We start from the raw sequence: 72,089 nt of genomic DNA, 5'->3' as shown, positions 1-72,089 counted from the left end.
ATTAAGCTGCCCACGCGCGAGTAATGGCGCTCATTAAATGTCGTCCAATTGCTGATCGGCACCTGGCAAGTCCGCCGTCATCGTACGGCGAGGGCATCAGCTTCGATTGGACAGGCGTTGGTTCAAATCCGACGGGCCGATGTCACTGCTCCTTTCGATGACCTGGATCGGACGGTTGTGGTGGACTGAGCCCGGGGTTTATGAAGCGCCGACGCTGACCCTCCTTCCATCGTTCTTGCCTTCACATTTTCGGTGATTCCTGTTGCGACCATCTTCCCGTCGTTTGCTTGCCTCGGTACTCCGACGAACTTCCGACCTTCTCCTTCACACTTTGCTCCTAGTAAGCCTTCTCCTATCTCTACATTCTTCCGTTTTCTCCTTTCCGGTGGTTTTTGCATTCATTCAATATAGTTTCAGTCTCCTCCGTCAACCCTTTCATTTTTCTTTCCTCGATCATTCCTTCCTCCGCTACTGTTCCGGCGATGGCTAGCACTTCGCAGCCTTCTTATCCTCCTCCTGGCCTATGGTATATGACCATGGTAAGCCGGTTTGATGAGACTGACGTGGGACGCTTCCTCAATGAATTTGAACTCCCTCCTGACCATAGACTGGTTTTAGCCACCTCTTCCGATCGGCCCCACAATCTGCCGATCGACACTGTTTTCTTCTTCCGCGACCAATTTGTGGGTGGTCTGCGCTTCCCTCTACATTCCTTTATCAGGGAGGTTTGTAATTATTTTCGCATCCTGCTCGGCCAACTTGTCTCCAACTCTTTTAGGTTGTTGTGCGGCGTAGTAATCCTTTTCAAGCTGCACGGCATTCCCCTAGTCCCCAAAGTTTTCCATTACTTTTACTATCCCAAACAGTCCGAGTGGGGTACTTTCCTCTTCCAGTCACGGATCGGCCTCGTCTTCTTCGATAAGATGCCTACCTCGAACAAGCACTGGAAGGAAAACTATTTTTACCTTCGCTTTCCGGAACTGCCATCCTTTCGCACCCAATGGCAGACCACCGTGCCGAGCCAGCCTGACCTCGGTAAATACAAGAGCCAGCCAGATTATCTTCATGCAGCCAATCTACTGGCCGACCAGAGGTTCAGTATCGATAAACTACTTCACGAGGGGGTATTGTACATATTCGGCTTGAGTCCGATCCGAACGCAGCTCTCGAGCAGCATGGGTAAGCACTTTCCTTGTCCTTTTTCCTTTTGGTCTAACTGATTTATTCTTCTGTTATGCAGCTGACATCATGTGGCGTGCCAAGGTTGTTGATCGGTTGAAGTTGAAGGCTGTCGAAATTGAGGCAGCGGTAGCCAAGGAGATGGCCGATCGGGGCATCGAGTTGGTCAGCTCGCATGAGGGCGAAAGCGGAGGGACTCCAACTGAGGCCTGAGAGTCTGCCGCTCCGGTCCCTGCAACTGGAGCGGCCGGGGATGCTATCTCTTTTGCCGGTCAGCAGCCTACGTCAGAGGACGCGGAGAGGTCGGCAGGCGATTCCCCACTGATAATACGCAAGCGACGCCGGACAGCCATTGCGCATGCGGAGCCGGTGATCGGGCCAGTCGACGCCCCCTTAGAGGCAATCAACCCGCTACTCGCCGCACATGAGGGCATCTGGTCTGATCGGACTCCCTCACAGCTCGACCAGCCAGCAGCTTCGCTTGGGGAGCAACCCGTTAGTTCTTTGCCCCAGGTTCACCTTCGGCTCAAGCGCTCGGATATTATTTCTGTGCCGCTCGGCGAGTCATCCAGTCGAGTCATTTCTTCCCAATCCGATCCGAGCGGTCGTCGAGCGATCAAGTTCGTCCTCCGTCTTCCCACCGAGGAGTTTCTTCTGGCGGCGGATCAGCCTACTGCTCCCGAGCATCAAGTTACCATCCGAGGGCCTCTCGCCAAGACGTGGGAAGATGCGAGGGCTCGAGTTTCCCTGATGACTCCCGGTCAACTAGCGGACAGCCATATGCAGCAAGCCACCAGGGTATGTTTCTTAACACGCTATTACGACGACTTTACCATGTTCCTGATATTATCCCTATCCGAACGCAGCAATGGGTGGAGAACATTGCGGTCAGCAATCGTCTAGCCGAACTGGATGAGGAGTTGAAGAAACTCCAAATTTCTGGAGGGGCGCCGGTTGAGGGGCCCTCATATGCTACGCTTAGGTCCGAGCTGACTCAGATAGAAAAACTACTAGCGACCGAGCAGCACAAATCTTCCGGCCTGGAAAGCAGGGTAGCTGGACTTGAAGCCCAAGTCAAGTCCCATGACCACCAGATCACTGTGGCCACCAACAGAAAAAATAGGGTCGTTGCTGATCTGGACGCAATGAAGGTGCAAGTCTGAGCGCTGGAGCAGTGCGTCACAGAATTGACTGACCTGCTATCTACTGAGAAAGAGAGCTGATCTGCCGCTGAAGCTAAACTGCGGGCAGATAAGGAAGATCTCCAAAGAGCTCTCGACGCATCCCGAGTGGCGCTAAAGGAATACCAGGATGGAGAAGCTGATCGCTTCAAGGTGATGAAACAGAACTACCTCCGATCGGACGCATTTGGTGACATGTTTAGCGATCGGCTAGTTCTGTCCTTTGAAGGGGCCATCCGGGTGACAACTGTTTACCTGAAGGCCAAGGGCCATCTCCCTGAGGATACCTCTATCCCTCCTCATGACATGGCCGGCCTACTGGAAGCTGTTCCGAAGTCCATCTTCGAGCCCATAGAGTGAGGAGCGTTTATGATTCCCTTTAGTGTTTTTTGTAACCTTTTCGATCGGCTTTAAGGGCCTGAATGTTAAAGAAGATATTCCGTCTTTTTATTAGCTTACTCTGTCAACACTTGTGTCCTCCGATCGAAGCGTGCACTACTATCATTCGCATCTCCCCCATTTTCTTTTCGTTAGTCGTTTCTCGTCCTGCCTTGCTTTCCAAAGGAATTCTTCACGAAGTATTCTCTATAACTAGGCCGCTCACCTGAACACCCCCACTTCTTTTAATGGAATCTCCGCTAGATGTTCACGAAGTACCTTTGTTAACCTGGCCGATCGGCCCCTCGACTCACGGGTCGACCTTTTTATTATTATTATTATTATTTTTCGGCCGGAGGGTTTATAGTCGCCGGTTCGACTCCAAGGTTTAACGTCGTTGCTGGACGGTCTTCCGACCGGGGGGTTTATAGTCGCCGGTTAGACTCTAGGGTTTAACGCCGCCTCTGGACGATCTTCAAGCCGGGGGGTTTATAGTCACCGGTCTGATTCTAGAGTTTAACGTCGCCGCTCGACAGTCTTCAAGCCGGGGGGTTTATAGTCGCCGGTTCGACTCTAGAGTTTAACGTCGCCACTCGACGGTCTTCAAGCCGGGGGTTTATAGTCGCCAGTGCGACTCTAGAGTTTAACGTCGCCGCTCGACGGTCTTCAAGCCGGGGGGTTTATAGTCGTCGGCCCGACACTAGAGTTTAACGTCGTCGCTCGACGGTCTTCAAGCCGGGAGATTTATAGTCGCCGGTTCAACTCTAGAGTTTAACGTCGCCGCTCAACGGTCTTCAAGCCGGGGGTTTATAGTCACCAGTTCGACTCTAGAGTTTAACGTCGCCGCTTGACGGTCTTCATGATGAGCTTATAGCTCGGATAATATACTCCCGGCCGAACGACACAGGATCTTCGCCATCGAGCATTTGGCTCTGATAATATACTCCCGGCTGAACGGCACAGGGTCTTCTCCATCGAGCACTTGGCTCGAATAATATACTCCCAACCGATCGGCACGGGGTCTTCGTCATCGAGCACTTGGCTCGGATAATATACTCCCGGCCGATCGGCACGGGGTCTTCGTGGTCGAGCGTTTGGCTCGGATAATATACTCCCGGCCGAACGGCACGGGGTCTTCGCCATCGAGCACTTGGCTCGGATAATATACTCCCGGCCGATTGGCACGGGGTCTTCGTCATCGAGCACTTGGCTCGGATAATATACTCCCGGCCGATCGGCACGGGGTCTTCGTCGTCGAGCGTTTGGCTCGGATAATATACTCCCGGCCGAACGACACGGGATCTTCGCCATCGAGCATTTAGCTCGGATAATATACTCCCGGTCGAACAGCACGGGGTCTTCGCCATCGAGCACTTGGCTCGGATAATATATTCCCGGCCAATCGGCACAGGGTCTTCGTCATCGAGCACTTGGCTCGGATAATATACTCCCGGTCGATCGGCACGGGGTCTTCGTGGTCGAGCGTTTGGCTCGGATAATATACTCCCGGCCGAACGACATGGGGTCTTCGTCATTCCTTTATTCAACTATCCGATGGGCGCACAGTGCTCATGCCTTTGCTTTGTTCGTATAGCTTTCATGCCTGCAGCCAAAAGATACATTCGAACGGCATATTCATGAAATACATTACATCGGCGCACCTTTCATCCGACCCGATAGGGCTGGAGGTGGTTTGCGCTCCATGGCCTATCTAGCCGCCGTCCATCCTCATCCTCCAAGTAGTAGGCTCTGTTAGCTAAAGCCCTAGAGCCAATCATTTGATTATTGTATTTTGGACTTGTTGTATCATATTCTATATAAATTAAGGCATTTGGTTTTGGTTATTATACTTACTTGTATTGGTGCCAAATAAACTAAGTATAATAATGTCCTTGAGTAGAAGGTTCTTACCTATATTAATCGATTGGTTGAATCGATAGTGAGATAATATAGGAAACACTACTCTTAATCATTCCTAGTCGAGTATTAACATTCAGGGACAATGTTAATGCAATAAGACTAGTATGTAGGTCAACTCGATGACTTGATCTCACAAGTCATGGATATAGAGATATCAAGTTGACACATGGGTATGCATTAGAGAATGTATACTGAATGACCCGCCATGAGAAAGTATCATGGATCGTTATATGAGTGTCATATACTTTCTCATGTGGCTATTAGTATGACTACTAGTCCTTAGACCTGAAGTCACCATGGTTCCCTACATAAAAAGTTATGTACTTTGGTTTCGTCAAACGTCACCCGTAACTGGGTGGACTATAAAGGTGATTACTGGTATGTAACAAATTATGTAGAGGGATGTGAGTGATGTAGATGGGATCTATCCCTCCTATATGACGGGAGCGACATCGATATTCTTGATAGAGTGAGACCACGAAGTGCATGGTCATGCCCAAATGAGTCAATATGAGATATTGAGCTCATTTGATTGAGTGAGTCTACTTGGAGTTCAAGATTTAGATTGATTAGAGGATTACATGATCTATGCCTCACATTAATCAATCTAGATGTCTAGGATAGAAGAACACTTGTCATATATTGTGAGGAGTCACAATTAGTAGTCACAAGGTGATGTTGGATCTCAACATTCTTGTAACTTGGGTAGTAATGATGTATTGCTAGATACCGCTCATTACTTATGGTCCTAAATGGGTTTAGGGGCATTGCCAACGTTACAAGAACCTATTGGGTCACAAACAAAGAACAAGTGGATGGAGATTAGGTTCATATGATGAACCAAGAGGATTAGATTCATGTGATGAATCAAATTGGATTAAGAGTAATCCTAATTGAGCTAATTGAGTTGGACTCAAGTTGATTCATGTGTTCAATGAGTCTAATTTAGATTATGACTCATTGAATCAATTTAATTAAATGAACTAGTTTCATTATATTAAATTGGCTTGAATTAAATGGTTGGATTAGATCAACCATGAGAGAGATTAAGTCAAGTTTGACTTGACTTGAGAGGAAGAGGAAGAGTCAAGTTTGACTTGACTATTTACCACATCATTAGTGATTTGGCATTAGGAGGACTAATGATGATGTGCCACATCATCAAAGTGTGCCACCTCATGGGGGTTACAAATCTATTCTCTTTAATGGCCACATTTAATGAGAATGGGGGTTATCTTTTTGGTTTTGAATGAGAATGAATCTTTCATTCACTTACATTCACATCATCTTCTTCCTCAAGCTCTCTTTGTGCTCCTTCTCTTCTCTTGGTCGTGGGTTTCAAGCAAGGGAGAAGAAAGGAGAGTGAGTCTAATCCAAGAAGAAAGGTTAGTGAAAGTCACATAGAGATTTTTAGAGGAGTGTGTTCTCTTCTTTTCCTTTCTTCTTCTTCCAATCCCATCCGAGAGCATCAAGAAGTGCTAGCACACTTGTGGTGTTCTCTTCTCCATCCTTGTGTGTTAGAGAACACATCTTGTTCGTGTGGATACTTCTAGAGGATTGTCTATGTTGACAATCTTGAGATCCGACACTTCCTTGGACGAGCGGGATTCGAAAAGGGCACGCATCAAGGGTAATCTTCTAAACATGTAGATCTAAGTGTAGATCTAGTTAGTAAACTCATACATGTAAAAATTTTGTTCTATACTCTTCGCACGGATCCGTTGGCTAGGGAGTTTCGGGGTTTCCGCGACGCGAAAAAGCAGTTTTCGCGGCCCGAAAAACTCAATTGTGGTGTCAGAGCCACGTGTGAAGGCGTGTACGAGTTTATTTGGGTTTTTATGAAAAATAAATATTCTGTGAATTTCTGTAATATCATGATTTTTATAGTTTTAAAGGGTATTTTTCTCGTAGAAGCAAAGCACAAGTGTTTATACACTTGTAGGCTTCGACTACCGAGAAGATTTTTCCATAACGGCAATGTTTCGACCCAAAACATTTTGAGACAGCGGGCTAAGGCGCTGTAGGATCGTTTAGGAGCAACTCGCGATGGTTAGATCGCGGGTAGGGGTACTGCCCCTAACCCCGCAAGGGGATTTGCTCCACGATTACGCCCGAAATTTCTAATCGGGACTGCCGAAAAATTTTACTCATAAAAATTGTAAAAATTATGAAAAATTACATAAAATTATGAAAATATATAATTTTTAATTATATATTATTTTTGTTATAGTCATGGCCCAAAAAGACCCAATATGATTGGATTTGTGGGTTAATTTATAATACGGCCTGCGTGCCGTCATGTGTTTGTGTGTGCTGTATTTGATACGCGACCTGCCCGTCGTGCCTCCCTATTTATATTCTGGTTGTAAATTAGATTTAGACTCGAATGTAACTCGAGTTTCAAAATTGTAATGTAAATTTTGAAGCGGTGGAAGGTCCACTCGAGACGGAGTTACGAGGAGGGCGCGAGCAACACGTGGTGGTCAAAGGAAGGAGCTTGAGAAGTTGTTGACCTTAGGTTGACCATCGATCTTCTCATTGGCTTGAGAAGATCGTAGTAGGGCCATGACATAATCACAAAATTTAGTTAATTACTTGTGTATGTGATGCATGTTTAATTAAGTAATTAATTAGTGCCTAACGATTAAGATTAGATCTAAATCGTGCACAAGATGCACCCTTATGATTAGATTAGATCTACATCGTGTACAAGATGCACCCTATCGATTAGATTAGATCTATATTGAGTATATGATACAACATCGACGTTTAGATTAGATCTAAAACACGTCAACTCTAATGCCTACCGTGCTGTGATACCTATCACTACCTCGATCACATGTGTTGTTGAATCTGCCAAAGCAGAGCAACACATATTATCTTGGTATGGTACAGAGGGACAATCTTGGTCCCTCCTATCAACGCATGGGTGAGTACAACTCAATTAGATTGAGTAACTAGTTAACTCGGTTGGATCGAGTATGACTATAGGCATTCTTCCAACGGTTGAAAAGATAGGACATAAATCACATTTATATTAATTCTTGGGCGTATTAGCCAAAGCTAACTCAAGTTTTAATATAACTACGGATAATGATCCTCTAAACAAGAGTTGCATAGAGATGTAATTGGTAATCGTTACCTACCAATCATACTAAATCTTGGGCTTATTAGCCAAAGCTAACTCAAGGGTTAGTATGATGTGGATCTTGTCACACATGAATTATAGGATTCAGTGGGAGCATCATTTAGTTAAAGGCCTAATTAAATGATTTAAAAGAATATGATATTTATTTCTGCATTTATTTCTTTTGTAGATTACCATGACGTCAAACACGAACAATTTCTCCCTGCGTTCTGTCCTTAAGAAGGACAAGCTCAACGGAGCAAATTTCCTGGACTGGTACAGGAACCTGAGAATAGTTCTCACCCAAGAACGTAAACTGTAAGTTCTGGAGCAGCCCATTCCGGAGGTTCCTCCTGCCACTGCCACGCGAGCAGACCAAGATGCTTACAAGAAGCATTAAAATGACGCATTAGATGTGTCCTGTCTTATGCTCGCGACCATGAACTCTGAGCTTTAGAAGCAACATGAGTTGATGGGCGCTTACGATATGGTTGAACATCTTTGTCACCTATATCAAGGACAAGCAAGGCATTGGAAGAGGAACTCCAAAGAATAATTGGAAGATCTTAAGAAGAAGAGAAATAAGATTTCTACTTCAGGTATACATGTTATAGAAGTCAACCTCTCTATTTCTTCATCGTGGGTATTAGATACCGGATGTACTTCGCACATTTGTACTAATGTACAAGCGCTGAGAAATAGCAGGGCATTGACGAAGGGTGAGGTAGACCTACGAGTAGGCAATGGAGCACGGGTTGTTGCTATTGCTGTAGGAACTTACTATCTATCTCTACCCTCTGGGCTTGTACTAGAATTAGATGATTGTTGTTATGTGCCTGCCTTGACTATGAACATAATTTCAGTTTCTTGTTTGGACAAGAAAGGATTTTCGTTTACAATAAAGAACAAAAGTTGTTCCGTCTATTTAAATGATATGCTCTATTGTAGTGCACCTCTAATGAATGGACTCTATATTTTAGACCTTGAGAGCCCTATCTATAACATAAATATCAAGAGGTTCAAGTCAAATGACATGAACCAAACCTACCTCTGGCACTATCGCTTAGGTCATATAAATGACAAGCGCTTATCCCATCTCCATAAGGATGGTTTGCTGGAATCATTTGATTTTGAATCTTATGAGACGTGCGAGTCATGCCTACTAGGCAAGATGACCAAGACTCCCTTTAGTGGGCACAGCGAAAGAGCGACTGATTTGTTAGGACTCATACATAGTGATGTATGTGGCCCTTTCAATGTCGCTGCTAGAGGCGGTTATAGGTACTTCATCACATTTACTGATGATTTCAGTAGATATGGTTATATGTACTTGATGACACATAAGTTAGAATCCTTTGAAAAGTTTAAAGAATTCAAGAATGAAGTACAGAACTAGCTTGGCAAGAGTATTAAGATACTTCGATCAGATCGAGGTGGGGAATACCTTAGCCATGAGTTTCGTGACTACCTAGCTGAGTGTGGGATTCTATCCCAACTCACTCCTCCTGGAACACCACAATGGAATGATGTATCCGAAAGGAGGAATCATACCCTATTAGATATGGTACGATCTATGATGAGTCACACAGATCTTCCGACATACTTTTGGGGCTATGCTCTAGACACGGCAGCTTTTATACTCAACCGAGTTCCATCCAAGACCGTGATAAAGACACCATATAGGATATGGACTGGGAGAGATGCCCAGGTGTCTTTCATGAGGATTTGGGGTTGTGAGGCTTACGTTCGACGTCAAGTCTCAGACAAGTTAGGACCCAAATCCGACAAGTGCTATTTTATTGGATATCCCAAGGAAACTAAGGGATATTACTTTTACATTCCCAGTCAGCACAAGGTAGTTGTGGCAAAGACTGTGGTCTTTCTAGAAAGAGACTTTGTTTCTAGATATACTAGTGGGAGCACGTTCGATCTTGAAGAAGTTCAAGATGCGAACAATAGCACTGAAGTCTCGATGGAAGTTGAACTGGAACAACAAAGTGTTGTGGATGATGTTGTTCCACAAAGAGTTGAGGAACAATAACCAGTTTAAGTAGACATACATCTTCGCAGGTCTGATAGGGTACGTCGTCAGCCTGAGAGATACTCATTTCTCTTGTCTGACCATGATGACATTGTGCTCATAGAGGATGAGCCTACCACCTATCAGGAAGCTTTGATGAGACCAGATTCCGAGAAATGGCTAGAGGCCATGAGATCCGAGATGGAATCCATGTACACCAACCAAGTATGGACTTTGGTTGATCCACCTGAAGGGGTAAACCCCATTGGGTGTAAGTGGGTCTTTAAGAGAAAGACTGACATGGATGGACTTATCTATAAGGGTCGCTTGGTAGCTAAAGGTTTCAAGCAGATTCATGGTATTGACTATGATGAAACCTTTTCTCCAGTAACGATGTTTAAGTCCATTCGGATCATGCTTGCTATTGTAGCTTACCATGACTATGAGATATGACAGATGGATGTCAAAACCGCGTTTCTGAATGGAAACCTACTCGAGAATGTGTACATGACACAACCTGAGAGTTTTGTAGATCCAAAGCATACTAGCAGAGTATGCAAGCTGCATAGGTCCATTTATGGACTAAAGCAAGCTTCTCGGAGCTGGAATCTTCGATTCGATGATGCAATCAACAGTTTGGTTTCATCAAGAACGAAGATGAACCTTGTTTCTACAAGAAGGTTGTAGGGGACATAGTTGTCTTCCTCATATTGTATGTGGATGACATACTACTCATTGGGAAAGACATCCCTATGCTTCAGTCTATCAAGACCTGACTAGGGAGTTGCTTCTTAATGAAGGACTTAGGTGAAGCATCCCGCATTCTAGGGATACAGATCTATAGAGATAGATCTAAGAGATTGCTTGGCCTAAGTCAGAGTACATATATTGACAAAGTACTCCTTCGGTTTGCCATGCAGAACTCCAAGAAGGGATTTCTGCCGATGTCACATGACGTGAGTCTTTCGAAGACTCAAGGTCCTTCTTCTAGAGAGGAGAGAGACCGCATGGATCAGATCCCTTATGCCTCAGCCATAGGATCTATCATGTGCGTCATGCTATATACTCGACCTGATGTCTCGTATGCTTTGAGCATGACGAGTTGATACCAGTCAGATCCAGGTGAAAGTCACTGGATAGCGGTCAAGAATATTCATAAGTACTTAAGAAGGACTAAAGAATATTTCTTGATATATGGAGGCAATGATGAGCTAGCTGTAAAGGGTTACAGTGATGCTAGCTTCCAGACCGACCAGGATGACTATAGATCACAGTCGGGGTTCGTATTTTGCATTAATGGTGGTGCTGTGAGCTGGAAGAGTTCGAAGCAGGACACAGTAGCTAATTCTACGACAGAGGCCAAGTATATTGCTGCATCAGAGGCAGCAAAGGAGGCAGTTTGGATTCGCAAGTTCATCACTGAACTTGGGGTGGTTCATAGCATTGCTGACTCTATTGAGCTCTATTGTGACAACAATGGAGCTATAGCACAGGTGAAGGAACCTCGCTAACACCAGCGGACCAAACACATACTACGGCGCTTCCATCTCATTTGAGAGATCATCGAGAGAGGAGATGTGAAGATTTGCAGAGTACATTCAGAGGCTAACATCGCAGATCCCTTGACCAAGGCTTTGGCACAGAGGAAGCATGATGGTCACACTAGGTCATTGGGGCTTAGAGCCTACACTGATTGGCACTAGTGCTAGTGGGAGATTGTTAGCTAGAGCCCTAGAGCCAATCATTTGATGATTGTATTTTGGACTTGTTGTATCATATTCTATATAAATAAAGGCATTTGGTTTTTGGTTATTATACTTACTTGTATTTGTGCCAAATAAACTAAGTATAATAACGTCCTTGAGTAGAAGGTTCTTACCTATATCAATCGATTGGTTGAATCGATAGTGAGATAATATAGGAAATACTACTCTTAATCATTCCTAGTCGAGTATTAACATTCAGGGACAGTGTTAATGCAATAAGACTAGCATGTAGGTCAACTCGATGACTTGATCTCACAAGTCATGGATATAGAGATATCAAGTTGACACATGGGTATGCATTAGAGAATGTATACTGAATGACCCGCCATGAGAAAGTATCATGGATCGTTATATGAGTGTCATATACTTTCTCATGTGGCTATTAGTATGACTACTAGTCCTTAGACCTGAAGTCACCATGGTTCCCTACATAAAAAGTTATGTACTTTGGTTTCGTCAAACGTCACCCATAACTGGGTGGACTATAAAGGTGATTACTGGGTATGTAACAAATTATGTAGAGGGATGTGAGTGATGTAGATGGGATCTATCCCTCCTATATGACGGGAGCGACATCGATATTCTTGATAGAGTGAGACCACGAAGTGCATGGTCATGCCCAAATGAGTCAATATGAGATATTGAGCTCATTTGATTGAGTGAGTCTACTTAGAGTTCAAGATTTAGATTGATTAGAGGATTACACGATCTATGCCTCACATTAATCAATCTAGATGTCTAGGATAGAAGGACACTTGTCATATATTGTGAGGAGTCACAATTAGTAGTCACAAGGTGATGTTGGATCTCAACATTCTTGTAACTTGGGTAGTAATAATGTATTGCTAGATACCGTTATTTACTTATGGTCCTAAATGGGTTTAGGGCCATTGCCAACGTTACAAGAACCTATTGGGTCACACACAAAGAACAAGTGGATGGAGATTAGGTTCATATGATGAACCAAGAGGATTAGATTCATGTGATGAATCAAATTGGATTAAGAGTAATCCAATTTGGGCTAATTGAGTTGGACTCAAGTTGATTCATGTGTTCAATGAGTCTAATTTAGATTATGACTCATTGAATCAATTTAATTAAATGAACTAGATTCATTATATTAAATTGGCTTGAATTAAATGGTTGGATTAGATCAACCATGAGAGAGATTAAATCAAGTTTGACTTGACTTGAGAGGAAGAGGAAGAGTCAAGTTTGACTTGACTATTTGCCACATCATTAGTGATTTGGCATTAGGAGGACTAATGATGATGTGCCACATCATCAAAGTGTGCCACCTCATGGGGGTTACAAATCTATTCTCTTTAATGGCCACATTTAATGAGAATGGGGGTTACCTTTTTGGTTTTGAATGAGAATGAATTTTTCATTCACTTACATTCACATCATCTTCTTCCTCAAGCTCTCTTTTTGCTCATTCTCTTTTCTTGGTCGTGGGTTTCAAGCAAGGGAGAAGAAAGGAGAGTGAGTCTAATCCAAGAAGAAAGGTTAGTGAAAGTCACATAGAGATTTTTAGAGGAGTGTGTTCTCTTCTTTTCCTTTCTTCTTCTTCCAATCCCATCCGAGCATCAAGAAGTGCTAGCACACTTGTGGTGTTCTCTTCATCCTTGTGTGTTAGAGAACACATCTTGTTCGTGTGGATACTTCTAGAGGATTGTCTACGTTGACAATCTTGAGATCCGACATTTCCTTGGACGAGCGGGATTCGAAAAGGGCATGCGTCAAGGGTAATCTTCTAAACATGTAGATCTAAGTGTAGATCTAGTTACTAAACTCGTACATGTAAAAAATTTGTTCTATACTCTTCGCACAGATCCGTTGGCTAGGGAGTTTCGGGGTTTCCGCGACGCAAAAAAATGGTTTTCGAGACCCAAAAACCCAACAGGCTCCCGATCGGAGCTTCTCAACAACCTTGAAGGGTCCCGCCCAGGGAGCCTCCAGCTTGCCTACGTCACCAACCGGCTTCACTTTCTTCCAGACCAAGTCGCCCACCTGGAATGCTAGAGGAATCACGCGGCGGTTGTAGTTCTGCTTCATTCTTTGCCTGTAGGCCATCAGCCGAACGGACGCTTTGGCTCACTCCTCGTCGATCAAGTCCAATTCTAGCTTCCTCCGCTCAGAATTCGCCTCGTCGTAGTTCTGGATCCGGACGGACTCTACACTGACTTCGATTGGGACGACCGCTTCGCCCCCATACACCAGGTGGAACGGTGTTACTCCCGTTCCCTCCTTAGGGGTCGTGCGGATGGCCCATAAGACTCCCAACAGCTCGTCCATCCAGCTTCCTCCCATGTGGTCGAGCCGAGCCCGAAGAATTCGAAGTATCTCCCGGTTGGCTACTTCGGCTTGACCATTGCTCTGGGGATACGCCACAGACGTGAATTGCTGCTCAATGCCATATCTCTTGCACCATTCCTCGAGCTGATTTCCGACGAACTGTCTCCCGTTGTCCGACACAAGTCGACGCGGAATGCCGAACCGACAGATGATATTTTGCCAGATGAATTTCTTGACCATGTGCTCGGTTATCTTGGCCAATGGCTCAGCCTCCACCCACTTGGAGAAGTAATCTACTTCCACCAATAGAAACTTTCGTTGTCCGGTCGCCATTGGGAAGGGTCCTACGATGTCCATGCCCCACTGGTCGAACGGGCAAGACACTGTGGATGCTTTCATTTCTTCCGTCTGCTTATGTGAGAAACTATGGTATTTCTGACAGGAAAGACACGTTGAGACGGTCCGAGCGGCGTCCTCGTGTAGCATTGGCCAGAAGTATCCGGCCAGCAGGATCTTCCTAGCCAAAGATCGGCCGCTCGGATGACCTTCGCAAGATCCTTGGTGTACCTCCTGGAGAATGTATTCTGCGTCCTCTGAGCTGAGACATTTTAGCAGCGGTCGGAAGAAAGCCTTTTTCTAAAGCTGACCTCCGATAAGAGTGAACCGGCCAGCTCTCATCCTTAGTAGTTGAGCTTCTTCCCGATCGGACGATGTGCCCCCTGAGCGCAGAAACTCCATGATGGTTGTTCTCCAATCGCTCGGGAATGTAAGGCCTTCCATCCGGTCTATATGCGCTACCAAGGATACTTGCTCGATTGGTTGCTGGATGACGACCGGTGATATCAAGCTTGCGAGCTTGGCTAATTCATCTGCCGCCTGGTTCTCCGCTCGGGGTATTTTCTGGACCACTACCTCGATGAAGCCGGTCTTGAGTTTCTCAAAGGCCTCCGCGTACAATCTGAGTCTTGCATTATTTATCTCAAAAGCGCCCATGAGTTGCTGAGCGGCAAGCTGTGAATCCGAGTGGATCACGACCCGACTGGCTCCAACATGTTGTTGTTGGTGCGGGAAGCATCCGACGATCGAACCCAAGTTTTGATAATGGCAAAGGGTTCAAAGTTAAGTCTTGTTGTTATCTAACATGTTGAATGAGTGTTTCAGGAAAGTCCTAACTGCGGTTAGGCAAAGGTGAAAATCCTAGGGGGTGGTAACCCTAGGTCCTAGGGGGCGGTAACCCTAGGTGGAGGAAAGTCCTAGCTGCGGTTAGGCAAAGGGAAAACCCTAGGGGGTGGTAACCCTAGGTCATAGGGGGTGGTAACCCTATGCGGAAAGTCTTGGCAGGTCGATGGCTTTAGGCAAAAGCCCTAGGGGGTGGTAACCCTAGGTGGAAAGTCCTGGTGTCGCGAACCAGGTGAAAGACTGGACTAGCCGGGGAAGCGGATGTCCAGCAGAAAGTTCGGAAGCATCGAGTGCTGAGCAAAAGTCCAGTCGATCTGGAGGATCGACTGGCAACAGGTAAATCTCCTGAGTGGAGTAGGTGAGGACGCGTTCCCCGTAGAGGGAACAGTAGGCGTCGGGTCGACCTAGGGTTTCCGGTAGGAAATCCGAAGTCAGACTCGGACAGTTCGAAGACTGTCTATACTTCATTTATCATGTTTATTGTGCTAACTTTGTGTTGCAGGATATTGTTTGGGACTAACGTATCTTGCAGGTGCAAAGGAGCAACCTAAAGCCTCGGATGAACAGTGTCCGAGGTGCCTCCATGGAGCTTGGAGGCGCCTCGGGTGAAAAAGCTGAGCTGTCTACGAAAGTTCATCGAAGGCGCCTTGAAGGGAGTATAAGGCGCCTTGAGCAGGGTATAAGGCGCCTCCAAGGGATGAAGTTCGACCAGTTCAGATCTGATCCACGCGGAAGACTAGGCAGCATGGAGGTGCCTTGAACAGCCTTCAAGGCGCCTTGAACACCCTTTATAAGGAGGTTTCGACCAGCACTTCAAGGAATCAAGTTTGAGGCTTTCCTTCTTCAACGTGCTGCTAACAAAATCATTCCGAAGCACTGCTACAACATTCCGACGACCCGGAGCTCTGCTTTCTTCTTCTTTAAGTTGTCGGTATAACTTTATTATACTTTCTTTGTAAGAAGTTTGTAATTCTTATCGAGATTATAGTTGTTGCCCACCGGAAGCGATCAAGGATCGCGGGCCTTCGAGTAGGAGTCGATCAAGGCTCCGAACGAAGTAAAAATCCTCTTGTCTCTGTGTGCTTGTTTTGTTTTATTCCACTGCTTAATTACTCCGATAATTCTTACGTTTCCGATAATCGAACAAAATAGCCACGAGCGCTATTCACCCCCCCCCCTCTAGCGCGTCTCGATCCAACAATTGGTATCAGAGCGGGGTCACTTTTGTTGGTGCAATATCCCTCAGGTCAAGGTTGACCTGGGTAACCAAGCTGAGTCTTGGTTTGGGTTTAGATGTTTGACAATAAGATATTGATTGAAGAAGAGTCAAGTAGGTCAAGGTTGACTGGATACTTGACTGGGAAGTCCTAACTGGGATGTTAGGCAAAATGAAAGTCCTGGTGAGTGAAGCCAGGCAGAAGAAAAGTCCTGGTGAGTGAAGCCAGGCAGATGAAAGTCCTGGTGAGTGAAGCCAGGCAGAAGAAAAGTCCTGGTGAGTGAAGCCAGGCAGATGAAAGTCCTAGTGAGTGAAGCTAGGCAGATGGAAACCCTGGTGAGTGAAGCCAGGTGAAAGTCCTAGTGAGTGAAGCTAGGCAGATGGAAAACCCTAGTGAGTAAAGCTAGGTGAAAGCCCTGGTGAGTGAAGGTGAGGCAGATGAAAGTCTCGTGAGTGAAGCGGGAAGAAAAGTCCAGTCAATGGATGAAAGTCCTAGTGGTGAAGCTAGGCGGATGGAAACCCCGGTGAGTGAAGCCGGTGAAAGTCCTAGTGAGTGAAGCTAGGCGGATGGAAAACCCTAGTGAGTAAAGCTAGGTGAAAGCCCCGGTGAGTGAAGCCGGGCAAGGGAAAATCCAGATGGATCAAGGATGATCGGACATCCGGTGCCGGAAGTCCAAATAGGTCAAAGGATTGATGGATACTTGGCAAGAAGGAAGACCAGATGGGTCAAGGTTGACCAGACATCTGGTGGAAGTCCAAGTAGGTCAATGGAGTGACCGGATACTTGGCACGACGAGTAAAAGTCCAAGTGGGTCAAAGGATTGACCGGACACTTGGTGGGGAGTCCGGCAGGTCAAGGGTGACCGGATGCGAGGCATGATGTACCAACAGTCAAGGTTGACCGGATGTTGGTTAGAGGTTTGGAACTTGGTTTTGGGAAAAACCTCTTGGATCGATCCGTGGATCGATCCGGTGGATCGATCGGTGGATCGATCTAGATTCTTCCCAGAAAGCTCGGATCGATCCGTGGATCGATCGAGGTCCCGATCGATCGCCGATCGATCGGGACGATGTTGCGCGATAAGCGCCGGATCGATCCGTGGATCGATCCGCGCGTTCGAAATGGTCGGATCGATCCGTGGATCGATCCAAAGCCTCCGATCGATTGGGAACATTCGAATCGATCGGGATCCACCGCTGGCGTCGTTTAAAGGCGAGCGTGGTCTTCGGCATCTCTTTACGAGCTCTTCTCAGATTCATTCCAGCTCCTCCACAGCTCTCTACAAGCACGTGATCGCCAGTTCTTGAAGGTTCTTGGAGGCTTTCCAAGTCAAGAGGCGGATCTATTGCAAGAGGAAGAAGTTAGGGTTAGGGTTTTTACGGCACATCTTGTAAGCTTTTGCTTAACTTGTATTTCCCTTTCTTCTTCTTGTATTGAGAGTGTTGTAGGGCTTCTCCGCCTTTGGTAGTTACCATAAAGGAGTGTTATTCATAGTGGAGGGTGTGTGCGTTGGTGTGGATCCTTGGATTAGTCACCTCTTGTGAGGTGGATACCAAGTAAAATCCTAGTGTTAGCGTGTTTGTGTTTGTTTCTGTATTTTCCGCTGCGCATTCTTGAAGAAACAAGCAACACCGAGCAACGAGCACGCGACGAGCTATTCACCCCCCCCCTCTAGCTACTTTTGGTCCTAACAAGTGGTATCAGAGCGAGGTTGCTCTTCACCGGAATCATTGCCGGAAGGGTCAAGCATAACAACAAAAGCTAGAGGGTGAAGAAGTTGGAGCAAATTCATCAAAGTCAAAGAATTCAAGAAGCTCAACTTCAAGATGCAATTCCAAGATGGACTTGGATTTGATACAAGGGTGGCTCCACCATACACTTCTACGAGTTTCGATTCTTGGAAATCAAGAATCGAAAATTTTCTTATGATGGAGATAGAGCAATGGTTTGCTCTAATGGAAGGCTTCAAAGCTCCAACAAACTCCAAGGGCAAGCTTCTAAAGAAAAGCAGATGGAGCTCAGAGCAAATTCAAAGGGGCGAGGCAAATGACAAAGTGACCAAGCTTCTGGTCAATTTATTGCCTAGCCACATCTTGGCTCGAGTTGGAGAATTCGAAGATGCCAAGGAGCTTTGGAGCAAATTGGCCAAACTTCATGAAGAGATCCCCTCCACTGTACAAGATCATGAAGAATCCAAAGAGGGTGACTCTTTGGAGCAAGACCAAGAGGAGGACCCCGAGGTTGAGAGATACTCAATCTCCGAAGAAGAGGAAATCCAAGAAGCTTCATCCTCAAGGGAATGCACCGAAGGGAACAAGGAGGGAGCATACTCCTTGTTTCACATTCAAGATGATGAAGCCTCCACCTCTAGGATTGAGGGGGAGCAATCCTTGGTGACGCCGGATCAAGAAGAAGGAGAAGCTTCTACATCCGGGTCAAGTGAAGAAGAAGAAGATGGTGCCACCTCCGAAATTCAAGAAATAGCAAATGGAGGAGCAAGTGCCATCCCTACACAAGAAGGTATAAATGTTTCAATTAAAAATAAAAATCATATAATATGTTTTGAGTGTAGGGAAAGTGGGCACTACAAGAGCAAGTGTCCCAACTTGGCCAAGAAGAAGGGTCAAGTGACAAAAGGGCAAGGAGAAGCCCAAGGAGACCACCCCCGGGACAAAGAAGAGCAAGGAGCATATCATATGCTTCTCTTGCAATCAAAAGGGGCATTACCGGAGTCAATGCCCCAAGGGGAAGAAGGTGGTCAAGGCTCAAGGAGGCACTAGGCAAGGGGGAGCCTTCAAGGTAAAGAAGAAGGTAACATTTATTGAGCCTACCCCTTTACATTATGGTAAAAAGCATGATGGTTCTAACTTTTATCATTTTAATGCTATTTACCATGAAAATAGAAAGCATGATAGTGTTAAAGAAAAACATATAGCTTTTCATGCTAAAACTACTACACCTAAGGCTAGGATTGTAGGTAAAAATCTAGGCGTAAACTCTAAGGATTTTAGATACAAGCCTAGAAACAAAAATGCTCATGGGTCAAATACTAAGGACTTAGTGAGAGAAAATGAAGTCTTGAGGTCAAGACTTGATAAAATGGAAAAGACCCTAAAAAGGATGGAAAATATCCTATTAGGGCAAAATGAGCATAACCTAGGTCTAGGAGCACAAAGGTCATCTAATGGCCATAGAGGTTTGGGATACAAACCAAAGGCTAAGAAGGATGTGCCCTCTTACCATAGAGTTCCATATAGCTATGGAACAAACCCTAGGTCTAGTGGTCAAGCCAAAAATACTAGGGAAGTCATCCCTAAGAGTATTTTTGCAATAAATGTGACTAAGACTTCTAAGAAGTCTAAGAAAGTCACAAACAAGGTCACAAGGGAGGTTATCCCTAGAGTTGACCTAGAAAATGTGACCAAGGTTTCTAAGAAGCCCAACAAGGTCACTAAGAAGGTATCTAGGGAAGTTATCCCTAGTGAGTACCTAGAGCATCCAAGGAGCACCAATAGGTGTTGGGTTCCTAGGAGCATCTTCTCTACCCCATAGATGGGTTAGAGAGTGTCAACTCCGATTAGAAGGGTAGTTAACCCAACTTTGAGGAAATTGACACTCAAGGAGCATTTTCAAGGTTTAGTTAACCTTTGAAAATGAAATGGACCTATTATTTACTCCTTGAAAGAGTAAAATGTGCCTAATGGTGGAAGATTTGATTTTAATCTTAAATGGCACATATTGAAAATTAATAAGAACTATCAAGTTGGGTTTTTGGTATGTTCTTAGGCAATTTAAGGCAATCCGGGCCTTAAATTTAAAAGTGCTGCTCTTGAGGAAAAATGGAATATGCCAACATTTGAGGACATGTTCATTTTAATTGGCATAAATTAATCAAGGGAATAAGAAATGCAAACTTAGGCTTTGGCATTTTCTTGAAGCACTTTGGGCAAGCTAGGGTTTAAGTCTTAGGATTAGCTAAGATTAACGATACTTAGATAGGTAATCTAGGTATATTTTATTTATGCTAAACCTTGCCATGATTGTTTGCTCATAATATGCCATGACATCATATTTTATCTTATTTGTATTTTGCATTCATGACTTATCATGAAAAATACAAAAATACCATGTCATGCCATACATACATCATGTAGTTATAGGAATCTTTCTTTTGAAAGTTATTTTATTTTGATGTATGCCATAACATTATCATGCATTAGTTTAATTCCTTGTAATTAAGGACAAATGGCATTTAACAACACTTATTAACAAGTGACATCCTAGGTGGATGTCTAATATCTCTAAAATGCCTAGATAGATATGCATGATCCCTAAATTAGGGCAAAACCAAAATCTACATCTCACAAAGACTATAAGGTGACTTATATGTGTTTTAGTGCACATTAGATACAAGTGAGATGTTAGGATGATGAACAAAACTCAAGATGTTGATTTAGTGCATTCTTTTGAGTTTTAGGTTCATCAAAACACATAGTTATGTGTTTTCCCATCATTGGGAAAGCTAATGTACAAGTCATGTGCATTATGCCCAAGGAACATGATGGGATATTGGTTTTGAAAATGTTTTTAAAATGTTTTTGGAAAACCTTGGTGAAGGCTATCTTTTGATAGTAATCACCATTGAATAGTTAGACACAAACTTGAAGAAAACACTAAAGTTTTTGCAAGTTTTCAAGTTTGTGTCAATCTTTGAAAATATGATGTATTTTCATAGAAAGCTATTTTTCCATGATTAAGTATGCCCTAAATAATGTCTACACGAAATTTCATGATTTTTGGATTTTTGTAGAATTTTCTAGGGGTTTCTGAAGTTGACTGAAATAGAATTTCAGCAACTATCAGAGCTCCGATCGATCCATGGATCGATTGGAGTTCTCGAATCGCTCCATGGCTAGATTAAAACGGCAATTCCCGCGAGCAGCAGATCGCTGGATCGATCAGCCGATCGATCCAGGGAGTCTGAATCGATCAGTGGATCGATTCAGAAAGGTTCAATCGATTGGAACCCAACTCCAATCGATCCAAGTTGCTGATTTTGGCTGGGAAGGCCTGATTTCAACATCTTTGAACCTCTTTGAGTCTAGGTAACCATTCCAAACCCCTTAAATACATTTGTATACATACAAAGGGTGTTTTCATGTTGAAAACAAGGATGGATTGGTTAACGAAGACTAAGTAGAAGTTTAGGTTGAGATTGTTTCAAATTTTGAATATTTGAACCTCAAAACTTCCACATTTGGGTTTCCTAATGGTTTAGGGATTCCAAGTCATTGTTGGTGCAATGACAGAAGTTACCACCATGTCTTTAGGGGGAGGGACTCTTTAAAGACATGAAAATTATTTTTTCATGAACCTTGGAAGGTGGTTAACCTTCTGTTGTGAACTTGCTCAAGGTTGAGCATTTAAACTTGAAATGGGAAAAATGGGGAGTGGATATCCTCATTATTTCAAGTGGACACTCAAGTGGTTGACAATGCTCAAGGTTGGGTATTTGTCAACATTGAGGGAGAAGTTAAGGATAAATGAAGGGTATGGGACCTTCATTATCGTGTTGATCACAACGAGTGATGTTGTGAACAACGATGAGCAACTCTTCAGGGGGAGAGTCTTCAACAAATGGATTTGTTGAAGTGTGCCCAGAATTGGAGCATGGGTTGATGTGTGTCCAACGATGGGTTGATGTGTGCCAATAGGGGGAGAATGTATGGTTAAGCTTAGTCCTTCATTACCTATGGGAAGGTCATAGGGGGAGAATGAAAGGACTCATGAAAGGGAGTAAGTTAGGCTTTCATTACCTAGAGGAAGTTTGCCCTCTTAGGGGGAGAATGAAGAGCTTAATTTATGCTTTCATTACCTAGTGGTATGAAGAAGGAGGCTATGGGATTAGCCTAACTTACATATGGGATTGTAAGTGTTATTGTGGTATTGTCAAACATCAAAAAGGGGGAGATTGTTGGTGCAATATCCCTCAGGTCAAGGTTGACCTAGGTAACCAAGCCGAGTCTTGGTTTGGGTTTAGATGTTTGACAATAAGATATTGATTGAAGAAGAGTCAAGTAGGTCAAGGTTGATGGATACTTGATGGGAAGTCCTAAGCGGGATGTTAGGCAAAATGAAAGTCCGGTGAGTGAAGCCAGAAGAAAAGTCCGGTGAGTGAAGCCGGCGGATGAAAGTCCGGTGAGTGAAGAAGAAAAGTCCCGTGAGTGAAGCCAGCGGATGAAAGTCCTAGTGAGTGAAGCTAGGCGGATGGAAACCCCGGTGAGTGAAGCCGGTGAAAGTCCTAGTGAGTGAAGCTAGGCGGATGGAAAACCCTAGTGAGTAAAGCTAGGTGAAAGCCACAGTGAGTGAAGGTGAAGCAGATGAAAGTCTGGTGAGTGAAGCCAGTGAAAGTCCCAGTGGGCAGGATGAAAGTCCTAGTGAGTGAAGCTAGGCGGATGGAAACCCCTGAGTGAAGCCAGGTGAAAGTCCTAGTGAGTGAAGCTAGGCAGATGGAAAACCCTAGTGAGTAAAGCTAGGTGAAAGCCCTGGTGAGTGAAGCCAGGCAAGGGAAAATCCAGATGGATCAAGGATGATCGGACATCTGGTGCTGGGAAGTCCAAATAGGTCAAAGGATTGACTGGATACTTGGCAAGGAAGGAAGACCAGATGGGTCAAGGTTGACCAGACATCTGGTGGAAGTCCAAGTAGGTCAATGGAGTGACCGGATACTTGGCACGACGAGTAAAAGTCCAAGTGGGTCAAAGGGATTGACCGGACACTTGGTGGGGAGTCCTGGCAGGTCAAGGGAGTGACCAGATGCAAGGCATGATGTACCAACAGGTCAAGGTTGACCGGATGTTGGTTAGGGAGGTTTGGAACTTGGTTTTGGGCAAAAACCAAGTGCTGGATCGATCCGTGGATCGATCCAGGCTGTGGATCGATCAGTGGATCGATCTAGATTCTTCCCAGCGAACAGAAAGCTTCTGGATCGATCCGTGGATCGATCCAGAGGTCCCGATCGATCAGCCGATCGATCGGGACGATGCTGCTTCGCGCGATAAGCGCTGGATCGATCCAAAGCCTCCCCGATCGATTGGGAACATTCGAATCGATCGGGATCCGACCGTTGCGTCGGGTTTAAAGCCGCAGGCGAGCGTGGTCTTCGGCATCTCTTTACGAGCTCTTCTCAGATTCATTCCAGCTCCTCCACAGCTCTCTACAAGCACGTGATCGCCAGTTCTTGAAGGTTCTTGGAGGCTTTCCAAGTCAAGAGGCGGATCTATTGCAAGAGGAAGAAGTTAGGGTTAGGGTTTTTACGGCACATCTTGTAAGCTTTTGCTTAACTTGTATTTCCCTTTCTTCTTCTTGTATTGAGAGTGTTGTAGGGCTTCTCCGCCTTTGGTAGTTACCATAAAGGAGTGTTATTCATAGTGGAGGGTGTGTGCGTTGGTGTGGATCCTTAGATTAGTCACCTCTTGTGAGGTGGATACCAAGTAAAATCCTAGTGTTAGTGTGTTTGTGTTTGTTTCTGTATTTTCCACTGCGCATTCTTGAAGAAACAAGCAACACCGAGCAACGAGCACGCGACGAGCTATTCACCCCCCCTCTAGCTACTTTTGGTCCTAACAACTTTGAACTGGTGCAACCACCATTCAAGCATTTTTTCCGTGGCTTTGTCGTTTGTATAGGTTAAAAATAAAACCTTACGCCTTTCGTTTTTCCCTCCAAAACTGTTTTTGAAAAATTAATTTTCATTTTTTCACCATTGGTTGGAATTAGCAAAATATTGCGTTTTCAAAAATTTGTGGTAATATTATTTTAATATTATTTTAATAATATTTTATTATTATTTTTCTCGAAATTCCTGAATTACTATCTTTATTTCTCTCCCGCACTACTAATCCAAGACTAAGTCTTGTAACAAGCTTTATTGTGTTTATTTTGCGAGATTGTGTTTCTAAAATGGCCCATCAAGAAGGCTACAACACTGCTCGCCCACCGCTCTTCTCCGGAGATGATTTCGGAGACTGGAAGGGTCAGATGGAGGCGTATCTCCAGACTCACTTTGAAGTCTGGATGATCGTCAAAACCGGGCTTCACCTGCCAACTGACGGTGTCGGCAAGCCACTACCGTACGAGAACTGGGACGCGAACCTTATCAAAAAGGTAGAAGCAAACGCAAAAGCAACGTATACACTTCAGTGCGGCTTAACGAATAAGGAGCTGAATCGTGCCGACTCATTCTCAAGCGCCAAGGAGCTGTGGGAGAATTTGATAGAGCTTCACGAAGGTATGTCAAACACAAGTAAGCATGATTTAAATGATTTATTTGAATTGGATGAACAGAATGATACTACTTCGGCCGAGGAAGGTATTACGATGGTTGCAGGTACAACTAAGACAGAGAAACATATGTTGAAAGCAACCTGGTCTGAGTCATCAGATGAATCTGAATCCGATGAAGAAGAACAAGCAAGCCTCCTCGCTCTACTAGTACTAGCACATGTTGTTGAAACAGAGTCCGAGTTCGAGTCCGATTCAGAAATCGAGAGCGAATCAGACACCGAGTCCGAGCGAAGCCACGGATCCGTATCCGTTTCAGAAGGACCCAAAACCACTGTAAGTGCTTTAATGTCTAGTATTAACTTAGATGACTCGCATAATTTAATTCCATACTTGCTTAAAAAATTAGCTAAATCCAACGTCCGGGTTAAGTCGCTCCAAAAGGAGGTGACAACCCTTAAGGAAGCGACTGACTCGAGTTCTTTAACTGAGTCAGTTCAAATTGGAAGTTCAACTCAAATCCAACAACTTGAGGAAGAAAATTCCAATCTGAAAGCTCAAATTAAAGAACTCAAGAACACATTGGAACGGTTCACCTTGGGTTCCAAGAATCTGGATCTGATTCTTGGAAAACAACGAGCCGTTTACAACAAAGCCGGACTTGGATTTAAGACCAAAACGAAATACAAATCGTATTTATCATTAGTTAATAGAAATAATATAAAGGTAGTCCAAGCATGGGTACCTAAGTCCAATTTGGTCAATCAAGTTGGACTTGGCCAATACTGGGTTCCGAAGAATCAAATACACTACCTCGATAGACCATATCGAGGCCATGATCCAAGGGGAGCAAAAAGAAAAACGATATTAATCAAACCAACTTAATTCAAAATTCAAATTTAAAAATTCGAAATTAAATTAAAATTCAAAAATTCAAATTATAAATTCAAAATTCGAAATTAAAATAAAATTCAAAAATTCAAAAATGAAATTACAAATTCGAAATTCGAAATTAAATTAAAATTCAAAAATTCAAAATTCAAAATTCAAATTACAAATTCAAAATTTAAAATTAAATTAAAATTCAAAAATTCAAAAGTCAATAGAAGGAGGATCCAGAATAGCTGGCACCCCCAACTAAATTACCCGACTGGGTAACCGAACTTAATCTACCCGGAATGGGTAAACAAGAGTAGACTACCCGGCAAGGTAATTAAGGTTAGATAAATGGGCGAGGTTTAACTTGACCCATGGTACTGGTGAAGTTTTTTGGATGATAGTACGTTAGGGAAGCTTGGGCATCGCATGTCTAGGAAGATATGGCTTCGACCTGGTGCATTTGGCCAAGTGGAACTGACCGAAGCTACCCTTAAATGGATCCTAACTAGTTAGACCAAGGTTTAGTATTAAGTTCAGTGGGTAGGACTATTTGGAAAACCTCGAAGGCATGGTTACTTTAATGAGTTCCTTGTGACTCACCATAGCCCAGAAGTTTATCCAAAGAATGCATACTTGTTGAACCCAAAACTAAATCTAAATCTAACACAAAGTTAAACCAAACCCGTAAATTGAACCTCAATTCATCTCACAAAAATTATAGGATTACCTGATTAAAAACATAGATCGGGTGAGATGAATAAGGAATTTAAAATTCAAATTAAACTCATAACTATAATTCTATAATTAATTAATCAATTTGAAAAATCTTTTAAAAAAATTCTTTTCAAAATTCATTTTAAAATCTTTTTCAAAACTTAATTTCAAAATCATTTTAAAATCTTTTCAAAACTTAATTTCAAAATCATTTCAAATTCATTTTAAAATCTTTTTCAAAACTTAATTTCAAAATCATTTTAAAATATTTTCAAAATCTTTTCAAAATCATTTCAAAATCTTTAAAACTTATTTCAAAATTCTTTAAAATTTATTTGAAAAATCTTTTCAAAATCATTTTCAAAATCTTTTAAAACTTCATTTCAAAATTCTTTAAAATTTATTTGAAAAATATTTTCAAAATCTTTTAAAACTTCATTTCAAAATTCTTTAAAATTTATTTGAAAAATATTTTCAAAATCATTTCAAAATCTTTAAAACTTATTTCAAAATTCTTTAAAATTTATTTGAAAAATATTTTCAAAATCATTTCAAAATCTTTAAAACTTATTTCAAAATTCTTTAAAATTTATTCGAAAAATCTTTTCAAAATCATTTCAAAATCTTTAAAACTTCATTTCAAAATTCTTTAAAATTTATTTGAAAAATATTTTCAAAATCTTTTTGAAATCTTTAAAACTTATTTCAAAATTCTTTAAAATTTATTTGAAAAATATTTTCAAAATCATTTCAAAATCTTTAAAACTTAATTTTAAAATTTTATTTCAAAATTATTTGAAAAATATTTCAAAATCATTTTAAAAATCTTTTAAATTTTCATTTCAAAATTATTTGAAATTCAAAACTTATGTTTTATATCAACTGTAAAGATAACTCCATCTCACGTTCACTCAAATGTTAAACATGCTTATTAATCTAGATTGAGTGAGATGGAAAATTAGGAAAATAATTTTTTAACCTCTCATGCTTGAACTTCTGAACTCAAAAATTTATTTAGGCATCAATTAAGGGGGAGTGATTTTGAGTTAGTTTTAAAATTAGTTTTCCTTTAAAATAAAATTTTGACTTGACCTCAAAATTAAAAACTATTTTTTTACTTATCTTCAAAAATTCAGGTTATTTTTAACTTAACTTTAAAATTAAAATTATTTATAACCGGGCTTTTAAATTACAACTCTTTTAGAATGTTTTCAAAACTAAGCCTTTATGTAAAACCTCTTTAAGCTAAGTACTTAATCAAGTCTTCTTTAACTAAGCTTAATTAGACTATACTCTAAACTTAGCTATTTGGCAAGAAGTTTTCTCAAGGCAATCATTTTTAAGCTAAATATATAGCTAAGTATTTTCAAACCTAGCTAAGTACTTGTTAAAGTTTTTTTTAAAAAAAAAAGGACAAAAAGGAAGTATTTTCCAAAGCATTCTCAAAATTTCATCAAAATAATTTTTTTTAAAAAACTAAGTCCTTTCAAAGTTAAATACTTAACAAAGCTATTATCTTCATAAGTTTAGCTAAGTCTTTGATAAAAGTATTTTAAAAGTAAAAATCTTAGCTAAACTGAGTCTTGATCAACTTTTTTTCTAAACTCCCTATTTAAAAACTAAGAATTTAAAGTGTTGTGATATCACAAAAATTTGCTTAGTTACTTGTTAAAGACAAAAATAATCTTATCTCAGCTAAAAGTCTCTCTCAAACTAAAGGAAATGGAAATATTAAGATTAAGCATGTTTGTACTTTAGGGCTCTGATACCTGATCAACACCAATTAGATAATTTGAAATCTATTGAACTTGACTCATGCTTGGACTTAAGAACCAACTAAATAACCTAAACCAAATTTTTAGCTACTTCACTCCCTCCTTGTCCTAAAATTTAATATTGTTTAAAATTATGCTAAGTTTTTTTAACCTAAGCTATAGTTTTCAAAATACAATACTTGCAAAGAGCTTAGCTAAGGTTCAATCTTTATTTTCAAAATTTTAAAACTTAGCCCACAAAAATGTCTTCTTAAAAATCACTTAGGCTCTAAATATTTCACTAACAAAATCTATACATATAGTGTAACTAGCTTTTTCAACTTAGTTAAAGACTATCAAAAGGTTCCACCGTCTAGTGGTTTCCAAAGAGCTAACATCATCCATTCACTTAGCTAAAAGTAAGAAATGAAAAACTGTTAAGTGTTTTCAAAATCTTGTTATCCATCTTTAAAAATCAACTGCCTATTTTTGCTTATTTTTGATATATGGCAAAGGGGGAGAGTAGGAAATTCAAAATCAAAAGTAAAAAAGTTTTTATTAAGGGGGAGAGTAGGTAATTCAAAAATAAAACTTTATTTAAAAAGGAAACCCTGTATTAAGGGGGAGCTTCACAAAAGTTTAAGTGTTAGCTTAAGTTAGGCGTTCATTTGAATTTACATACTTAAGCTTGCTCACTTAAAACTTTTTAATATACTTATGCATTTGTTTTACTTAACTTTGAATTTGGGTTGCCATAATCAAAAAGGGGGAGATTGTTGGTGCGGGAAGCATCCGACGATCGAACCCAAGTTTTGATAATGGCAAAGGGTTCAAAGTTAAGTCTTGTTGTTATCTAACATGTTGAATGAGTGTTTCAGAAAAGTCCTAACTGCGGTTAGGCAAAGGTGAAAACCCTAGGGGGTGGTAACCCTAGGTCCTAGGGGGCGGTAACCCTAGGTGGAGGAAAGTCCTAGCTGCGGTTAGGCAAAGGGAAAACCCTAGGGGGTGGTAACCCTAGGTCATAGGGGGTGGTAACCCTATGCGGAAAGTCTTGGCAGGTCGATGGCTTCAGGCAAAAGTCCTAGGGGGTGGTAACCCTAGGTGGAAAGTCCTGGTGTCGCGAACCAGGTGAAAGACTGGATTAGCCGGGGAAGCGGATGTCCAGCAGAAAGTCCGGAAGCATCGAGTGCTGAGCAAAAGTCCAGTCGATCTGGAGGATCGACTGGCAACAGGTAAATCTCCTGAGTGGAGTAGGTGAGGACGCGTTCCCCGTAGAGGGAACAGTAGGCGTCGGGTCGACCTAGGGTTTCCGGTAGGAAACCCGAAGTCAGACTCGGACAGTCCGAAGACTGTCTATACTTCATTTATCATGTTTATTGTGCTAACTTTGTGTTGCAGGATATTGTTTGGGACTAACGTATCTTGCAGGTGCAAAGGAGCAACCTAAAGCCTCGGATGAACAGTGTCCGAGGCGCCTCCATGGAGCTTGGAGGCGCCTCGGGTGTAAAAGCTGAGCTGGCTACGAAAGTTCATCGAAGGCGTCTTGAAGGGAGTATAAGGCGCCTTGGAAGGCGCCTTGAGCAGGGTATAAGGCACCTCCAAGGGATGAAATTCGACCAGTTCAGATCTGATCCACGCAGAAGACTAGGCAGCATGGAGGCGCCTTGAACAGCCTTCAAGGCGCCTTGAACACCCTTTATAAGGAGGTTTCGACCAGCACTTCAAGGAATCAAGTTTGAGGCTTTCCTTCTTCAACGTGCTGCTAACAAAATCATTCCGAAGCGCTGTTACAACATTCCGACGACCCGGAGCTCTGCTTTCTTCTTCTTTAAGTTGTCGGTATAACTTTATTATACTTTCTTTGTAAGAAGCTTGTAATTCTTATCGAGATTATAGTTGTTGCCCACCGGAAGCGATCAAGGATCGCGGGCCTTCGAGTAGGAGTCGATCAAGGCTCCGAACGAAGTAAAAATCCTCCTGTCTCTATGTGCTTGTTTTGTTTTATTCCGCTGCTTAATTACTCGAATAATTCTTATGTTTCCGATAATCGAACAAAATAGCCACGAGCGCTATTCACCCCCCCCCCTCTAGCGCGCCTCGATCCAACAATTGTGCGGCTTGCAATCCGGCTATGAGGGCTTCGTACTCTGCCTCATTATTTGTTGCCCGATAGTCCAACCGGACGGATAAATGCATTCGCTCTCCCTGAGGCGAAAGTAGCATGATCCCAATTCCGCACCCGAGCCGAGTGGACGATCCGTCCACATATATTTTTCATGTAGCTTCGGGCTCGGGCTTTTGTACCTCGGTCACGAAATCTGCCAAGGACTGTGCTTTGATCGCCGAGCGGGGTTGGTATTGGATGTCAAATTCGCTTAGCTCCGTCGTCCACTTGATGAGTCGTCCGGATGCTTCAGGGTTCAGGACTACCCTCGTTAGCGGGCTATTCGTCATCACAATAATGGTGTGCGCCAAAAAATAAGGACACAACCTCCGAGCGGCAAGAACCAAGGCGAAAGCCAACTTCTCGAGACCAGTGTAGCGAGACTCAGCATCCTTTAAGATATGGCTTAAAAAGTACACTGGTTGCTCCTCGCCGCTCGGCCTTACTAATGCTGAGCCCACAACATGCTCAGTTGAAGATAAATAAATGCGGAGCGGCTCACCTACGGCTGGTTTCACCAACACGAGTAAAGAATTCAGATAAGTCTTCAATTCCTCAAATGTCCGATCGCACTCCTCGTCCCATTGGAACTTGGTGGCTTTACGGAGAATCTTGAAAAATGGCAAGCTCCGGTCGGCGGTCTTAGAGATGAACCTGGACAGCGTCGTTATCCGACCGGTGAGACGCTGTACCTCTCAGAGATTTCCTGGAGACGGCATGTCCTGCAATTCCTTTATCTTGCTGGGGTTCGCCTCTATGCCCCGCTCGGTCACAATGTAGCCTAGGAAGCACCCGCCTTTTGCTTCGAACAGGCACTTCTGAGGGTTAAGTTTGACGCCACACCTTCTCAATGTTTGGAAGGTTTCCTCCATGTCCGCGTAGAGATCAGCCGCCCGGAAGGACTTGATAAGTATGTCGTCCATGCACACTTCCAAGTTGCCTCCGATCTGCTCCCTGAAGACCTTGTTCGTCAGACGCTGGTAGGTGGCTCCTACGTTCTTCAGCCCGAACGACATTACATTGTAGCAGTAAGTGTTGTCCACCGTGACGAAGCTGACCTTCTCTTGGTCTTCTCGGTCGAGCGGCACTTGATGGTAGCCTTGGTATGCATCCAGCATGCATATCAGCTCGCACCCGGCCGTGGAGTCTACCAGTTGATCGATCCGGGGCAAGGGGTAGAAGTCCTTCGGGCATGCCTTGTTCAAGTCTCGGAAGTCGATGCAGACTCTCCACTTGTTGCCCGGCTTGGAGACCAGAACCACATTAGCAAGCCAACTTGGGAATTGCACCTCCCTTATGTGACCGGCCTCTAGAAGCTTTTCGACCTCCATCCGGATGATTACATTCTGCTCCACACTGAAGTCCCTCTTCCTTTGCTTCACCGGATGAGCGTCCGGCCGGACGTGAAGTTCATGTTGCACTACGCCTGGCGAGACCCCAGGCAGCTCATGGGTCAACCAAGCGAAGACGTCGCAGTTTCGCTAGAGGCATTTGACCAACTTCTCCTTCTGCTTCTCTTCCAGATCGGATGCAATGAAGGTGGTGGCCTCTGGTCGGGATGAGTCAATCTGCACCTCCTCCTTTTCTTCATATACCAAAGAAGGGGGTTTGTCGGTTATAGCATGTACCTCAACTCGTGGCACTTTCCGAGCGGACTTGGCTTCGGCTCGGACCATCTCCACGTAGCATCTTCGAGCTGCCAACTGGTCTCCTCGCACCTCCCCTACTTGATCTTCCACTATGAACTTGATCTTCTGGCAGAAGGTAGAGACGACTGCCCGGAACTCGTTGAGTGTCGGTCGTCCCAAGATAACGTTGTATGCAGAAGGAGCATCAACCACGATGAAGGTGGTGGTCCTTGTCCTTCTGAGCGGCTCCTCGCCCAACGAGATAGCTAGCCGGACTTGGCCGACCGGCAAGACTTCGTTCCCCGTGAATCCGTAGAGGGGGGTCGTCATCAGCAGTAGTTCAGCTCGGTCAATTTGCAGTTGGTCGAAGGCCTTCTTGAATATTATGTTGACCGAGCTGCCTGTGTCAATGAAAATGCGGTGAATAGTATAATTGGCTATTACCGCTCGAATGATCAGGGCGTCATCGTGAGGGACTTCAACTCCTTGGAGGTCCCTGGGCCCAAAGCTGATCTCGGGTCCGTTCGCCCTTTCCTGGCTGCAGCCGACTGCGTGGACCCTCAACTACCTTGCGTGTGCCTTTCTGGCTCTATTGGAATCTCCGCCGGTCGGGCCTCCGGCGATGATGTTGATCTCTCCCCGAGATGCATTGCCCCTATTTTCCTCCTCCCAAGTGGTAGGTCGAGGTCGTAATGCAACGCTCGATGGTGGGCTCCGTGCTGCTGGTGATGATGTTGCTCGGGGGATCGCCTTTCTATCCTTTGCACGGGACTCCGTTGTTGATGTCGCTGGTCTGGTGAAGGCGATCGGCGGCGGTAGCTCCTTGGCACAGGATGAGTGATGGGGGGTAGGCTCCGACAGTCGCGGGTATTGTGAGTGGCCGACTGATGGACTAAACAGAACATCGGGGTCCATACCTTCCCCTTGGGCTTGGGTTGATCAGCCGCGACTTGCTGGACGGCGTGTGGCTGAGTGTGCTGATGAGGACGGGCGGCTTCAGCTCTCGGTCCTCTGGGTGGCTAGTGATTGATGGGCTGCTTTCGCTCAGCGGGAGGTGGTTGGTCACTCTGGGCTTCCTCCACATTGATGTATTCGTTGACTTTATGCAGCATGTGGTCGTAGTCCCGGGGCGGCTTCCGGATGAGCGAGCGGAAGAAGTCACCGTCCACAAGCCCTTGCGTGAACGCGTTCACCATTGTTTCCGAGGTGACCGTTGGAATGTCCATGGCCATCTGGTTGAAGCGCTGAATGTACGCTCGGAGTGGCTCCCTCGCGCCTTGCTTGATGGGAAACAGGCTGACACTTGTCTTCTATTGGCACCTACTGCTTGCAAAATGATGGAGGAACGTCGTTCGAAATTCCTTGAAACTTGTGATGGAGCCATCCGGCAGTCTTCGAAACCATCGATGCGCCGATCCCGAAAGCGTGGTGAGGAACACTCGGCATTTTACACCATCTGTGTACTAATGCAGAGTGGCGGTACTGTCGAACTTACCCAGGTGGTCGTCTGGGTCGATTGTCCCGTTGTACTCCCCGATCGCAGGGGGCACATAATGCCTCGGCAGTGGATCGTGAAGAATGGCATCTGAGAACTGCCGGTTGGTCCGCTCGGGAGACGCGTCCGATCGGGGCGCCTTTCCTTTTCTAACGTCCCGGATGGGTGCTTCGTCCGATGAAGATCCCTTGTCTTAGTTAGCTTGTGCTACCTTCGAGGGTGTCTGGAGCAGAGCCCGATGAAAAGGTATCAGGGCGGGCGGCGCCCCCATCTGAGTGCCGGCCGGCCCCTTGTTTTGCCCCCATATTGAGAGCTGCTCCTGCCTATCTTCGGGTGGCACTCGGCCACCCGAGGCTGATGTCGCCTGCTGCGCTGCCCGCTCAGCCTGAGCTTTCTGTTGTTGTTCCACGATTTTTGCGGCTCGCGCTTGGACGAGTGCCTCGAACTCTTCGGAAGAGAGCGTTACCAGAAGTTGACGTCCAGCTTCTTCCATCTTCTTGGCTCGGATTCAGGTGCGTTCCCACAGACGGCGCCAATTTGATCCTGTCCGAGCGCTGAGTCGACGGACGCTGGGGACGTGGCACGTTCCGCTGTCTCCGACTGGTGGTGTAGCTCTCCGAAGAACTTGCAAAGAAGCCGAGCCGGGAGGGTTTCCCAGCGACGACCCTTCGACGCAAAAAGTCAGGCAACGAGAGAGGCAGCGTAATGAGGCTACAGTAGAGATGTGCGCATACCTTCGTCGACGTCTGGGGGTCCTTATATAGGACCCCGGGGAAACGCGGGCACGCTTCCCGATGCGTGCACACTTCCCCAAACATACCTTAACGAGCCTGTGTCAGAAAAGTACCTCTGGTGTCATTCCGCAATCGTCCGAGCATATCCTGGATGTGACGGTGGAAGCTTCCACCGTATGATCCTGTGTACGGCTCGGCCGCCAACTCTGTTGCTTGTCGATGGCAGGTGTCTCGAGGATGATGTTATCCTCTGTCTCCTTTGTCCTCTTGTGTTTCCTGTTTGTTCCCGGGCCGAGCGGGTCGGCTGCTCGGCAGGCGTATTTTTTCTGTCGTCGGTTATAGATATCGGTCCGATCGGGATAACTCCCGGCCGTATGCTCGGATGAGATTGCTCCTGCCTCTGTTGCCTAGTGCCCCGGCTGAACGGACATACCGTTCGGCCTTAAAACCTTTTTACCTTTTGAGCATCGGAAACCCGACCCCCAGTCGGGTTATCTTCATTCGGTCCAGGGGATTCACGGCCGGTCGACCTGCATAGCCCGAACGGTCGGCCCGCTTCGTCCGGTCGGCCAGTCTCAGGGTTGAATCTCTTGACCTTTGACCTCCACGTGACGTTGACCTTCCGCTAATGAGGATCCCCCGTCCTTATCACCGGATCAATTATTATTATTATTATTATTATTATTATTATTATTATTATTATTATTATTATTATTATTATTATTATTATTATTATTACAATAAAAAAAGTCAATCCTCACCTAAGGTCTCTCTAGGACTATCTCATGTGATTTAGAAAGGTGATAAATCAACCTCACAACCATTTATATAGATGTAAATAAGAAAACGTACTGAGCAGACGTCAGCCTGGTAAATAAGGAAACTAATCAATTAAGCAACCACAAAAGAGGATGTTTCTCTTAATTTTATCGGAATTGACCCTAATTTGATTTGACAATTCTACCATATGATGTCCAACTCAACCCAAGGATATTGTTGTTATTAGTAGTAGTAGTAGTAGGTGGTTAAACAATTTCATCATGGCCAAAGTTTTTTTTAAAGTATTTCATCTCTAAAATTTCATAAATAACATTTTACTCGATCTCAATTTTGTATAACCATTTCAGTTTCCCCTTTTTGTTTGATTAATTTAATGACTGCAAAATAAGATTCTTCTCAAATAGTTGCTTCCACTACAAAAAATTCAAATTACTGAAAATAATAATTAAAAATTATGGATGATGATGTATTTACGATCAGCTCAACGATACGAATGCATAGAAACTTGTTTCATCAAATTCCGAGGTCTCTAGGTCCATATTTAAGCCTTACATGTTTCATTTTAATTATTTAAAAATAATTTTAGGTCTGGGACGAATTCTGGATTCGTCCCAAATTTTGGGACGAATCCAGGAATTCATCCCAAAAATTTAATCATTTTTTTAAAAAATAAACAAACTTGGACGGCTTAAATACGGATCTAGAGACATCGGAATTTGATGAAACAAGTTTCTATGTGCTCGTCTCATTGTCATGATCATAAAATATCAATAAAAATATTTTTTACCAAATATATATATATTTGGAATTTTTTAATCCCAATTTGACCTTATTTGGTGTTAAAAATTCAAATTACTGAAAATAATAATTAAAAATTATGGATGATGTCGTATTTACGATTAGCTCAATGATACGAATACATAGAAACTTGTTTCATCAAATTCCGAAGTCTCTAGGTCCATATTTAAGCCTTACATGTTTCATTTTAATTATTTAAAAATAATTTTAGGTTTGGGACGAATCTCTGGATTCGTCCCAAATTTAGGGACGAATCTAGAGATTCGTCCCAAAAATTTAATCATTTTTTAAAAAAATAAACAAACCTGGACGGCTTAAATACGGACCTAGAGACATCGGAATTTGATGAAACAAGTTTCTATGTGCTCGTCTCGTTGTCCTGATCGTAAATCCATCAATAAAAATATTTTTTACCAAATATATATATATATATATGGAATTTTTTTAATCCCAATTTGACCTAATTTGGTGTTAAAAATTCAAATTACTGAAAATAATAATTAAAAATTATGGATGATGACGTATTTACGATCAGCTCAACGATACGAAACTTGTTTCATCAAATTCCGAGGTCTCTAGGTCCATATTTAAGCCTTACATGTTTCATTTTAATTATTTAAAAATAATTTTAGGTTTGGGATGAATTCTGGATTTTTGGGACGAATTCTGGATTCGTCCCAAATTTTGGGACGAATCCAGAGATTCGTCCCAAAAATTTAATCATTTTTTTAAAAAATAAACAAACTTGGACGGCTTAAATACGAACCTAGAGACATCGGAATTTGATGAAATAAGTTTCTATGTGCTCATCTCATTGTCATGATCATAAATCTATCAATAAAAATATTTTTTACCTAATATATATATATATATGAAATTTTTTAATCCCAATTTGACCTAATTTGGTGTTAAAAATTCAAATCACTGAAAATAATAATTAAAAATTATGGATGATGATGTATTTATGATCAGCTCAATGATACGAATGCATAGAAACTTGTTTCATCAAATTCCGAGGTCTCTAGGTCCATATTTAAGTCTTACGTGTTTCATTTTATTTATTTAAAAATATTTTTAGGTTTGGGACGAATCCTAGATTCGTCCCAAATTTTGGGACGAATCCTAGATTCGTTCCTAAATTTGGGACGAATCCAATATTTATCCCTAAATTTGGGACAAATTATTTTTTCGTTCCAGATTTGGGGACGAATTTAGCAACGAATTATTTTTATGTTGCAAACTTGAAACGAAATTTTTTTGTTGCAAGTTTTGTTGGTTATTTGGGTCGAAATTTATTTTCGACCCTAAATTTGTTCCAATTTTGGGACGAATTTTTTTCGTTCCAAACGTTTGTCCCCAAAGTTGTATTTTTTTGTAGTGTTCTTTCTCTCTCTTTTTTTTAAAAAGTGTATATAAAAAAAATTATCACTAAAAAAATAATTGTTACTAAATTTAGTTGGCTATAAATTGATTATTATATGCATTAGTCTAAGTCACACGGTTAAAACTATTAATGACATTATTAGTTTCATCTGTCACAAAACTTGATAAATAATATATTCTATGGTATCATCACTAAATGATACAATATTGATAAAATTTTCTATCGTAATTTTTCATTATAATTATTTTTAATGACCACTATTAAATATAATTATAACTACAGTTTAATATTTTTATAGTGAATTTAAAATCATCAAAAGCAACTTATCATATATAGTGTTGTGTTATCTGCACACACCACATAGGTGATGCGTGTAGGCACCTCTCACGTGGGAAGATGCCTCTAATTATTGGAGGCGCCTCCTCACATTAGAAGCTCCCACGCGAGTTGTGTATATATATATATATATATATGTTACTTTGCACACCCTGCGTGGGCGACACACATGGATACCTCTCATGCAGGGAGGCATCTCCGTAGGTGAGAGGCACCTCTACGCATGAGAGGCTTTTACGCGCATCGCACACACGCGTTGTGCATAGTATCATATTTATATTTCAATTGTATAAATTAATAGTATTAGTGGCTAGAAGTAGAATAATGAAAAAAAATTGAAATCTCTATAAACATTTTGATGATTTTAAACTATCTAAAGTGTAGGTTATCATTAAAACAGATGAGGACTTGACGTGGAACAGAATAGCGATTATCTTGTAAGTGAAAGTCTAAAGAGAGATCGTAAAGAAAACACGACACCAGAAGTCGACAAACGGTAAAAATCATCTCTAGATTTAATTAAAATAAATTGATTCAAAACAAAGATAATCTCTAACATTATCTCAACTCAAACAAGTGTTTAAATAGATCCAAAAGCATAAAAGGTTTGAAATTTTAAAAAAAAACTAATTAACACAAATGGAAAAAACCTTAAGGGCCTTCGAAAAACCTAAAATGGCTTTTTTGGACGGTTTGAGACTAGCTAGGCTATTATCGTAGATCTCTGAGCAAGTTTTGATTCGACGCATCAAATGTTTTGTTATTCTAATACCAGGGTCAAAATTTATAACCAATCAAAGTTTTGATCCTCCCGCATCAATAACCTAAAGTGAAAGTTTCCCCTTCATTTACCATTGGACCTCATCTTGACCTATAATAATAATGTTAAGTCGAAAGCACAAAAACAAATGAGCTTGTAAAGCTCGAAAGGGTAAAATTAATGTAAGATAACCATATGTGGTACTACAAGGATGGAAGAAGACAATTTAGAGAGCAAATTAAAGGTAGCACAAATCCATTATGTCTTGTGTTCTCAAACACAATTCCATGGTGACCATGGTAATGATGATACAAAAAGACTAAGCACCGAGACAAGTCTTAGAGAGACAGAGAAAGAAACTCGAGCTAGCTAGAGTACTACTAGTTAAGCTACAGCATGCAGCTTCGGCCTGCCTGAGACCGCTGCGCATGTGCTTCGTCCTTGATGATAGTTCTTCAACTTGAAAGAGACGAATTAATTAATTAATTAGGCGATACCTGCAGCCAATTAGAGACGGTGATTCAATTTCTCTGTGGATCAGTTAGAATCGAGAATATGTTGATCTTAATTAATTAATTACCAGGAAGTAACTTTCGCCCATCTGCAAGCTCTGCAGGAGAATTCCGCACTCGTCGACGGGGAGCAGCTGGCCGGAGGAGTGGACCAACAGCAGATTTTGGCCAAACATGGCTCTCGTGTCCAAAGGCCCTCTTGGAACCTCCCATTGCACCCCGTTGATGAACACCGTTAGGTTGCTCTCTTCATGTATTGATAAGTCTGATTAGTTATGTTGCTAGCTCGAGGATTGAACGATCTGTCGTGTAGAAAAGGAGTACGTACTGACCCGGTTGGTGGTAGTTATTGGCATCGGAGGAAGAGGAGCACCAAAGAGGATTGATCGGGCCCGTCTGCTGGGGGACGTGGAAGACGTCGTCGCCGCAGCCGACGCCGACAGGGCCGCCTTCTAATTCCGCAGCGAGCCCGGAGGAGGAGGAGGAGGCGGGAGATGAGACGGAAGAAGAAGAAGAGGAGCATCGGTTGTTGATGTCGAGGTGCAGGAAACAGCTGGCGACCGATGATGGGGATGCGGAGGGTGAAGAGGCGGCGGAGGCGGCCTGGAGCTCTCGCTGGCGGCGGCGGATGCGGGAGCGGGAGCGGCGGTTCTGGAACCAGTAGAAGACGTTGGCGTCGCCGACGGCGCCGAACTTCTCGAGGAGCTTGCGGATGCGGACGGTCTCGTCCTTGGGCGGGTTCACCATCCCGCTGTTGAAAATGGACTCCAGGATGAGGATCTGCTCCGGCTTCGGGGCCCACCGGGTGCGGACGGTCGCCGCCCCAGCGATGCTGCTGTTGCTCCGGTCATCCTTGGACATGACTTGAATTGCATATGCGAACTAGTGCAACAAAACAGACCGGCCGTAAGGTAAGGGGATGAAAGGGACCGGAATTGAAGGAGGAGAAATTAATATGGAAATAACCGGCGCCGACGCCGGTGCCGGAGCACAAGGCACCCGGTGAGAAGTAGGGAAATGGACAAATTAACGCAAGGTGTAAGGCGATTGAGTGAGACTGGTGGCGATTTGTGACCGTGCGGTGTCTTATTTATAGATGACTTCGTGCAGGAATGATATTCCATGTCGCTTCCCACCATTTGCCAAAACACAATATATAATATAATAGGTTTTTTTTAAGCAAATGTGTTAATTAAGCTCACTCCAAATCTCCCTCCCAACTCATCCTCCTATTATGGTATTTATTCTAATGCAAGTAGTCATCGAAAAACTTGAAATTGTTGTGAACTATTTAAGGAGATGAATAGAAGGAAAGGGAAAGGGAAGTAGATAAATTGAAGGGTAAGGAATAAATAGAAATTTATATTCATCAGCCTAGTTTAAGAAATAGAAGGAATACATTTTTTTAATCTTATATTCGATTAATAGCACTATAGGAGTATAATAAAAGTAATGGATAAGAATAAAATTTTCATAATAGTAAAATATTTTTCCAAGTAATAGAAAGTGTTTGATTAATAGTATCCAATCAAACAGATGTATTCAATTAATTGTGTATAGTTTTTATCTAGCCATCTAAATATTCAAGTAATCAAAAATAATTTATTCAACCAAACTAAAATATGATGCAGTAGTAGATGATGTTATCAAGCCAAACTGGTAAAAAAAAAATCTAAGAAAGTAATTGTGAACGATTTTAATCCAAAAGGGTGAGAAGAACTTCATCTTATAAACAAATTCAAAAGGAAATAAAGAGTAAATTATTGATGCGGAAAGTACTAACCAATTAAATCTGTGTTTTCATATTGGTAAAGGTTTTAAATTAATGATTGTTGTGATCTAATAAGTTTATCTGAGTGTGCAAGTAAATCTCAGTTGAGACTAGACAATGAAGTCTCGGTCAAGAGAATTGGGCACTAATTCCTGGTCAAGGGGAATGAGCACTAAGTCTTAGTCATGTGGACTAGGTAGAAGACTTGGCAGATTGGGGATATCGGACGGAAGTCCTGGGGGTCATGGATAGCAGGTGGAAGTCTAGGCAGGTCGAGAATCAGAATCGGATGTCTAGCAGGAAGTCCTAAAAGTCAAGATCAGATGCTAAGCAAAAGTCCAAATAAATCTGGAGGATCAGATGTTTGGCAAAAGGTAAACTCTCCTGAGAGGAGTATGTAAAGACGCGCTCCCTGTTGAGAGAAAAGTAGGTATCGGTCTAACCTAGGGTTTCACGGAAAATCTAAAAGTCATGCGTGGACATTCGAGATTGTCAAATTAATATTGTTTCATATTATATCTTTATGTACTAACTTTGTGATGTAGAATACTCTTAAGCCTGGAAATGTTGATCCAAGGGCCTAGAAGGATCCAAGCGCCTCAAGCCAAAGGAGGCACCTCAAGCCAATCCAAGCGCCTGAAAGGTATTCAAGTGTCTCTATCACCTTGACACACAGCAGGATGAGGTGGTAGCTTATGGTTGGTCAGCACAAGCCAGATCCAAGCGCCTCAAAGGAATTGAGGCACCTAGGATGGGATAGAGTCAACTAGGAGAGCTTCGCTTAGCGCTAGCCACATTGGTGACCGAGGTGCCTCAAAGGGATTCAGGTGCCTGAACAAGGATAAGGCACAACGAGTTCGGATCCAATCAGATTTGATTAAGGTGCCTCAAAGGCATAGAGACATCTAGATCATTCTTTATAAAGGGGTTCAACCAGTAGCATGAATTATCACTTCTACTCATTGCTAACGATCTCCGTTCTGCTCTGAACTTTGACTACGACACCAGAACACTACTCAGACAACTATGCTCTACTCTAAATCTAGTAAAGTTGTCGGTATAATTTATTTAAACAAAAGTTGTATTTTCATATCGTTGATTTTGTTTTGATCAAATTGATAGTGAACTGTCTAACAAAAGTAATCAACGATCGCAGACCTTAGAGTAGGAGTCATCAAAGACTCTGAACTAAGTAAGACTAACTGTATTAGTATTGTTTAAATTATTATCTTATTTTTGCTGCTTTAACTCTAAGCTTTACGAAAAATGTGAAAAAGTCACGAGCGTTATTCACCCTCCCCCCCCCCCCTTAGCATTTTCTTCGATCCTACAATTGGTATCAGAGCGAGGGTGCTCTGCATAGGTGCAACCACCTGTTTTAGCAATTTTTTGTAATTAATCAAAATCGGCACAATCGCCCCTTCTGATATTTTTTCATTCTAGAATATCTTCGATGCTCGAAATTGGTATAACACCACTCGAGTAATTTTTTGGCCTTCTTCCCACACTACTGATACAAGACAAAACCAAGTCTTGGCACCATTTTCTTGTTCATTTTTTTAAAGATATTCTTCCCTACATGGCCCATCAAGAAGGCTACAGCACCGCTCGTCCGCCTCTTTTCTCCGGCGAGGACTTCGGCTACTAGAAGGGTCAAATGGACTACCACTTGAAGACACAAGTGGAAATATGGATCGTAATTCAAACTGGATTCATATACCCCACCGAAGATGAAGTACCCATCCCTTGCGACAAGTGGGGCACACCAACAAAGAAAAAGATCAAGGTCAATGCCAAGGCAACTCAAACTCTCCAATGTGACCAAACCAAAGAAGAACTGAACTGGGTTAGTCCTTTCAACAGCACGTAGGACCTATGGAAGAAGCTAATCAAGCTACACAAAGGAACCTCCGACATGAAGGTAAATGTGATTTATATTTAAATAAATTGTATAATATCAAAATGTAGGATGTGGAATCAACAAGTCAACTTCACATCAAAATTCAAGATATTCACAATGGACTACACGCGATCGGACAACAAGTCAAAAATCAAGACATAATCAGGTACGCTTTGAAAGCATTTCTAAGAAACACTTTGTGGGTATGTATGACAGATGCTTACAAAGTTTTAAGAGATCTTTTAAAGGTTAAGTTAGACAAACTTTTTTCATAATTTGAATTACATGAACAGTCTAACTGTTGAAACCCTTGGCAGCTGGCTTGAGAGAGTGAATTGCCTGAAAAAGAATACATTACCTTTCTCATTCTTTCAACTCTAATTAAAAGCAACAATAATAATAAATTAAAATAACAACTAGAAAGAAGAGACACAAGGTTTACTTGGTTACAACCTAGATGATTATTAATCCAAGGCAAATGAAAGCACAATAAAAATCTCCTTTGTTGAAGGCAGAGAAGTCTCTTACACTCGTTGAAAAGTTCAAACAGTTGCTAGGAAATAATTACTAGAGTTGATATATATATTTCCTAGGTCCAGTGGTCTTTTTATAGTCCATGGAAAACATTATCAGAAGCAGGAAGGCGCCTCTAACAAGCTGGAAGGCGCCTCTAACAAGCTGGAAGGTGCCTCCAGCAAGGTAAGTACGAATAAAACCTTATCCTCTTACAACGACTAAATTTGCCTAGTCGAAAGCGTCTTCCATAGGGATGGAAGACGTCTTCATACTATTCATCGAAGGTATCTTCCACAGTGAAGGTGCGGAGGCACTTCAACTCCCTTTGAAGGCGTCTCCAGTAGTATTTCCAGCCTTCTTTTTGCTCTTCTGCTGCTCTGATCGTCTGGGTAATCGAGACCATCCGTAATAGGGCTCACCCGAACCTATTTCTAGGTCTTCTCCTCGAGCAGGCTTCCACTCCTGCTTCTCGTCCCTCAGAACATCATGCACGTCCTTCTCGTCCACCGGTGTACTCTTCCGCAGCAACTTGTCCCACGGATGCACCGAGCCCGTCAACTCCCTTCCCATGCCATCCTTCTCGCTAGCTGTGTCTTCTGCTCGACTTCTTGTGTTCCTAAGCTTCTGCACACTTAAACATAAGGATTAAACATAACATGGCCTAACTTAACCTAGTTGATCACATCAAAACTACCACTGGATTCTAATAATCTCCCCCTTTTTTATGTGCATTAACCCAGGTTCAAGTTAGGGTAAAAATAATGCAATAAAAGTATTATAAAGAAATTACAATAATAACATTTTAGGAACATTATGTTGGGACCGAAAATATAGGTAGAGGGGGGGTGAATAGCTCAGCGCGATCTTGTGCTCGTCGTTGCTTACTTCTTGTGATGAAATGCAGCGGAAAATACAAAGAAATAGACCCACAACGCTAACACTAGAGATTTACTTGGTATTCACCTCAAGAAAAGGTGACTAGTCCAAGGATCCACACACTCACGCACCCTCCACTATGTAAACACTCCTTTTCGATAACTACCGAAGGCGGAGAAGCCCTACAATACTCTCAATACAACAAGAAACAAAGAGAAACAAATACAAGGGAAAGCTTACACGGTTTACACAAGAAACCCTAATCCTAGCTTCTTCTTCTTGCTGTAGATCCGCCTCTTGACTTGAAAATGCCTCCAAGAATCTTCAAGATCTTACGGCGAGAACTCTGTGGAGAGCCTGTGGAATCGTTGTGAAGATCGGAGATGAAAGCTGAGAGTTCTATTGACGAAATCGCACGCCAACGTTTTTATCCAGCGCCAACGGTCGAATCCCAATCGATTGGATTGCTCCCAATCGATTGGAGAGGCTTTGGATCGATCGGTCGATCGATCCAGAGTGCCTCTGTGCTCTCGGAAAACACTTGAATCGATTGCCCAATCGATTCAACGTGTCTCGCGTGATTTCCAGAGCTATCGCGTGATTTTCCAGCCTCCCAATTGATTGCCCGATCGATTGGAGGTTTCAATCGATCAACGGATCGATTCAGAAGCTCACTATTCGCTCAAAAACTCTCCCAATCGATTGACCAATCGATTGGGGAAGTTTTGATCGATTACCCAATCGATTCAGCCCATTTCTGCATGAATTCATGTCAACCAATCAATTGAACCCCACCCCCCCAATCGATTGGCCAATCGATTAGAAAGTAGAAAACTGGATAGAGCTTGAAATTATCTTCGTTTCGCATCTGAGATCACCTCATTCCGATATCCGAGTCAAAAGTTATGGCCTTCGGAAGTTTACTACATCCGAACTTCCTAATTCCATGCCAACTCCCTATTGGATTTACGACCGCTAAGAATTCGGTCAACTTTTGACCCATCTGGACTTTCTCTTTGCGCCAAGTGTCCGGTCAACCTTGACCCACTTGGACTTACCATCTCATGCCAAGTGTCCGGTCCTCCATGACCCACTTGGACTTCCAAACACCAGGTGTCCAGTCAACCTTGACCCACCTAGATTTCCACATGCCTGATTTCACTCACCATGTCCTTCCATCTGCCTAGATTCACTCACTAGGACTTCCCATCTTCCTGACTTCACTCACCAGGTCCTTCAATCTGCCTAGCTTCACTCACTAGGACTTCTCATCTGCCTGGCTTCACTCACCAGGACTTTCACCTAGCTTCAACCACTAGGATTTTCACCTGGCTTCACTCACCAGGATTTTTCCACTACCTGGCTTCACTCACCGGGACTTTTCACCTACCTGGCTTCACTCACCAGGACTTTCACCTACCTTCACTCATTAGGATTTTCCAACTGCCTAGCTTAACTCACTAGGTCTTTCACCTGGCTTCACTTACCAGGATTTTTCTTTCTGCCTAGCTTCACTCACTAGGACTTTCTAGTCAAGTATCCGGTCAATCTTGACCTACTTGACTCTTCTTCAAACTCAGACTGGTAAAACCCTAACCAGAGGGGAATCGCTCCGGCAATCTCCCCAATCGGATGTCTCCACGTATTATCTGTATTGTCAAACATCGAAACACAAACATAAAGACTCAAGCTTGAGCCAACTCAAGCTTAGTCAACCAGGTCATCCTTGACCTAGGGATATTACACCAACAATCTCCCCCTTTTTGATGTTTGACAATATCTTTAAGTTAGGCTAATCTCATAGCCTCAACTTACTACTAGAAATAATGTCTATTATGACATTTTCTTAGTGACACTTAATTTAAAATGTCATTATAAATATTTTTTAATGACACTTATGAAAAAAAAATTATTTATAAAAATAAAATATCTTATTAGATCACCTATAGTGACAAAATTGATAAATGTAATTACAATTTAATTCATTCTATTTATTTTCACTAACCTAGACTTGATCTCTTTCCCGCAGACATTCCTTTCCTCTTCTCTTTCTTCGCACCTTTTCTCTTCGCAGATTCTTCCTTCTCTGCAACAAGCACCGCAGCAAGCAGGGAGGATCTCGTCTTCCCTCTCCACAACGAGTAGGGAGGATCTCGTCTTCCCTCTCCACAGTGAGTAGGGAGGATCTCTTCTTCTCTCTCTGGTTTCATTTCTCTCCGCAAGTTGATCCCCAAACCCTAGCCAAAATGGCGATCTCCAATTGAAGATCCAAGCGTAATTCTGTGATGCGGCACTTCTTCCTCCACATCATTGGCATCTTTACCGTGGTATTATTTATCCTCCTCCCTTCCACCGCCACAGTGCCGGTGGTGGCCGAAATGGAGTAGAATTTGTGATCATCGTAATCTTCGGCCTCAGATCTGTATTTACATAGCCTCCGTTTTTCACGATCGGTGTTGACCCTCTGATCACACGCCTTAAACACGCGAGTGGAGCTGATACAAATGTAGGTGGAGACCACGCCGCCGTTGCCTCTGACTACACCTCGTACACACACATCTCAATCTAGAGAGCTTGAAGCAGATGCGGGTCTTCATTGAGTTAGCTCGCAACCTCTCCCTTCTCCTTGATGTCTCCTTTCTTTGCCTGAACCATTTAAGGTTTTACTTACCTGAGATGTACCTAAAACTGCACGAAATTCTATTCTTAGATAATGATATTGTGGTGCAGCGAGATCTCACAATATTGTGGAAAATTGATATGGATGGGAAGGTGAATGGAGCAGTTGAGACATGCTTGGGGTCTTTTCATCGTTATGCAAATATATGAATTTCTCACAAACCTTTATCAAGGAGAAGTTTGACCTTCATCCATGGAAGAAGGAAAAGTGCACTAAACATTGTCATTATTGGCAGAATCTTATAAGTTACCAACTTTATAGTGGTATCATTTTCAAATTTACATTTGTTGTTTTACTAAAGAAAATATTGTCAGATCACTATAACTTTATTTTGAGTTAACATATTCTATGAGAAACATTAACTATATTTACAACATGTCATATATATGAATTGATTTGATATCATGCACATGGAGAAAAGTGAATTAATTATCATGTGGAGAGGAAAGATTGAGATCAAGCGTATCGAGAACATCACAAGTCGTCAGGTTACCTTTTGCAAGATAACAAATGGGTTGCTCAAGAAAGCCTATGAATTGTCTGTGCTCTGACGTCGCACTAATCGGCTTCTCCGCCCACAGCCGCTTGTATGAGTACTCCAATAACAGGTAGCTAAGTGACTATTGTTTTTCACCATTTAGTTTTATCGTCACTTTCATTGTATTATCACACAGTTTATATCTTTTCTCTCTATTCAAGAAGATGATGACATGTAGATTTGTTGATTTAATTTTGATGTTAAAACTTTGTTCTAAATTTCCTTTCATGTTGCATCTTTGAAATATTATGGATCAACACAAAGATGCTAAAATATTTGTGTCAGTTTAATGTGATGATGTAATATATCCCTTTTGCTACAAGAGTATTTGGGTGATACAACACGCATAGAATATATTTACTATAAACTAAGGAGGTGTTTAGTTGATGGGTTTGGGAATGAGGGAATGGAATGATAGTAAAAGATAGTGTTTGGATTGTGGGTTTGAGAATGATATTTTGGGAATGATTACTATATTTATGGGAATCAACCAAACTCATATAACTTGATGGGTTTCATTTTCATTCCTATTCTCATTCCACCCTACTATCAAACTCATACTCATAGTAATTCCCATCATTTAACCAAACGCCCCCTAAGATTTTTAAGATTTTATCTATCTTCTCTTCCTCTTTATCTTTTCTTGAGTTGCTCTATGAAGCTGGGAAAAGGCCTGACATAATCCATTATCATGATTGGCAGACAACCTTTGTTGTATGGACCAAATCCTATCTTCTTAAATTGTGTTGTCTGATGGTCATTGATTTCTAGTGAAATTCAATGGACATTAGCTTTATAGATCTATGGTTTATTAACGTAATCATATTTTTTAAAAAAAATTTTAGGCACCACTTTATTGGGACATATATGCTGCAAAGAGTTCGAATTCAGCTAGAATTTGTTTTACCTGCCACAACTTTGAGCATCAAGGAATATCTCCTGCTTCAGAATTGTCATCATGTGGTCTTGATGTTCACCACATGAACAGATCTGATAGGATGCAGGATAATTCGGCACATGATAGAGTTAATCTTGTCAAAGTAATTACATAGACCACTATGCAATTGTTTTAAAACTATGTAAATATTTTTTTATTATTACTCTTCTAATGCAATTTGTCAAAATTTCAGGGTGCAGTTGTATTCTCTAACATTGTTACTACTGTATCACCAACATTATTACTACTTTTTTCCAATTCTAATATATCCTTGTGTGTTGAAGTGGAAAAATTCTCAAGACTAGCTAGGGTTTTTAAAGCACGAGCACTATTTTTGTTGCTTTTCTTTTTATTTATTTATTTTTTGGTAGAGTTCATAAAGTACAGGTATCAATCTTTCATGCTCTTTTATGTTTGTCAAAGTAGTCTATATATCTAGTTCAAAGCTTTACTAATTTCTTTATGTATGTGTCTATCCATTAAATTTCAAGTAGAATTGGAGTTAAGGTTGATAGTTTAAGAAGTGTGAATAAACTCAGCTCTATTAAGTTTGTGTAGTATGCATTTTCCCTAATTGGTTTAAGTGATAATGAGAGGACTGATTACTGGTGTTGATTGACAAGTAAAGTTTGTTGATTTATTTTGTTACTAATGATGTTTGCTTTGTTGGTGCACATATACTGTTATGGAAACAAAAACTTTTCATTGTTTTCTTTGGTGTTTGTAGTTAACAGTAAGTGAAGACTACTATTAGGTGCATATGGAATGATACTTTGCATTTTTCTCGTTTGGTATGATATATAATATTTTGAACTATTTTTATTAATTTTGTATCTTCGTTGTTTTATTTCACTTATACAAATATATACATTGTATTTGCAGGTGACAGGTACTTGGATTTTTATGAATCAATATAATGGTTGAAGATGATCCATCTAATCGACTTTTTATTTTACAAGACTTTGTTAGTATTACAATTTAATATTTTGAATGTATTTGTAGGTTGCTTTGGATATAAAAGATTTATCATTAGTATTGCATTTGTAAATTTGACTCAAATGAGTATTGGATGAATAAAAATATCTATGAGCCATTTAATTTTTGTTTTGTAATTTTTTCTATTCTAGACGGTCAATGAATTGTAATGATATGTAAATATTGAATTCAAGTTACTTATTCTAAATAAAAATTAATGATAATTTTTAATGTATTTATAAATTTTTATAATGATATTTATTATGGCATTATAAATTAGTTTAGGTGACATTTATAAATGTCCTTAAAATATGATTTTTCCTGACATTTTTGACTGTCGGTATATCTCTATATTGTGATACTTTTAAAGTTAGCATTGATATTGTATACAGACATCATAAAATGTCAGGAATACGAGGACGTTTAAGACGACATCACTTTATAGGACGTTTTTCGGTGATGTCACTAAAATTTAAGTATCACCAAAAATATACTATAAGGGCATTTATGTGTGTCATTATAGACCTTTTTTCTTGTAGTAATTCCTTCATGCCAATGTATGAATGAGAGTTTCCTTCATTCTCCCCCTTTCATAGAGGGCAAACTCCCTCTATAGGTAATGAAGGTCTAACTTAAACCACACATTCTCCCCCTATTGGCACACATCAAAAACTCTCCCCCTGAAGAGTGACTCACCGTTGTTCACAACTTCACTCGTTGTGTTCAACACGATAATGAAGGTCCCATACCCTTTATTATCTCCAACGCTCACCCTTGAGCACAAACAACTAAACAATAAAGATATTCACTCCTCATCGTATTTGAAAAGCTCAACTTTGAGCATTTACGTTAAAGAAGGTTGACCACCTTCCAAGGTATATGAAAAAATAGATTTTCATGTCCTTAAAGAGTAATCCCCCTAAAGACATACTTCAAACTTCTGTCATTGCACTAACAATGACTTGGAATCCCTAAACATATAGGAACCTCAAATTTAGAAGTTTTGAGGTTCAAAAATTTAATATTGAAACCAAATCTCAATCTAAACCTCTACTTAATCTTCCTTAACCAATCCATCCTTGTTTTCATCATGTAAACACCCCCTAAATGTATACAAATGTGTTTTGAGGGGTAAGGAATGGTTACTTAGACTAAAATTGCTGAAATCTAGCTTACCCAGCCAAACTCAGCGTTTCAATCGATTGGAGTTGGGTCCCAATCGATTGAACCCAGCTGAATCGATCCACTGATCGATTCAGCCTGTGTGGATTGATTGGTGGATCGATCTAGTGAGCTTCTGCTCGCAAGAAATGCCTTCTCAATCGATCGCTCGATCGATTAAGACACTCCAATCGATCGGGTGATCGATTGAAGCTCTGAAAATGTTGAAATACATTTTCAGTCAATTTCAGAGAGTCTCCAAAAATTCTACAAAATTCAAAAAATCATGAAAATTCATGTAGATAATCCTTAGGGTATATACTTTCAAGGAAAAATAGTTTTCTGAAAATACTTTCTATTTTCAAATATTGACACAAACTTGAGAACTTATAAAAACTTTAGTGTTTTCTTCCAAGTTTGTGCTCAACTATTCAATGATGATTACTATCAAAAGATAGCCTTCATCAAGGTTTTCTAAATTATATTTTAAATCATTTTCAAAACCAATATCCAACTATATTCTTTGGGCTCAATGTACATGACTTGTACATTAGCTTTCCCAATGATTGAAAAACGCATAACTATGTATTTTGATGTACTTAAAACTCAAAAAATACACTAAATCAACATCTTGAGTTTTGTTCATCATCCTGACATTTCACTTGTATTTAATGTGTCCGAAACCACATACAAGTGACCTTATAGTTCTTTAGTGAGATGTAAACTTTTGGTTTTGCCTTAATCTAGGGATCATGCATATCTATCTGTCTAGACATTTTGAGATTATGAACATCCACTAAGGATGTTACTTGTTAATGAATGTCATTTGTCCTTAATTTGTAAGGAATTAAAATAATGCATGATGCGTTATGGCATACATCAAAGATGAATAATTCTCAAAAGAAAATTTCCTATAACTACATGATGTATGTATGACATGGTATTTTAGTATTTTTCATAATAAAACATGAATGCAAGACATGATGTCATGACATCTTATGAACAAACAAAACATGGTAAATTAGCATAAATAGAATGACTAGATTAACTATCTAAGTATCTTTAAACCTTAGCTAATCTTAAAATTTAAACCTAGATTGCCCAAGATTTCCCAAGAAAATGCCAAAACCCTAATTGACATTTCTTTTACTTTTCCTACATTTGCCAATTTAAGTTAAGTATATTCCTCAAATTTTGGCACAATTTACTCTTTTAAAGAGTAACAAGTTAAAATAAGGCTTAGATTTACTTTTAACTTCTCAATAAAATACCAAAATCCCAACTTGGCATTTCTTTACACTTGATCTCTTGTGCCAATTAAAATTATATCCAAATACTCAAACTATGGCACATTTTACTCCATTTAAGAAGTAAATGATAATCCTTTTCATTTTCAAAGGTTAATAATAATAACCTTGAAAATGCTCTCCGAGTGTCAACTTCATCAAAGTTGGGTTAACTACCCTTCTAATCGGAGTCGACATTCTCTATCCCATCTAAGGGGTAGAGAAAATACTCCTAGAAACCCAAAACCTATTGGATCTCCTTGCTCTAGGTACTCACTAGGGATAACTTCCCTAGATACCTTCTTAGTGACCTTGTTAGGCTTCTTAGAAGCCTTGGTCACTTTTTCTAGATCAACTCTAGGAATTTCTTCCCTTGTGACCTTCCTAGTGACTTTCTTAGATTTCTTAGAAGTCTTAGTCACGTTTGTTGTTGCAAAAATACTTCTAGGGATAACTTCCCTTGTATTTTTGACTTGACCATTAGGCCTAGGGTTAGTTCCATAACTATATGGAACTCTATGGTAAGAAGGCACATCCTTTTTGGTTTTAGGTTTGTATCCCAAACCTCTATAACCCTTGGATGACCCTTGTTGTCCTAAACCTAGATTTTTCTCATTTTTCCCTTTTAGGATATTTTCTATCCTTTTTAGGGTCTTTTCTAATTTATCAAGTCTTGACCTCAAGACTTGATTTTCTCTCATTAAATTCTTTGTTTTTGGTTTTTCATTTAATCCTTGAGCAATTTATTTTTAGGCTTGTAACTAAAATCCTTAGAATTCTTGCCTAAATTTTTATCTACCTTCCTAGACCTAGGTGTGGTAGTTTTAGCATGAAGAGCTACATGTTTTTCCTTAATGCTATCATGCTTCCTATTTTTATGGTAAATAGCATTAAAATGATATAAATTAGAACTAGCATGCTTTTTACCATTATTTAAGGGGTAGGCTCAACAAATGACACCTTGCGTTTTACCTTTGAGGCTTCCCCTTGAGTTGTGCTTCCTCCTTGAGCCTTGACCGCTTTCTTCCCCTTGGGACATTGACTCCGAGAGTGTCCCCTTTGATTGCAAGAAAAACACACAATGTGCTCCTTGCTCTTCTTTGTTCCGAGAGCAGTCTCTTTGGGCTTCTCCTTGCCCTTTGGTGCCACTTAGCCCTTCTTCTTGGCCAATTTAGGACACTTGCTCTTGTAGTGTCCATGTTCCCTACATTCAAAACATATGATATGTTGTTTATTTTTATTTAAAATATTTATACCTTCATGTGTAGGGATGACATCTTCTCCTTTTGATCCGGAGGTAGAAACTTCCTCTTGTTCCGACAATGATGCTCCTTCAATAGATTTGACTCGACTTGTGGAGGTGGAAGCTTCTTCATCCTCTTCTTCTCTTGACCCGGATGTAGAGACTTCTTTTTCTCCTTGAACCGATGTCAACGAAAATCGCTCCCCCTCAATCCTAGAGGTGGAGGCTTCATCATCTTCATCTTATACATGGAACAAAGAGTATGCTCCCTCTTTGCTCTTTTCATTGCATTCCTTTGAAGATGAGGCTTCTTGAACTTCTTCTTTGGAAGTTGAGCATCTCTCAACTTCGGAGTCCACTTCCTCTTGATCTTGACCCACGGAGTCGCCCTCTTTGGATTCTTCTTAAATTGGTACAGTGGAGGGGATCTCATGAATCGTTGCCAATTTACTCCAAAGCTCCTTGGCATCTTTGAATTCTTCGACTTGAGCTAAAATATTGCTTGGCAATAAATTGACCAATATCTTGGTCACTTTGTCATTTGCCTCGCTCCTTTGAATTTGCTCGTGGCTCCACTTGCTTCTCTTGAGAGTTTTGCCCTTTGAATTTGTTGGAGCCTCAAAACCTTCCATGAAAGCAAACCATTGCTCTATCTCCACCATCAAGAAATTCTCGATCCTTGATCTCCAAAGATCGAAACTCATCATTGTGAATGGTGGAGACACCCTTGTATCGAATCCAAGTCCATCTTGGAATTCCATCTTAAAGTTGAGCTTCTTGAATGAAATCTTCGACTTGTAGAATTGCTCCAACTTCTCACCCTCTAGCTTTTTGCCCTTTCCGGCGATGATTCCGGTGAAGAGCAACCTTGCTCTGATACTACTTGTTGGGACCGAAAATGTAGCTAGAGGGGGGGGTGAATAGCTTGGCACGATCTTGTACTCGTCGTTGCTTGCTTCTTGTGATGAAATGCAGCGGAAAATACAAAGAAACAGACACACAACGCTAACACTAGGGATTTACTTGGTATCCACCTCAAAAAGAGGTGACTAGTCCAAGGATCCACACACTCGCGCACCCTCCACTATGTAAACACTCCTTTTTGGTAACTACCGAAGGAGGAGAAGCCCTACAATACTCTCAATACAACAAGAAACAAGGAGAAGCAAATACAAGGGAAAGCTTACACGGTTTACACAAGAAACCCTAACCCTAGCTTCTTCTTCTTGCTGTAGATCCATCTCTTGAATTGGAAATGCCTCCAAGAACCTTCAAGATCTAACGGCGAGAACTCTGTGGAGAGCATATGGAATTGCTGTGAAGATCGGAGATGAAAGTTGAGAGTTCTATCGACGAAATCGCACTCCAACATTTTTATCCAGCGCCAACAGTCGAATCCCAATCGATTAGATTGCTCCCAATCGATTGGGGAGGCTTTGGATCGATCGATCGATCGATCTAGAGCGCCTCTGTGCTCTCGGGAAACACTTGAATCGATTGCCCAATCGATTCAACGCGTCTCGCGCGATTTCCAGAGCTATCGCGTGATTTTATAGCCTCCCAATTGATTGCCCCATCGATTGGAGGTTTCAATCGATCAACGGATCAATTCAGAAGCTCACTGTTAACTCAAAAACTCTCCCAATCGATTGACCAATCGATTGGGGAAGTTTCAATCGATTACCCAATCGATTCAGCCCATTTCTACACGAATTCACGTAAACTAATCAATTGACCAATCGATTGAACCCCCCCCCCCCAATCAATTGGCCAATCGATTAGCAAGCAGAAAACTAGATAGAGCTTGAAATTAGCTTCATTTCACATCTGAGCTCACCTCATTCTGATATCCAAGTCAAAAGTTATGGCCTTCAGAAGTTTACTACATCTAAACTTCCTAGTTCCATGCCAACTCCCTATTGGACTTACGACCGCTAAGAATTCGATCAACTTTTGACCCATCTGGACTTTCTCTTTGCGCCAAGTGTCCGGTCAATCTTGACCCACTTGGACATACCATCTCATGCCAAGTGTCTGGTCCTCTATGACCCACTTGGACTTCCAAACACCAAGTGCCCGGTCAACCTTGACCCACCTAGATTTCCACATGCCTGATTTCACTCACCAGGTCCTTCCATCTGCCTAGATTCACTCACTAGGACTTCCCATCTGCCTGACTTCACTCACCAGGTCCTTCCATCTGCCTAGCTTCACTCACTAGGACTTCCCATCTGCCTGGCTTCACTCACCTGGACTTTCACCTAGCTTCAACCACTAGGATTTTCACCTGGCTTCACTCACCGGGATTTTTCCACTACCCGGTTTCACTCACCGGGACTTTCCACCTGCCTGGCTTCACTCACCAGAACTTTCACTTAGCTTCACTCACTAGGATTTCCCAACTGCCTAGCTTCACTCACTAGGTCTTTCACTTGGCTTCACTCACCAGGATTTTTCTTTCTGCCTAGCTTCACTCACTAGGACTTTCCAGTCAAGTATCCGGTCAATCTTGACCTACTTGACTCTTCTTCAAACTCAGACTGGTCAAACCCTAACCAGAGGGGAATTGCTCCAGCAGTCTCCCCGATCGGATGTCTCCACGTATTATCTGTATTGTCAAACATCAAAACCCAAACATAAAGACTCAAGCTTGAGTCAACTCAAGCTTAGTCAACCAGGTCATCCTTGACCTAGGGATATTGCACCAACACATTATGTATCCCCCTAAAATCGCCCCCTAAACTTGTATCTATTTCTCCCCCTTTAATCACATCAAAAAAAATAGGAAAATAACATAAAAGTTAGAAAGTTTGAAATAAGTTTTAGATGACTTAAAAAATTCAATAAAGTCATACTTTGTATTCGACAAGAAAGAGTCTAAGCATGATTTCTTAAACAAAGCATTTTAACAAAATTAATATTTAATTTCCTTTCTGATATTTTAACCTTGTTTTAAAAATTCTAGTCTAAGCATGATTTTGGAACCCAACATAGGCTCCTATCTACTGGATTAATCAGAAATTTTGGAGATATATAACTTCTGGGGATCTTTCTAATTTGACCACTGTGAAATCGTAAATACTAGTTTATCCTATCATGATTTCTAATTTTTTATTTTTGATAGTTACTTAATTTCAAACATGCATGTTCTTTTTCCAAAGTTTCGATTTGCATTTTCAATTTATCATTTTCTAGTTTTAAACTATCTAATTGTCTTTTTTAAATCAATGTTCTCTTTTTCTAATTTTACCAAATCCTTGAAAAGAATATTAATAAAATTAAACGACTGCTTGGGAGGTAGTGCCCATACCTCACATATCTCATGTTCTAATGCTCCCCCTTCATCGCAGCTTTCTTCTGATAATTCTTTCCCTTCATCGATGCTCATTTCTGAGCTGCTTTCATCTTCTTCTTGGTGGTCGGCCGGTAGGGATAGTCCGGAGAAGGCCTCGAACTCGGACTCAGAGGATGATGATTTATCCCATGTGGCCTTTAAGTTCTTGTGCTTTGGTATGTTGCCCTTGTCTTTCTCCTTCTTATTTAGTTTAGGGCATTCATCTTCGATGTGCCCTTCCCCTTGACAGTTGTAGCATCGGACCTTTCTTGTACTTCGAAGGTGCTTCTTTACCTGTGACTTATTAAATTTATTATATTTAATGTATTTACTAAATTTTCTTACCATTAAAGCCACTTCGTCTCCATCAATTGACTCGTCGGAGTCTGGATCGTCCGTTTTTGCCTTTGGGACAATATTCTGGCTCGGTCCTTTTCTTTATCCTGTACACCGAGATTCGTGTAATTTGAAAGTGGAGAAAAGATTTTCTAAAGTACTTACCTCAAAATCTTTAGAGATATAGTAGGAGTCTACTATAGATGTTCATTCCGGTGTTCTCGGGAACGCATTTAAAGCATAACTTAGCATGTCCTGATTGGTTACCGTTTCTTCGAGGTTTCTTAGGTTGGTGATTTTCTCCTTGATTCTTCCGTGTAGTTGAGCAACCGATTTTCCTTCTTCTATTCGGAGATTGCTAATTTGGTTCCGGAGTAAATCATGTTTTATGAGTTTGTCTTCAGACGTACCTTCGTGTAGTTCTAGGAACTCCTCCCAAAGTTCCTTTGTTGATTCATAGGCGCCGATTATGTTGACTTCTTACAGAGGTAGCACACTCAGTAGATGGAATTCGACTCATCCATTTACCACGAAATCTGCTTGCTCCTTTTTGGTCCATTGATGCTCCCCTTTATCTTTTGGTGCTACAAATCCATATTTTAATATTAACAATAAATCAAAATCGATTTTAAAAAATACCTCCATGATTGTCTTCTAAGATGCAAATTCTCCCTCGAATTTTGCTAGGTAGATTGTCGGTCTGGCCATTATTTCGATGCTTCAGTCGGCGGTTAGTCCTTCTGAGGTAGTTGGACTTTGATACCACTTGTTGAGACCCTTGGCGACCAGCTTGAGGGAGTGAATTGCCTAAAAAAGAAAATAATACATTTCCCATTCTTTCAACTCTAATTAAAAGCAACAATAATGATAAATTAAAATAACGACTAGGAAGAAAATGCACAAGGTTTACTTGGTTACAACCTAGATGGTTGTTAATCCAAGGCAAGTGAAAGCGCAATAAAAATCTCCTTCGTTGAAGGCGGAGAAGTCTCTTACACTCGTTGAAAAGCTCAGACAGTTGCTAGGAAATAATTATTAGAGTTGATCTATATTTTTAGGTCCAGGAGTCTTTTTATAGTCTTTGGGAAACTTTATCCGATGCTGGAAGGTGCCTCCAGTAAGGTAAGTACGGATAAAACCTTATCCTCTTGCAACGGCAGAATTTGCCTGGTCGAAGGCGCCTTCCATAGGGCTGGAAGGTGCCTTCGTACTATTCATTGAAGGCTCCTTCCAGCCATGGAAGGCGCCTTCCATAGTGAAGGTGCGGAGGCGCCTTCAACTCCCTTTGAAGGCACCTTCAGCAATATTTCCAGCCTTCCTTTTGCTCTTTTACTACTCCGATCGCCTAGATAATCATGGCCCGAATCTATTTCACAGTCTTCTTCTTGAGCAGGCTTCTGCTATGGCTTCTTATCCCTTGGAACATCGCGCACGTCCTTCTCATCCACTGGTGTACTCTTTCACAGCACCTCATCCCTCGGATGCACCGAGCCTGTCGGCTCCCTTCCCGTGCCATCTTTCTCGCTAACTACGTCTTCTACTGGACTTCTTATGTTCCTAAGCTCCTGCACACTTAGACACAAGGATCAAATATAACAGAACCTAACTTAACCTGGTTGATCATATCAAAATTACCACAGGATTCCAACACTAACATCACTCCATCCGGGAAAGGATTGCTTTGCTTGCAGGAAAAATCAAGTCAAAAGAACCAAAGCACAAGTTCCAATTCAAGCTTGAGTCTGAAGACGAATCAGATTCCGAAGATGACGATGAGATCACCGCCAAGCTAGTTAATCTAGTTTGGAGATTATACAAAAAGAAGAGAGGATTTACCAAACACGAGATCAAGAAGGCGATCCAATCCAAAGGGAGTCAATCAGAACCAAGTCAGACTCCAAAAACAAAGTAAGAAGTAATAGGTTACGACTGCAACAAGAAGGGGCACTTTAAGTTGACGTGTCTAAACCTAAAAGCAAAGAAGCAAAGGAGGAAGAAGGCTCTAAAAGCTACTTGGGATGAATCTTCATCGGAAGACATGGAAGAAGAGGAACAAGCTCAAGCAAGCTTTCTTGCATTACTAGCATAGGAACAAGTGGTCAAAACTAAGTACGAGTTCGAAACCAGATCTGAATCTAAAGTCGAGTCCAAGAAAATCCATGGATCTATATCCGTTTCAGACGATCCAAACAATGAGGTATATATTCTCCTATAGTAGAACATTTATACAATCTAATAAACTATTTGATGCAAAAATTAGCTAAGTCTAATATTCATCTCAAGTCACTCCAAAAGGAGATAATAACCCTTAAGGAGTGGCAAACCTAATCCCTTTGACTAATCAAGTTTAAAGTGGAACTTTAACTCGAGTCCAACAGATTGAGGAAGAAATTTTCACTTTAAAAAATCAAGTCAAAGAATTTAAGAGTTTTTTGGAATGGTTCACTATGGGTTCCAAAAATCTTGACATGATTCTTGAAAAACAAAGGGTCATATATAATAGATCTAGGCTAGGGTACAAAGCTAAGTCTCGCTTCAAATCATTTCTATCAATTGCGAATAAAAATAGAAATGAATCCAAGCATGGGTCCCTAAAACAAGCTTGATTAATCAAGTTACCAAACCAATATTGCATTGTAACGCCCCGGTCGGGGGCGGGCCCCACCCGAACCGAACTGGACACGCCACCAGAATTACTCATCGGGTTGACGACTAGCTCCACAGACCACCGAAGGCCCTTTCAGGGTGCTTTGCCCTCACTCGCACGCACCCTGGAAAACTTCCCAATGGGTCACCCATCCTAAGATTTCCCCAAGCCAAGCACGGTTAATTTTGGAGTTCTTAAGTTTGGGCTTCCGAAAAGGAAGGTGCACCTTGGTGATATGGATAGTATCATCTAACCTTTTAAGTCATACTTAACAAGAATCTCAGAACCGGGGTATTACAATCACCCCCACTTAAAGACACAACGTCCTCGTTGTGTAACCACGAATTACACCACAAACAAATCCCAGAATCTCCCTCGCTAGGTGGTGCCCTGGGTGCTCCTTCCACAGGCGCACTCACGGTCGCAAGGTCGCTCTAATACCATCTGTAACGCCCTAGCTCGGGTAGGCCCCACCCGAACCGAACGGGGCACGCCATCAGAATTGCCCATCGGGTTGACGACTAGCTCCACAGACCACCGAAGGCCCTTTCAGCGTGCTTTGCCCTCACTCGCACACACCCTGGAAAACTTCCCAGGGGGTCACTCATCCTAAGATTTCTCCAAGCCAAGCACGCTTAACTTTGGAGTTCTTAAGTTTGGGCTTTCGAAAAGGAAGGTGCGCCTTGGTGATATGGATAGTATCATCTAACCTTTTAAGCCATACTTAACCAGAATCTCAGAACCGGGGTTGTAACACCGGAAAATTCTCAAAACTATTTTAGAAATATTCTATGATTTTTCTGGAATTTTAGGATATTTTTACAGAATTTTTAGAGTAGCGAAAGTAGCAAAAATAAATAGAAAACGAAAATAGCCTAGGCGGGAATTGAACCCGAGACCTATTGGGTCCTATGACTTATGGTGAACCTTAGTAACCGGCTAAACCCAGTAGGGCCGTGCTGAAAGGAAAGGGAAACAATTTCATTTAAGTTGGAGTTGGGCCGGAATTATCACTTAATATAAATAGGAAATAAATAAGTGAAGAGTTATTTCTTGGATCGTAGCTTTTCTCCACCCCAACCTAATTCCGCCGCCCACTTCTCCTCTCCTCCTTTCGGCGCCAACCACAAGGAAGGCTAGGGCTCCGCCCAAGGGCACTTTCCGGCGACGACTTCGACACGAGGACGCTCCCCTCCACGAGAGGAACGCGAAGACGCGAGAAGATCGTCGAAAGGATCATCTCCTCCGGAAATCTAGCGATTAGAATCGTAAGAAACTTCGAATAGGAGGTAAGAAACCACTCACCTGCAGTATAAGTAGCTTTTCGTACGATAGAATGCTTTTAATTTAGCCATATGTAGATTTTTCGACGCATAGTGTGTATTTAACCCTCCTCGCGGATTTAGGGATCTAGTTGAGCACCTCTAGATGGGCCAGACACGTTTTCTCCTTTTAGTTGGAGATTCTAGACGATGTCGGGTGCCTAGAGGTGATCTCCCTAATAGAGGGGAGAGTCGGAGCACACTAAGTGTTCGATAAAATGCTTAGCTCAGTAAAATGCTACAGTAGGCATTTTTAATAGCTTAGTAAATGCAATAGAAGCATTTAAAATAGCTTAGTTAGTCTTGCTACAGCATATATGTGTTGGAGTGTATACTGAAAGCCTAAGCTTTGTAAACATTCATTATGAATAAAGAATCACATTTGGTTAAATTATCTACATTTGTTTGTAGTTGTTCATTTAATTTATATTGTAGATAACATAGTATGTGGTGTCACATGCAGAAGATGATGTTATCAGTACCTTATAAATTATAAACAGTAGCTCACGACCAAAATGGAAAGGAACAAACCATTAGAAGGTCGTAGTGTAATTAGGTATTAGTTTATCTTGACTATATAATTACACTAGTACACTCAGAGTGTATTGAGTATGACCATTTGAGGTCGTTTCTTTTATACTGACTTTATAAAGGAACAAAGACCTCGGTTATTATGGAAGTGTGTGCTCTTAATCCTAATATAATAACAAGCACATATATTTGATATTTATTTCTTTAATTTATCAATGGGTGAGATTTAGTTCGATGAATCAATAAGCCCGATAAGTTGGGAAATGGTATCACTTATAGTGTGTGTTGTTGATCATAGAAGGAAACTGTGTCCTAGAGATACTAGGTTGATAATGTCCTCAAGAGGAGCTCATAAGGATTGTCATGTTAAACCCTACAGGTGGACTTAGTCTGACATGACAATAAGGTTGAGTGGTACTACTCTTGGACTTAGATATTAATTAAATGAGTTGTCAGTAACTCACTTAATTAGTGGACATTCGATATCTTAAACACAGGGAGACTAACACACTCATAATAAGAAGGAGCCCAAAAATGTAATTTGGGATTGGTGCGGTAGTTCAATAATAGTTCTCTAGTGGAATGAATTATTATTGATAAAATTAAGTTGTGTGTTCGGAGCGAACACGGGATACTTAATTTTATCGGGAGACCAAAACCAATTCCTCCTCTCGGTCCCTATCGTAGCCTCTTATTTATAGAGTACTATACCCACCTATACCCACCTTCTATACCCACCTAAAGGGGGCTGGCCAAGCTAGCTTGGGAACCAAGCTAGGGCCGGCCTAAGATTGGGTGGTCGGCCCTAGCTTGAACCCAAGCTAGTGGGGGCCGGCCAAATTAAATTAAAAAAGAATTTTAATTTTAATTTTTATTATGTGGAAGAAATAATTTATTAAAGAGAATTGAAATTAAAATATCTCTCTTGTAAAAGATTTACAAAAGATTAAAGAAAGAGATTTGATCTCTTTCCTTATTTGTAGATTGGTGAGATATTTTATTTTCTCTTTAAAAATTATTCACATGTTGTAAAATTAAAATTATGGAAATTTCTTTTTATCAACCATGAAGAGATTTTTGAAGAGAAATTTTAATTTTAAAATTTTCGGAAACAAATTAGGAAGTTTTAATTGTTGATTGAAACTTGTCCAATTTGTTCTTCATGATGTGGCCGGCCACTTGAGTTTAATTGGGGAAATTTTATTTTATTTTTCTCAATTAAATCATGTCAAGGAAATTAAGGAAATTTTATTGTAATTAAATTTCCTAATTTGCCTAGGCCAAGGAATATAAAAGAAGGGGTGAGGGTGCCTTCATGAGACACAACCTCTATTATTTTCTCTCCCTCTTTTGTTCCTTGGTGTGGCCGGCCATCCTTTCCCTCTCTTCCTCTTGTGGTGGCCGAACCCCTCTCTTTCCTTGGAGCTCTTGTGGTGGCCGGATACTACTTGGAGAAGAAGAAGAAGAAGGAGAGGAAGCGAGCATCTCTTAGAGCTTGGTTAGTGTTTTGATTTTCTTCCTTGGTGAAGCTTCTTTCTTTGTGGCCGAACCTAGCTAGAAGGAGAAGAAGGTGGTTGGTGGTTTCTCATCTCGGAAGATCGTTGCCCACACAACGTCCGAGGTTAGAAGAGGAATACGGTAGAAGATCAAAAGGTCTTTCTAAAAGGTATAACTAGTAGTTTTTCCTTTTTCCGCATCATACTAGTTATTTATGGAAATAATACCAAATACAAGAGGCTTACGTTCTAGTATTTCGAATATGTTTTTTCGATGTTGTGTTCTTTTGTTTTATTTTTCCTTGTGATTTGATTGTTCTTTTTGGTTAACCTAAAGTTATTTTAGGAAATTAAATATTAGCTTTATATAAAAGGTTTTGTCTAGTCGGTGGTGGTTGCTCCCATATCCAAGAAGGCCATATGCCTCGCCACGTCAGTACTGGGAACCAATTATGGAAATTAATATTTAATGGAATTAATAACTTAAGGTGATTTGGGTCGAACGTGTTAAGTTCCGCAGGAGACCCAAGTCAAAACCTAAAAGAACGAATAGATTAAGTTTTGGATCAAACGTGTTAAGTTCCGCAGGCGATCCAAAATTTAATTTAAAAGAACACATGGTAGCTAGGAAAAGGTTCAGACCTTTGTACAAAATTTTTGTACAGTGGAACCTCTAGGTTTTCCGAGTAGCAACCAACAATATGGGACTACGGTCCAATGGGTGGGCACCCATAGTCGCCTCTAGGTTCAGATAACCTAGTAAAAGCAAGATAAATTAGTTAGCTATGATCCAGTATTTTACTTTCAGTAGGGGCACTGTACAGGATTAGATATCCATTGGGCTGGGCTCCCATAGTCGGTCCCTAGGTTTAGATAACCTAGTAAACCTTGCTAAATTCGAGATTTGCAACCCCGGGTCTAGTTAAGGATGCGCGCATAGCATGTACAGTTGTCGGGCCCATTAGCAGTATGATTATGTATTTTGATCTATTATGGTAATAGCTTTCCAAACTCACAATCAGTTATATGATTATGTTTTGAAATCAGTTTTAGTTCAGTTTTAGTTAACTCAATTATGTTTCAGTTTAGTTCTTTCTTGTTGATACTTCAGTTATTGCCATGAGTAGCTCTTGGTTTTTATGTCTTGTATGATAGTATGTCATGCCTAGCACTCTCCATCATGTTTTCAATCAGCATCTTTCAAGCATGAACTTATCGTATGCATATTTTTGTGAGTAGATGGTTTCTTACTAAGCGAAAGCTTATAGATACTTTCTTTTCCTTATACTGCAGATAAAGGTAAAGGAAAGATGGACTAGCGGAGGCTGGAGGGCAATGCTACGAAAATGTGTGTGGGCAGGAACTTGGAATAGAGATCTTAGGGAACCTTAGCAAGCTTTGTTTAAATATTGGAACTTTTAGTGTTTAAGCATTTTGCACTCTAGTATGTTACTTGTCATGAATTAGATAACCATGCATCCTATTATGCTTAGAACACTTCTTTTATGATGTTAGAATGCCATTTGTTATGGGTGGAGTGTTTCTTAGTCATTTTAGCACTTGTAATGTGATTGAGGCATGAAACAGTGTTGAAATCAGAGTTCGGCTGCGAAATCAGAAACTCCAATCGATCGGTGGATCGATTGGGGGTCCCCAATCGATCAGCTGATCGATTGGGGCAATCTGTTCCGCGAACAGTAGGCTTCTGGATCGATCAGCCGATCGATCCAGCCATTTCTGTCGCGAACAGAGAGCTCTGGGATCGATCAGCCGATCGATCCAAATTATTGTCCCGAGCACAATAGCGTGCTGGATCGATCACTAGATCGATCCGATGTTCCAATCGATCAATGGATCGATTGGGAGGTCTGATATCAGCGGGAAAATGTCTAAGTTCAACTCCTCGACCATGGGGAAGGTAAAACATGTCATGAATAGTTAGTTTACCTACCTTAGCATGTATAGAACCAAGAAATGATAACAGCTTAGCAAAATTTTAATTAGTACAGCTTCCGCATCTAGATTTAGTGATGGTCAGGGAATAGTTAGCACAGATTAATGTGACGATCAGCCTTACAGCCTAGTTAGTAGAAGGCGGGTCGTTACAGAGTGGTATCAGAGAAGTTTCCATACTTCCTACACACACATCAGTATTGAACCTGCAGCTTCCAAGTAAGAAACGTCTCTCACTTTATTATGTCCTTTCTTTCATGTTTATAGATACTGTAGCATGTTGATTAATGATAGTACCTAACATGTTAGTGATTGTAGTTACATAAACATGATTGTATTAGTTATGTATGTCCTCTATGTCTTTAGAAATGGCACGAGGACGCCCAGCTAGAAGGGCACCAGCCACTGAGCCCCAGCATGAGGCAAGCAGTTCAGTGCCTCCCCCAGACCTTACAGCACTAGTGGCTCAGCAACAGGAAATAGCCACCTTAAAGGCTAGTCAGCAGAACACTCCCACTGTCACCCCGGAGCCTAACTTAGCGACACCAGTGGTTTTAGAGGTTCCACCAGTCCAGCCTACGGCACCAGTAGCCCCAGCAACAGGAACGCAGAGAGAAGCCTATCTGATCCAGTGGCAGAGAGTCAAGCCAAAGAATTTCTCAGGCAGCAGTGAACCATGGGATGCTCAGGCATGGTTCAAAACACTGGAAAGTACGATGGAGCTTCTAGACTGGCCAGAACACGATAAAATGAAGTGCGCCTCCTTCTGCTTGACAGGAGATACACGTATGTGGCGGGAGAGAATCAGAGCGAAGCGCCCAGTAAATCAGATGACATGGGCAGACTTCGAGAAAGAATTCTTTGAGGAGTTCTTTCACACGCGGGTCACAAACCGCCATTACGACGAGTTCACCGAGTTTCGCCAGGGCAACCTCTCAGTGGAGGAAGCCATGAAGAAATTCAACAGATTGGCTCGTCTATGCCCTGAGTTAGTCAGCACAGAAAGGGAACGAATCCGGTTGATGCTCAAGATGCTGAGGCCGGAAATAGCAATGAACGTGGCTGGTGGCGTTCATAGGCCACAAACCACAGAAGAGTTAGTGAGCAGTGCTCTAACCACTAAGCATTACTAGAATAGCATCAAGCAGCAGAAGCAAGTCCTCTCAGAAGCTAAAGGTCAAGGAGGCTCAGGCACTCAGAAACAACAGGGCCACAGCTCTCATGGCTCTAACTGGAAAGGGAACTCCAGCAACAAGCGCAAACCAGGGAGTTATCCAAAAGGAGGACCAGCCAGTAAGCAGCCCAGTTATCCAAAGTGTGCTACTTGTGGGAAATTCCATCCTGGAGTTTGTCGTAAGGGCACACGAGGATGCTTTGAATGCGGATAGGAAGGGCATATGGCCAAGCAGTGTCCAAACAAGATCAGTTTTCCTCAGCCACAGCCGATTCAGTATGGAGGCCAGCCAGCTCAGTTACATCAGATGCAGGCCGCTTTAGATGACATATCAGCCAGGGCAGATTAGAAGCCCCTCCAGCTACGACCAATGCGAGGATCTACTCACTCACCAGAGAGGACGCAGCAAATGCCTCGACAGTTGTTACAGGTCAGATTAGTATTTTACAGCAAAGTACAACTGTCTTATTCGATACTGCGGCAACCCATTCATACATATCCAGGGCATTTGCTGAGAAGTTAGCAGTACCTCCAGAGGACTCAGTAGCCAGTTCCTTACGACGTTACCCTCAGGAGAAATCATGGCGTCCACGCACTGGCTCAGAGCAGTGCCGATCACTATAGCAGACAGAGAGCTCTTTTGCGATCTGATAGTGATTAATATGACTGACTATGACGTTATCTTCGGGATGGACTTCTTGATCAAATACGGTGCCTCCATCGAGTGCCGTAAACAGAAAGTCATATTCCAACCTAAAGCGAAAGCACAGTTCGAATTCATCGGAGAACCCAAGAGAAAGGCCAAGAAGTTTCTCTCAGCTATGAAGGCACAGAGGTTGATGGATTCAGGATGTACGGGGTTCTTAGCACACGTAGTCACAAGGACCAACAGCTAGCAGAGGTCCGAGTCGTATGTGACTACCCAGCAGTCTTCCCTGAAGAGTTACCAGGCCTATCACCAGACAGGGAGATCGAATTTGAGATAGAGCTCATTCCCGGTACAAATCCTATCTCCAAAGCACCTTACCGCATGGCTCCAGCAGAACTGAAGGAACTTCATGAGCAACTACAGGAGCTGCTTGACAAAGGCTTCATACGCCCTAGTCACTCACCATGGGGAGCGCCTGTATTGTTCGTGAAGAAGAAGGACGGAAGCATGCGCCTGTGCATAGATTACAGAGCACTGAACCAAGTCACCATCAAGAACAGGTATCCTCTTCCCAGAATTGATGACCTGTTCGATCAGCTAAAGGGAGCAGCAGTGTTCTCTAAGATAGACCTCCGATCAGGTTATCATCAGGTGAAAGTCAAGGAAGGGGATATACCCAAGACAGCATTCAGGACTAGATACGGACACTACGAGTTCGTAGTCATACCCTTCGGTGTGACAAATGCTCCAGCTACTTTCATGGATCTTATGATCAGGGTATTCAGGGAATATTTAGATAAGTTCGTTATCGTGTTCATCGATGACATTCTTATCTATTCCAGAACTCAGGAAGAACATGCAGAGCACCTGAAAATAGTATTGCAGACCCTTCCGCAGAATCAGCTGTACACCAAGTTCACAAAATGTGAATTTTGGCTAGATCAGGTGTCCTTCCTGGGTCACATCATCTCAAAGGATGGTATCATGGTAGACCCTAGTAAAATAGAAGCTGTGAGTAACTGGAAAAGACCCAAGAACGCTAGTGAGATCAGAAGCTTTCTGGGATTAGCAGGTTATTACAGAAAATTCGTAGAGGACTTCTCCAGGATAGCCTCCCCACTGACAGCTCTTACCAGAAAGAACAGAAAATTTCAGTGGACAGAGGACTGTGAGAACAGTTTCAGCGATCTGAAAAAGAGATTGACCAGTGCACCTATTCTAGCTCTACCAGAGAACACAGACAGCTTCGACATTTATAGTGATGCCTCGAAGTTGGGACTAGGAGCAGTGCTGATGCAAGATGGCAAGGTAATCGCCTACGCCTCCAGACAACTCAAGGATTATGAGAGGAATTACCCCACTCATGACCTTGAGCTTGCAGCAGTGGTGTTCGCTCTCAAGATTTGGAGACATTACTTGTATGGAGCTAAGTGCAGAGTGTATACAGATCATCAGAGTCTGAAGTACTTCTTCACTTAAAAGGATCTGAATATGCGACAGCGCAGATGGCTAGAGCTGGTCAAAGACTACGATATAGACATCCTCTACCACCCAGGAAAAGTAAATAGGGTAGCAGACGCCCTCAGCAGGAAGTCCAGCACTACCCTGTTATTTCTAGCAGCTATGTCACCGCCCCTACAGAAGGAGATCTCATATTTCGGTCTCGAATTTATAGTCGGACAGCTCTCTGCCATGACATTAGAGTCTACCTTGCTTAGTGACATCCAGACATCTCAGGAGCAGGATCCTGAAATTCAGAGAATCAAGCAAGGTTTAGCAGAATCAGAAAGTGGAGAGTTCAGAATATCAGATAGCGGGGTGTTGTATTTTGGTGACAGACTATGTGTTCCGGATCAGGAGGAACTACAGAGGAAAATCCTAGACGAGGCTAACAAGACTCCCTATGCAATGCATCCTGGCTTCACCAAAATGTACCAGGACTTGAAGAAACATTTTTGGTGGCCTGGGATGAAGAGAGACATCGCTTGATATGTCAGCACCTGCCTAACCTGTCAGAGGGTTAAGGCAGAACACCAGAGACCAGGAGGAGTCTTGCAGCCCATCCAGATCCCAGAATGGAAGTGGGAAGACATTTCTATGGATTTTATAGTGGGATTACCCAGAACCACGAATGGTTTTGATACCATCTGGGTAATAGTCGACAGATTGACTAAATCAGCCCACTTCTTAGCTATCAGGATATCCTACTCCATGGAACAGCTAGCTCAGTTGTATCTCAAGGAGATCGTTAGATTACATGGAGTCCCATGAACCATCATCTCAGACAGAGACAGTAGATTCACATCACACTTCTGGGAGTGTGTACAGTCAGCTTTGGGCACGAAGTTAAAATTCAGCACAGCCTTCCATCCTCAGACAGATGGTCAGACGGAGCGAGTAAATCAGGTACTCGAAGATATGCTCCGAGCATGTGCCCTAGATTTCAAAGGAAGTTGGTGCAAATATCTGAGTTTAGCAGAATTTGCATACAACAACAGCTATCAGGCCACTATCGGTATGACACCTTATGAGGCTCTCTATGGGCGGATGTGTAGATCTCCAATCTGCTGGTATGAGAGTGGTGAACAGAAAGAGATAGAACTTCAGACAGATCTAGTGGCAGATACCACAGCAGCTATACAGCAGATCCGCCAGAGCCGCCAGAAAAGCTATGCTGATATACGGCGCAGACCTTTAGAGTTTTCAGTTGGGGATTCAATGTTCCTTAGAGTAGCTCCCATGAAGGGAGTAATGCGTTTTGGGAAGAAGGGCAAGCTAAGTTCCCGATATGTGGGACCATACCTTATCAGCAGAAGAGTGGGCAAAGTAGCATATGAGCTAGAGCTACCCCAGGAAATGTCAGCTGTCCACAACGTATTTCATGTCTCTATGCTGAAGAAGCATACCCCAGATGCCACCCAGGTGATTGAGCCCCAGTCGGTACAGAGCTATGAGAGTCGGCCTATTCAGATAATAGACCGAGCAGTTAAGAAATTGCGGAACAAGAAAGTACCATTAGTCAAAGTCATTTGGCACAGTCACACAGCAGAAGAGGCAACCTGGGAGACAGAAGCCAGCATGAGACAGAAGTACCCAGAGTTATTCTAAGTTCGAGGATGAACTTTTTATAAGGTATGGGGGATTGTAACGCCTGAAAATTCTCAAAACTATTTTAGAAATCTTCTATGATTTTTCTGGAATTTTAGGATATTTTTACAGAATTTTTAGAGTAGCGAAAGTAGCAAAAATAAATAGAAAACGAAAATAGCCTAGGCGGGAATTGAACCCGAGACCTATTGGGTCCTATGACTTATGGTGAACCTTAGTAACCGGGTGAACCTAGTAGGGCCGTGCTGAAAGGAAAGGGAAACAATTTCATTTAAGTTGGAGTTGGGCCGGAATTATCACTTAATATAAATAGGAAATAATTAAGTGAAGAGTTATTTCTTGGATCGTAGCTTTTCTGCCCCCCAACCTAATTCCGCCGCCCACTTCTCCTCTCCTCCTTTTGGCGCCAACCACAAGGAAGGCTAGGGCTCCACCCAAGGACACTTTCCGGCGACGACTTCAACACGAGGACGCTCCCCTCCGCGAGAGGAACGCGAAGACGTGAGAAGATCATCGAAAGGATCATCTCCTCCGGAAATCTAGCGATTAGAATCATAAGAAACTTCGAATAGGAGGTAAGAAACCACTCACCTGCAGTATAAGTAGCTTTTCGTACGATAGAATGCTTTTAATTTAGCCATATGTAGATTTTTCGACGCATAGTGTGTATTTAACCGTCCTCGCGGATTTAGGGATCTAGTTGAGCACCTCTAGATGGGCCAGACACGTTTTCTCCTTTCAGTTGGAGATTCTAGACGATGTCGGGTGCCTAGAGGTGATCTCCCTAATAGAGGGGAGAGTTGGAGCACACTAAGTGTTCGATAAAATGCTTAGCTCAGTAAAGTGCTACAGTAGGCATTTTTAATAGCTCAGTAAATGCAATAGAAGCATTTAAAATAGCTTAGTTAGTCTTGCTACAGCATATATGGGACTACGGTCCAATGGGTGGGCACCCATAGTCGCCTCTAGGTTCAGATAACCTAATAAAAGCAAGATAAATTAGTTAGCTATGATCCAGTATTTTACTTTCAGTAGGGGCACTGTATAGGATTAGATATCCATTGGGCTGGGCTCCCATAGTCGGTCCCTAGGTTTAGATAACCTAGTAAACCTTGCTAAATTCGGGATTTGCAACCCCGGGTCTAGTTAAGGATGCGTGCATAGCATGTACAGTTGTCGGACCCATTAGCAGTATGATTATGTATTTTGATCTATTATGGTAATAGCTTTCCAAACTCACAATCAGTTATATGATTATGTTTTGAAATCAGTTTTAGTTCAGTTTTAGCTAACTCAGTTATGTTTCAATTTAGTTCTTTCTTGTTGATACTTCAGTTATTGCCATGAGTAGCTCTTGGTTTTTATGTCTTGTATGATAGTATGCCATGCCTAGCACTCTCCATCATGTTTTCAATCAGCATCTTTCAAGCATGAACTTATCGTATGCATGTTTTTGTGAGTAGATGGTTTCTTACTAAGCGAAAGCTTATAGATACTTTCTTTTCCTTATACTGCAGATAAAGGTAAAGGAAAGATGGACTAGCGGAGGCTGGAGGGCAATGCTACGAAGATGTGTGTGGGCAGGAACTTGGAATAGAGATCTTAGGGAACCTTAGCAAGCTTTGTTTAAATATTGGAACTTTTAGTGTTTAAGCATTTTGCACTCTAGTATGTTACTTGTCATGAATTAGATAACCATGCATCCTATTATGCTTAGAACACTTCTTTTATGATGTTAGAATGTCATTTGTTATGGGTGGAGTGTTTCTTAGTCATTTTAGCACTTGTAATGTGATTGAGGCACGAAACAGTGTTGAAATTAGAGTTCGGCTGCGAAATCAGAAACTCCAATCGATCGGTGGATCGATTGGGGGTCCCCAATCGATCAGCTGATCGATTGGGGCAATCTGTTCCGCGAACAGTAGGCTTCTAGATCGATCAGCCGATCGATCCAGCCATTTCTGTCGCGAACGGAGAGCTCTGGGATCGATCAATGGATCGATTGACCAGCCTGGATCGATCAGCCGATCGATCCAAATTATTGTCCCGAGCACAGTAGCGTGCTGGATCGATCACTGGATCGATCCGACGTTCCAATCGATCAATGGATCGATTGGGAGGTCTGATATCAGTGGGAAAATGTCTAAGTTCAGCTCCTCGACCATGGGGAAGGTAAAACATGTCATGAATAGTTAGTTTACCTACCTTAGCATGTATAGAACCAAGAAATGATAACAGCTTAGCAAAACTTTAATTAGTACAGCTTCCGCATCTAGATTTAGTGATGGTCAGGGAATAGTTAGCACAGATTAATGTGACGATCAGCCTTACAGCCTAATTAGTAGAAGGCGGGTCGTTACAAGGGTATTACATGAATCCCCAAGTGTCAAATTCACTACCTAGATAGACCATATCGAGATTATGATCTAGGGAGATTTGATAGATAAACTATTTTTCATGATTAGATAAACTTGATTGATTGCTTGATTTACTACTTTAATATGCATGCTTATTTTAATTTCTGCTCAATTTAGATAAGAACTTAAGTTTGATTGAGACTTACTCAACCTAGTATTAGGGTGGGACGAGATGATAGTACATTAGGAAAGCTTGGTTTAGAAGTCAAGTAGGGTAAGGTGTACCCTATTTGGTCTACTTAATCAAGTAGAACTAACCGAAGCTATCTCGCTACACCCTAGACTAGTTAGACCTAGGTTTCTCACTCAATTAATTGAGTATCCAATTTTATGAATCAGCTTTGTCTAGAAGTAGTCGCTGCTCTGATACCCAAGAAAGTTCCTGTGTCTCGTCATAACCTAGAAGCTGAAACCTGAAATGTATACTTATTTAATCAAAGGTTAAACTTGAATCTAACTAAAATGTCAGTCAATCTTTAGAATTTAAACTAAATTAATGAAGATAAAATTCATAATCATCTCACAAAATCTATAAGATTTCCTTGATTGAAAATATAGAATGGGTGAGATGCTAGGCTTAATAAATTTAGTTTGACTGAACCAATTAGCCAGCTTAATTAATTCAAACAAAAATAATTAATTAATTATAATTAATTCAATTAACTATATTCATTTAATTAATATATTAATTAATCATATTAATTCAACTATTTAATAAACTTAAACTAATTTAATTAATTTGACCTATGATCT

The 72,089-nt window shown here is 41.8% G+C and overlaps 1 protein-coding gene across 1 annotated transcript; it reads right to left on the bottom strand.

The window, feature by feature from the left end:
• Positions 1 to 38,456: 38,456 nt before the first annotated feature.
• On the bottom strand, positions 38,457 to 39,347 carry LOC121979520 (WUSCHEL-related homeobox 11-like). Its single transcript, XM_042531512.1, has 3 exons — positions 38,819 to 39,347; positions 38,555 to 38,733; positions 38,457 to 38,471 (listed from the first exon to the last, which is right to left on the bottom strand). Exons 1-3 carry the CDS (start codon positions 39,345 to 39,347, stop codon positions 38,457 to 38,459), a joined length of 723 nt encoding a protein of 240 aa, XP_042387446.1.
• Positions 39,348 to 72,089: the final 32,742 nt, after the last annotated feature.

The sequence above is a fragment of the Zingiber officinale genome, chromosome 5A, assembly GCF_018446385.1.
Source record: "Zingiber officinale cultivar Zhangliang chromosome 5A, Zo_v1.1, whole genome shotgun sequence".
Lineage (NCBI taxonomy): Eukaryota > Viridiplantae > Streptophyta > Magnoliopsida > Zingiberales > Zingiberaceae > Zingiber > Zingiber officinale.
Note: the sequence above shows the minus strand (reverse complement) of the source record. Positions and strands in the feature narration are given on the sequence as shown.

Coding starts and splice junctions, on each gene's coding strand:
- LOC121979520 (XM_042531512.1), bottom strand. CDS start 39,347: ATGTCCAAGGATGACCGGAGCAACAGCAGCATCGCTGGGGCGGCGACC. Junction 38,734..38,818: donor CAATAACTACCACCAACCGG/GTCAGTACGTAC, acceptor CAATACATGAAG/AGAGCAACCTAACGGTGTTC.